At 37.8% G+C, this 72,089-nt stretch overlaps 1 protein-coding gene across 1 annotated transcript; it reads right to left on the reverse strand.

Moving 5' to 3' along the window:
* Positions 1–662: 662 nt before the first annotated feature.
* ssbp4 (single stranded DNA binding protein 4) lies at positions 663–60,012 on the reverse strand. The gene is made up of 18 exons (XM_026197522.1): positions 59,957–60,012; positions 51,239–51,311; positions 46,780–46,841; positions 40,275–40,359; positions 12,277–12,366; positions 7,727–7,810; positions 5,663–5,722; positions 5,508–5,574; positions 5,325–5,392; positions 4,298–4,365; positions 4,168–4,213; positions 4,056–4,091; positions 3,910–3,964; positions 3,653–3,723; positions 3,488–3,566; positions 3,330–3,358; positions 2,108–2,209; positions 663–1,929 (listed from the first exon to the last, which is right to left on the reverse strand). The coding sequence occupies exons 1-18, from the start codon at positions 60,010–60,012 to the stop codon at positions 1,900–1,902; spliced, it is 1,161 nt and encodes a 386-aa protein (XP_026053307.1). The 3' UTR covers positions 663–1,899.
* Positions 60,013–72,089: the final 12,077 nt, after the last annotated feature.

The following is a 72,089-nucleotide window of genomic DNA, read 5'->3' on the forward strand; positions in this document are numbered from 1 at the left end:
CATCAAGAAATGTGTGATTTTAAATGTCCCACAATGATTGATTTTCTGTAATGAGGCGCCGATTAAATAACTGTAGGCATGAAATGGCTGATTTAATGAGGTTACAAATTTGTCAACAGGATTTTTTTGTCAATTCTTAGATTATATACAAAGGATAGTCTCACTAAACTTGCAAGTCATATTTAACCCCAAATTTAAAAAAGAAAAAAAGAAGAATTGTTTTATTTATATATTACAAATATTTACAAATACGAATTATCTGACTTGTGCTGTCAAATCGATTAAATGTACGTATCTATATATAAACATACATATAACTATGTAGTTAAGAAATACATGTAATATATTTTTAAATATACATGTATGTGTGTATATTTATATATATACATATAAACATACACAGTACACACATTTTTGGACGCCTATGTAAAGAAACTTTTGGATGCGATTAATCGATTTGACACCAATAGTCAGAATATTAAAAAAATCGCGTTAAGAGTTGAATGAATTTAAACTTAATTTAGAGGTAAAATGTGACTCAGACATTTTTTTATGTGATTTTCCTTCTTTTTCTGTAATTCATATCCTCCTATTGCACCACAAATGTTGACAGCAAACCCTGCGAGTGCAACCTCATTTGAAGAAAGACATGGAACCACACATGAGCTTCACAGACAAGTAGTGTATTGAAAATACCAATAAGGTCAATGACCAAAAAACAAAAAGATATATTTACAGACATGGGACTATAGAGCACAAGGACACTTGTGCTTGTAAGAGCAGCCTGCCTCCAACTACTGTTACAAACACGTGGGTATAATATTTCTAAAAAGACTTCTGAAACAACGTGGTAAACACGTAGTGGCAAAATTACAATGAACAGGGATGATATTGTAGCTATCAGCGGCAAATCATCTAGAAACAGATAGTAAAATATGTTATTGACCAAAGCAAGAATGGATGGCAGTGAATATGCAATGTCACCCTTTTAGACTTCAGAATGAACTCCAATCTTTAAATACAGTGCCGACGGGTGCATTAAACCAGTGACTGTAGCCACTTTGCTGAAAGAGACACAAAAACTGAGGTTGTAGATCTCGGTAGTGATGACATCAGAACACAGGAAGAGGTATATGTAGATATCTGACGAAACAAACTCAAACGAAGACAAAACGAAGACCTAAAATCATGTAAACAGAAGTGTCATTGTGCATTTGAATGTGTGCTTATTCTGTCATTGATGTTGTTGAGATACAAATGTGCCCTTTACAGGAAAATCCATAAAATTATGAGTACATCATCATCATCATCATCATAGCAATTATGAAAATTATAACAATAATATCAATAATATACAAATATATTGTAATGAGACCATTCCTGCCCCTAGCGTCACCAGTTTAGCTTTTTCCATTTTAAAATGTACACAGCAATCAAAACAACCGCAGGTTTCAGTGTTTCATTGCTGAAAAAAAAGAGAGAGAAAATAGGGCTGAAATAAGGCCACCAGCCATGATGCTGATGAGCAGCTAGTTATGAAGTGTCTTCCTGGCACACGCACATGTACAAACACATACACACACGGTGGTTCATTTGGGGGCCCTTAGCGTCCCGATCCAGTGACGAAGCCAGACAGGCAGGTTGAGTCCATCAGAAGGCTCGATGCCTGCTTTCTTTCGGCTTTGTACTGGGCGTCCTTCGCTCTGTGGCCACGTCGGGCGCTGAAGGGTGCCTCCGCGCCAGCCCAGGGTGTTTGAGGGAGTTGTGGGGAGTTGAAGATCAAACGGAAAAAAAAAAGCAACAACATGCCGAACACAGCAGAGACGAGGAGAACAGGAAGTGGGATGGGGGATGGGTTAAAAAAAAATTAAATAAAAACAAAATTAAAAAAAAGAAGAATCACACACTCATCGTCATGTTGGGTGAATACTGCAAAGAGAAGAGAGGAAGAGGGAACAAAATGAGATTGTGAAACATAATATCATCTGCTTGTGTTATATCATGAGCCGATAATTTCGACTATTGCATAAAGTGAATGTAGGTATATTTGTAATGTACATGTGGATACAGGAGAGCAGGTGCCGATAGCGGTATGATGCAGACTTACACTTTCACTTTGGAATGGGTTTAAGAAGTTGCCTGCCATCTCCCCGTCGTCCCGCGGAGTTCCTGGGGGATTGTTCATACCTGCCATGTTGTTCGGAGAGTTCTAGAAACCCAGATGCATGATGATTAGAGACCCAAGCAAAAATACTCAGAAAATGGTATATAATAAAAACTTGGGAAAGCACAATACCAAATTCTGGTCAATAATTTTAAGCCGATAATAATTTTTTCCAGAGCAAGTTCGATACTGTACTTATATTTTTGGTACTTGCCGATAACGATATTTGTGTTGCATTTGTAATTTTTATTATTTTAGAGACTCACAAAATGGAGTAAACGGCATCTTATAAAAAAACTTGGGAAGCACAATACCAAATCCCAGCCAATAATGATAAGCCGATAATTATTTTCAAGTTATGAACCATAACCGATAAATGGCCAATATTGAAATTCTTTATTTGTGCTAAAAAAATTACAAATAAATTCCTAAAAAAAATATTTAAATGCTACAAGTGAATGTAATCTAAATGTAAATACAGCTAAAATGAGAATGAAAAATGTATTATCTAATATCAGTCGATACTAATGCATTTGAAATAAATCTAATATCAGTCAGTATAATAATATTTTACTGATATTTTGTGCATCTCTAAAGAAATTAAAAATAATTTGTGAAATGCATATCAGTTACTATTAACAAAAAAATATTTAAAATATTTTTTTGCTAATTTAAATACACTTGAAATTAAACAAAACATAAATATTACATTAAAAACTTAACTTAGACAAATGTAGAACTTTAGAAATGGTGCCTTGACAAATAACTGAAAAATAAATTTCAACGCAAGTACTAAAATGACAAACTGAAAAATTTAAGCAAAATAGAACTTATAGAACAAATAGAACTAAAATTTTTTTTTAAAAAGTTTACTTTTTTATAAAAAAAAAAAAAAGGTTTTATATTATGCTTCAAACTGAATTACTAAAATGAGCTAAATAGCTCTCTCTCTTTTATATATATATATATATATATATATATATATATATATATATATATATATATATATATATATATACATATATACATATACATATATACTTACACATACATTAACACCTAAGATTAAATAAAGAACCTAAAAATGTTATGACAAATAGAAATTCATATATAAAAAAAAAAAAAAACATCTATATATAAAAAAACAGATTGACATATATCTCACCTTTGGCATCCCATCCATATCACCCGAGCCTGTGATCAAAAGCAGATACATTTGAGAACTATTCTAAACATCAAAACATATATATATATATATATATATATATATATATATATATATTTTTTTTTTACATATTAGCTATTTGTATGATGAAGTCTCACCTAAAGACCCATTCATATGGTGCGGCTCCATCGATCCCATTCCACCCATCGGACCGTCAGGCCCCGGCCCCATTGGGAACTGCAGAAACACACACACTATTAACGTCCTTCCAGAAAACCATAAATAATGCTAACAAAGGACTAAACCATTTTCCATCAACGTACATTCGGTCTGTTGCCACCGGGGCCGATTGGATTCATCATTGTGTAAATATTTTCACTGGAATTTGTTGAGTCTGCGAGAAAACAGATGACATTTCTTCTCCACAATCTGATGTATTCAAATAACATTTCCCAAAACAAGAGCTTTACGTTTTAAGCTAATTTCCAGTCCCTGAGGTCATTTCTCAACTTTTGTTATGGACTTTCAATAAAAGAAGGCTGATGTGAAATTCAGATAGATTAGATTCAGGCATACTGACCTCCTGGGCTTGGCATGATGGGAGTTCCTGGAGGGCCGCCACCTCCTGGGGGCCCCTACGAGATGAGCACGGAAAATGATTACTCACAAAGAACATCTCGGACAAACAGAGAAAGGGTGAGACAAAATCTTGTGCGTGAAACTCACCACATAGTTTCCTGGTGATGAAGACGAGTATGCTATCTGTGGGAAGAAGAGATACTATGAAACTGTTTCTCTCAGTCATTGCGATATTAAAATGATTGGAAGTGGTACTCACTGAGTTTGCGTTAGGATTAGGCCAAGGCCCTCGACCTCCTGGACCCCTAAAAACACAAGAAGAAATGTTAGAGTGTGTATGTAAGCGTGGCATAGACAGCATGAGTTTGTTCAACCCGGTGGAGACTCACATGTTCATGCCAGGCATTCCAGGACCGCCGAGAGAGTTTGGAGGAGGCCTCATTCCACCGCCGTAGTTCTACAAATGCAGAGATGGCAAAAGTGAACATAATTATGAAAGATGTTATAACACTGTAAAAGAATGTACATATGACCTGCTTTTATTTAATCTGGTAAATGTTAATTCAGCACATCATCCACAATAAATTGTTTTATAATACTTTGATAAAATATTATAGTTATATAATAGTTATAGGCAGGTTATTGCATTTTTTTAATCAATGAAACAACATCATACTATATATATATTATTATATTAGTGAGCGAGAGATAGAGAGGTACATTTATAGATGTTGACTATTGTAGATATATAGATAGATAGATATAGCTATATAGATATAAAATAAAGAAAATATATTTAACTATAGCAATCTCTACACCTATCTTGCTTGTTAATTAATTAATTAATTAATTAATTAATGTAGGTATATTGTAGGAATATCTAATTTCAAAATAAACGCTGTATATTAATGCACAATATATAATAAACTAAATAAATATTTTATGTTTTTTCCCCCTTAGATTTATTTTTAATTAGATGACATCATCATCATAATAATAATAATAGGGGTGCACGATAAATATCGGCCGATAATTAATGCGCATCTCGTCAGTAAAGTCGTTTATCTAATCAGCGGTAAATTCCATCAGGTGCGTGATTTCACATTACTACACAAAACCATTGTTAACCGACAAGCTGCACAAATCAATGCTAATAATGAACATTCAAAGATGTGCATTATTTATTGGCCGATATTTATTGTGCACCCCTAAATAATAATAATAATAACTTAATCATAATTTATATACATTTAAAATAAATAAATCAATTTTCTATACATGTATTTTCCATGAAGATATACTAATTTTATTCCTATTTACATTTCTCTGATATTTCCAGGTTTTCTATGATTATGTCCTATATACAGTATTCCCAGTCTAAGCACAACTGTTTGATTGACAGCAATGTCAGCCAACCTGTGGGCCCATGCCTCCCATTCCTCTGGGTGGGTTCATTCTCATCGGACCGCCCATGTTTGGATGTCCTGATGGGGGAGATGAAGCACAATCATTTTACAAATGCCTGAGCAATTGGAGTTCTTCCATAGCAAATTTCCCTAAACACAGCGGGTTGTAAAACTGTATGGTGCAGTGCGGTACCTTGCGGTCTGGTGGGGTCCAAACTGTTTGGCAGGAGTGGCTGTGACCCTGGGACTCCAACCGGAGGCTGAAACCAAGAAAAAGTGGATGAAACAAGAGCAGAGAAAATGGAAATAGAAAACTATAGCAAATAAGGGTTGTGAATGGGTCAGTACCTGATTTGGCATGCGGAGTGATGGACGAGGTCCACCTGGGTACCGTGGAGACATGAAAGGCTATGGGGAGAGAGCATAGGACATGTCAATCAAAAGACGCCATTGCTAACCTCTCATTAGCAGAACAGGACTACGTTAACCTCACATGCTCTATACCACTGATGATTATATTTAAAAGTCCAAAAAGTGATTCACAGTATAAACATAAGTGTATAGATCTACAACTGAAACTAAAACTAAAAGAAATGTTTACAAAATATTTAGTATTTAAGATGCACAATACAATAGCAACCATCAGGGGGCGCTATCACATTGCATAAAAGGCGTCAGCTTGAGCTTAAAGAGGAAGAACTCAAATATCGGTTCACTGACATGGTGAGCCTGCTGCTATCAGATTGTTTAACAGAGAAAATATATGGTATTTTAAACAATACTTTACAGAAAGAACTAAAATAGAAAGAGGTTGGACAGGAGAGCAATAAGCGACGCACAAACAAAAAGATACTGTCATCATCGTAACCATCTGGAAAGCGACAAGTTACAGCAACAAGTAATTTGTCTTTCCACACTGAAAGCACAAACACTGCCCAACGCCACGTAATCACGGCAAAATAAGAACATATTTGAGGTTTCGTATATAGTTACGAGGCACTTGATTTTTAACCAGCGATTTCTCTGTGGTTGAGCTTATCCAGTGCACCACCGGCAGAATAAAAACAAATCAAGCTACAAAGTTATCTATCGTTAAAAGCTTTATTTCATCTTAAAGTAGTAAGTAATTTTTTTAGGGTTTGATCCAACAACCTTTAAGACTGACCTAATTTCCAGCTCGGTCTACCTACGTTTGCTCCAAGTTTGTGTATTTGGAAGGATGTGTTGGTGTTTGTGTATTTGTGTTAGAGTGCCTGTGTTTATGCTTGCATGTGTAAACGCAAGAGCATGTTTGTGTGTTCGTGCATGTGTTGCATTATTAATAGGATATTGATGGACTATGAAGGACTGAGTGCAGGGTGTAGGGAGGGACCAGGTCTGCAGAGTCCTGGCTAGATGAACTTCCACTCCTTACGGGCTGGGGAGCAGCCTGCATTATTTATTTGGCAACATCGTCACTGTCAGTGAGGAATATGTGTGTGTGTGTGTTTGTGTGTGTTTTCAGAGAGAACACAGAATGAAGTAATGTACTGCTTTGAGCTCTATCTAGGGAAGGGTCTGGATAGTCGTCCAACAATTTACTTAGTGAAACTTACTAGATTAGATTTTTCTTATAGTTTATGAAGTATTTAATTTATATATGTATTTGTAATATACTTTAATTAGATGCAATAATTTAATAAACCATATAGCTCAAATAGTAGAGTTAAGCAATGCCAAAATCACGTGTTTAATTTATAAACTGATAAAAGGTAAACTTCAAATGCAATTTAAGTTGCTTAAAATATTTTTATTCTATATCAATACTAATTATATAATTATTCTATTTACCATAGCAACTTTAAGGTCATAGGTTCGATTCCCATTAACTGCTAAACTGTATACCTTGAATGCAATGTAAGTCACTTAGAATATTTTATTCTTGTATTAAAACAGTCTTATCTATTCTAATGATTATTATATCAGTAATATATAAATCATTATTATATATTTATTGTAACTATGGTAGTAACTCTAGGGTTGCAGGTTCGATTCCCATTAACTGATAAACTGTATACCTTGAATGCAATATAGGTTGCCACCTTATAGCATCCGCCAAATGTGTAAAATGTAAATAAAGGGTTCCAGTTAAGTCCGGTTAGTCAACTAGTCATTTAGAAGTCTGAAGCTTTGCACACCACTAGATCCTACTACTACTAGTGACTAGAACTAGTGAAGAAATTAAGACAAAAACAAGCTCATGAAGCAGACGTCTTCCAGAAATAACAGTGGACCATTTTGGGAATGAACGAAAGAAATCAAAGAATGTAGGTGTGAAGACAGAAAGGGTGACTGGAAAGCTGCTCCCAATGCGTGTCTATTCCACTGTTTATGTGTGAGAGAGTACAAGAAAATAGGGGACAAGGGTCTTACCTGGCCGTGTGGCCCCATCATGGGGTTGTTGGGGTTGTGTGGAGGGGGCTGTGAGTGTGGTGATGGTTGTGACCCGGGTGGCCCCTGAGAAAGTGGGGGGAAAAAAAGAGAAAGATTCAATTGAAAACCTATAGACATGCCATCAAATTGGTCTTTACCAAAGTTGGTTGACCAACAAACTCTCACTGGTAAAGTTAGGTCAAGAAAAAACTGATGATTTTAATGGTATCTAATAACAATGCAGATTGGTAATAAATCTTCCCTTTACTCCCCCAGCGAAGGGTATCTCCTACAGGGCTGGGCAGCTGCTGAAAACTCCTTGTCTCTCAATGGAATCCATTGTAAGTAAGTCCGATAGGCATATGGCTTATACAGAGACGCCGTGCGTTCCTGCACCACATCCCTGTAAAGGGAGACTGATGAACAACTTGGGCTGGATTGTGCGCATGTGTCTTGGGGCGGGGGGGGGGTTGTTTGTTAAATGAAGCAATTAATAAAATCATTTTCTACCCAGCTAAGGAGATAACGGCTTGGCACCGAACTATCAAGATTAGCCCCTCCCGCCAAGAAAGAGAACAGCACATAGTATTCATAGCGGGACAGTGGCATAGAGGACAGCAGCAACCACAAGTCCAACTGTTTCAGGGAAGAAATGCCACTTCCTGACCAAAAGGGGGCAGTGTGTAGCTACTTGCCGAGTGACTCTCGGGACACAAAGTACCAAGCAAAACAAAGCATGGAACAGCAACACAATGCATATTTCATTGTTGTCTCTGTGTACATAATGAAAAAAATTAGGACCACTTCTTTGGCAAACGGCACAGGATTGCGCAATTCATGTTTTTGAGGGTGTACTGCTTCAGAAGGACGGTTTTCACTTGTCTTTGAAGTAATTATTCTGATAAGTGCAGCTGCCTGCCACAGAATCTGTCACAAACCGAGACGATGAATGTGTTGTACCATACAGGACCTAAACATAATCAAGAACCTCTGGTTGTCAAAAACATTAAGAAATCTCGCAAAGCTATGCGCACCAGAGAGGTACTTTGCCTTTAAAGTCACCTCAAATGATGCGATCAATTAATTATTTAGATTTCTGTGCAAAAAGCACAACTGTCAGGAAATCAGTCACAAACCGTGACGATGGCATACCAAATGGGATCTAAATGTTGACAAAGACACCTCTAGCAGTAGCAAATATAAGAAATCACGTAAACCTGTCTGCACAAGAGAGGTTTGACCAAGTATTGAAATAAACTCAATCAAGACCATCCGTAAGGGTGCAAATTTGGAAGTAAGACAACACAAAAGTACACTGAGATTTGCTTACGTGCTGGGACATTTCTAAGTTAACAGGACTACAGTGCTGGACCTATTACAATGTCCCAAGACTCCTGCACCTCGCAGCAAGTCTGAACAAGATCCTCCAGTCCTTTTAACCTTGACGGAACTCTCTCTTTCTCTAGAGTCTGTCAGTCTTTCACTTTTGGTTTTCAGGAGGTTTTTGTGGGAAAGGGCTGATGAAATTATCCCACCTTCTTCCCTCAAAACAAACCCATCCATTTCAGATGTTTCCAGCTAAACTTGAAACTATTTCTCTTCTTTTTTTTTCGCTCCTTGACTTCACTCCCTCCCTGCCTCCCCCTTGCTAGTCTGTCCTCCCAAGAGGAGCTGGTGCAGTGGAGTTTCGACGTGCAGATTATTGAAGAGGCCGACCCATGCAATGGGGGGAATAAAAAATAAATAAAAAATAAGAAATGATACAAAATTTCCAAGATCCGGGCCAGACGCCAGCAAGCAAGATTTTTGTTTCTCTCCTTAAACTCTCTTCCTTTGCGCTCGGTCTCTCTGCAGGAGGTTGCCGGGAGTCTGGGCCTGCGAGGTACAGATTAGGAGCATCTAGAGAGAAGGTGTACAGGAGGGTTTAGCCCTCTTCACTTTGTCCCTGTCGCGCAGGGCCGCGCAGATCACACAGCAGCTACTGCGGTCGCATGTGTTAATTATCGCCGCTGCAGCTGGAGCTGCTCAGGGGACAAAAACAGAGGCTCAGGCGCGCATGTTTTGGCTGTATAGTTCCACTACCAAAATGCTTTTTCTACTCAACTGCAAAAGCGTACTGCTTAGTGGAGTACCATTATTACTTACAGATTTGTTTTTACACCATTTTTGTAGGACATGATTGGACAACACGCAGTTCTGCAAGTTAGTCAAATTTTTTGGCTGAATCAAAAATAAATGGTTCATAACAATCAGACTACATTCGTTTGGTGCACAAACTTTGGGGCACAAAGTTTTCTTAAACGTGTACTCGTGACTAATAAAGAAATAATTTGAGAAATAAAAATGAACAACAAACTAAAAGACATGCAAAGGAGGCGAAGAAGCACAAATGTCCACCTTTTGAAACAACAAAGTTAGGATTCTAACTGCAGAATCAGCATCACAACCTGTTTCAACCACAATTCTAATAAAAACAGAAGCTACAGAAAGAGCAGCTCCAATTATTAGCACAACTGTGTCCAGCAGTCATGGCCGATGCAAGTGGGAGGGAGCAGTAGTTAGCTCTTGAGAGGTGTGAAAGAGTGATATACTGGCCACTAGGATATATGCCAAGATATAATTGGTGTCACCAGACAACAGCCACTGGTCGCGTGGAATTGGGGAGCGTACAAGGAATGCACGTGGGCCTGGAGGAGCTCGTCTTTTGCAATTGTTGCCACATTGCCATCTCTCTCTTCCTTCATCTTTCATTCTTTCATTTTGTCTTCACTCTCTCCATGCCTCTCTTCTGCCATGCCCTGGGCTGCTACCAAGAGGGAATTACTGCAGTGAAGCACAAAGTCCTCCCTCTTCCCCCCTTTCTTAGTTCTCTCTCTCTTTCTCTCCCGCTCTTATGCACACAGGCACTATTTATAGAATGCAATGTCACTCACACAACAGTCAGATCGGTCCCTGCTCTGAACATGGCTCATACAACATTAACACTCTCCTCCTTAACTCTGCCAATCTGCCAATCCATGAGATGCTCTACCTGATGCTCATCTCAGCATCTGCTGCTTTATGGGATGCTCTATCAGCTATTCTACCTGACAAACTGCAACATTCTGAAAGCATTATTCTCTCTGCAACCCTATCTGATGTTGTACTTGATAGGATGCTCTATCCGACACTCTATCTACCTTGATGCTCTAGCCTACCTAATGTCCAATTTGTTTCATTGGATCTTCTGGTCTCATTGACTCCATTGGACCCTCTATCTGCTGGTCTAGCTGGTGCCTTATCAGACGTTCCATCTAATCTATCTGATATTTAACAAGATGTTGAATACACTGCATCAGATTTTCTAACCAATCTTGTTACACAGACTCTAAAGGATGCTCTTCCTTACCTTCTATCTGACATTCTATCTACCCTTTTGGGTGCTCTATCTAACCCATTGATATTCATCTGTCAAGATATCTCATTGACTCCATTGGGTCCTCTATCTGCTGCTCTATCGGTTGCTCTGATCTTCTATCTAGTCTATCAGAGTTAGATGTTCAATCTAATGCAAGATGTTCTATGTTCCATCTAATCTACCTTATTTCTGACAAGATTTTAAACATACTGAATCCATTTTCTATCTAATGAATCTTGTTATACATGCACTCTATGGGATGCTCTATTGGCCACTCTATCTAATCTTTTTTCTACTCCATACCTTCTTAAGTTTTATTAAATGTTCAAATCACTGCATCGCCTTTTCTGTCTCATATCTTATCTTTTATTGACTCTATTGAATCCTATATCTGCTTCTCTATCATCTTCTACTGGAAGTTATCTGATGTTCGACAGTAAATCCACTGTATCAGATTTTTTTTTTAATCTAATGAATCTTGAATAAATACAGAATATGGAGATGTATTTTGCATATGACTTGCACTAAAACAAATTAATTTATATAATAGCTTGATTTTTTGCCGTACAAAATTTGGGTTATGATAAAAAATAATGTTTGGCTAAAATAATTTGTCTTTCTAAGGTAGTGTGTGTTTCTTTAGGAAGGTGACTAGCTTTTGTCTGACTATAAATAGCTCAATAAAGATTACTATGGCAGAGGAACTCCCACAGGCGCCTTGACTTTAGGAACTATGCCCCTAAGCATCCCATAAAATCCCAGCCCTGAATTTAAAATACACAGATATGTTGTTAGATATGTGTTGCCAAAGAGCTACAACCAAGCACGCATGTTTTTACCCATTTTGGCCTTAGGGATTAAACTGTCGAGGCATTCACACTGATGTCAGATCAGGGGCCACGACTCTGTTTGTGTGTCAGTGTGAGTTGCTACTGTACTGAACTACTAATTTAGACACACAAAATGGAAATGAATGGAAATACGTAGAGGGAGAGATAGCGGGAAAGAAACATCTGGACGGGGATTAGAAGAACTAAAGGGGGTTAGCGAAAGTAGGGGTGGGGTGAGGGACAGAGAAATGGTAAAAGCTTAATGCACAGGGTTAAAGGAGGAGGTTGAATGGGAAGATGGGGGAGGAGAGAGCAGCCCTTACTTGAAAGAAGCCGGGAGGCATGGGTCCACCTGGCATGCCGTCGTTGGGCGGCATGTTGCCCATCACAGGACTGGGAGCTGCTGCCGCACTCTGAAACAGAGAAACATGCAAAGTCTGGTCAGAAAATAGCATAAATTCCAAACCAATTTCCACATTTTAACCATTCAACTATTTGTTTCAAGTTTGTATATATTATAGTGACATTTAAATAATTCCAACTTTTCCAATAATAATTCCATAATACAACAACATACAAGTAGAATCTCTCGTCACATATGTGAGCAGTTCTTTAGGTTGAAGCCTGGGCCCCCCACACCCTAGACAAAGCCAAACTCAGCCGTGTCTTTCCCATGATGGTAAAGAAGGGGTAGACAGGGATTACACACGACCCAGTCCCCATCCTCCATCCTGTAATTAGATACCTCGCTCTCGTCTGAGTGGAGGAGGGTAAATCGCCTCAGTACTGCTGACCCTAAATAGCCCAGACACTCACCGCTGACCCCAAGAGGGTAGAGGGCACCGATCCATGCACCAACATACACAGGCACAGGTACACAATTATCTCTGTCTTTAGCTCTCACATATATGTAGCTGCAAATCGAACCCTAAAGCCACATACAATCCATAACTCCAAATACTAAAATTCCCTTAGGGCTTCTTCCCACCATCACCTAAGTTTGAGAAACCAAGAAATAGTTCCATTTTAAAATGTTTTCCTTGACTTCCGGTTCCATAAATTGATTTTTCAGAGAATAAAAGTCCATTCACACCAAGAATGATAAAGACAAATATAAAGATAAACATAATAAATGTCCACACCACTGAACAATTTCTGCTGCTATAGGTAAATGTTCAAGCTCTTTAAAGTTGGATGGGTTCTGATTGGCTTTCAATGTATTCAGTGTTCATCATGTCTTTATTGTTAAAGCTGATTTATACTTTTGCGTCAAACCTACGCAGTAAGCTGTGCATAGTATGGACAATCTACGGCATAGTCTGACGTGCACCTCTCCAAAAAAGTCATTTTAAATGTTACACCCTTCCAGTGGTGGCGCTAGGGTGGAAACTTGCTTAGTCCCAGCACAGCCCACACAAGTATTTACTAATGATGTTCCTGTTTTTTGGTGTCACTTTCATTAACATGGAAAATGAACATTAAAAACCTAAAGAAAAGTAAAAAAGTGGCTAATATGTTAAACAGATTTTTATTTATTTATTCATTTTTATTAAATCGGTGAACAAAATAAAGCTGCTCTTAATTTTCACTGACGACTGCAGTGTTAATAATTTTAATTATAAGTCTATAATTTAATTGTATAAAATTAATAGACCTTTAAAAAAAAACACTTTTTAAAAAGCATTTTCTAAGAGTAAGCTAATAGCCTAAATTTTAATTATCCTCACAGCGCGGCATGTAGTGCACCGCAATAATTTAATGTAATTTAATAATAAAAGTAGCCTAATAAGAGAAGAAAGTAACTGGCCTACATTAATTGGAAATGCTAAATCCTCTAAATATTGCCAATTTTTTTATGCTTTTGACAGTATCTCCAGCTATCGTTGACACATGATATGAAGCAAATCAGCAGGGGGATGTTATCGTGGGTTATGTCCACTGTGTAGAAATAGTTGTATGAATTGTCGTCACTTTATCTACTGTAAAAAAATGGTTGGAATTTACCATGTTTTCCAACCAGTTAGCATTGAGAGTGACTGACACTTGATGGTCAGACAAAAAATGACCAAAAAGATTAATCAAAATTAAATAATGAAAAAACAAAATCCCTACTTTCTTTCTTTTCTATGTGCACTCGTAAATTATATTAATTTGTAAGTTTCATATTTGGCAGGTGGCACTAGAAGTAATATGACTAATAACAGTGCCATATGAGAAGTTTTTACCACAGAAAAAAATTAAATATGCCTTTTTCAAAACTGCTGTATATAAAAAAAACACAAGGTGGCTGAATTTGCATGCTGTTTAGATAGCTGAACTCAACAATACTGGCCACTGGACGTTTAAAATAAAACAAAGCAAAGTCTTATCATTTATTATAAAACGTATCATTCATCACTTAGTTGTCGGCGACAACGACACAGAAGTACAAATAAAAAACCAACGCACTGCAAACGGCATAGAGGCTACAATGTATGTCTGATGCAGAAGTATAAATCATCCTTTATAGTTGTGGTGTGGACTTTCAAATTCTCATAGAATTAGAAAGATTATGAAAATTCTGTTATCATTATAGTATCATCCTAGATTTGAATGACTTAAATCTTGTCTGGTTCTTTTTACACAAAAGTGTCATATAGCTTCAGTAAACTTGGAATGTAGAGCTTAAGATGTATGGATTACTTTAATGAAGATTCTTAGAGCTTTGTTTACAATGTGCTTTTAATATATAACAAGTGATAGAATTTAAATTTTTTTTTAGATAAACTAAGACATCCCTTTAAGACATTGTCACAAAAATGACAATTCACAAGCGCCTGCAACAACCACCACAGAAACTCCACAGATTTGCATATAATCTATATACAAGGATGCGGTTTCTCGTAAACTAGGGAAGAAAAAGGGGCCGGAGGCTGGCGCTGGGCAGATAACAGGTGAGGTACGGCCAGGCGCCGTGTTTGCATGTAGTGGAGGGATTGGCGAGTGTGTTTGGTTAAGGAGAGGGAGGGGCTGAGTGACAGATTGGGCCGGTGAGATTTTGTTTACACAGTGCTTGGTGTAGGTTTAACCAGCACAATGACTCAAACAGCATATATGAACAAGTGAAAATGCAGAAGGCGGGCGGATGAATACTTTAATTAAAACAAAGAGATGAGCTAAAAGGAAATCACTGGCCAGAATGACCAGCAGCCCATCAGCAGGAATGGGAGTCATTGGTAGCTTGCACACACACACACACACACACCAACACAGCGCGACTCCACTGCACTCAGGTAGAGCGGCAGAGGGCCCGATCGGCTTGTTGCCATGACAACTCAGACCTTGGCTCTCCCGCTCTCTGGTGCCCATTAAAACCCTCAGGCCGTCAATCACTCGCCCGGCCAGGGAGCGAAAGAGAGGGAGTGCGAGAGAAACTGAGAGAGGAGAATGAAGATAGAGTATAAAGGAGCCTGTGGCTTTTGATAGGCCTGGCTGTTTGCTACTGCTCCCTTTCGACCACATAAACAGACACATTCCAGTTCCTGTTAACCCGTCTCAAACCATGCTTTGCATGTTTTGTCCTCTTCCTTTAAAGCAGAAACATTATACATGCACAGATGTTTTTTAAAGGTTTTGAGCACTAAGGAACATTCATGTTTAATATCGATCAAGTAGGAATTTCGCGTGGGGGAGGGAGGCTGATGGGGTGTTAGGGGATTTTTTCAAATAGATTTGACCATGGGTTGAAGATGGTCACACAGTTTTGATAACGGAATTTTTATTTTTTGCCCACAAAATTGTGCCAAAATTTCGCTCATGTGACCACAACGACATTCAAATAAGAAAAAGTCATCCTATAATTTTACTTTAATATAAATGTTCATGTAAATTTTAACAAAACGGTGACACTTGTCATCAGATTACAGTTTTCCAAACACATTAAATACATAAACACACACAACACAAGCACACACAGATTTTTAAAGCATCCAACACTGCCAACAGCATGTACATTGTTTTTTTTGGAACATTATTGATTGCATAATAGAAGCAAGCAAGCAGATTATAGATTCAGCAATAAAATGTACCTAATTAATTATTCATAATCCATGAGTAATATGGGCGGCCTATACGTTCACCAAAAATCCACACATAACACTGTCCAAACCCACCGAAGTAATTAGCCACTGCTATTTTAATTATTGGTATCAATCGTGGGGCTCGGCTGGCCAGCACACGGTGGGGAAAAGGCTTAATCTTGGCATCGATCTGGAGCAGGGATCCAGGCTGAGGAATGGATCTTACCTTATCTGTGCTCAGATGAGCATGGGTAACCAGATCACAAGCTGACAAACACAAACACATGTGCTCTGGTAACAAGTCACTGGCAACTCAGCACATGCTAAACAAGAGACACAGTGGAATGGAAATTATGAATCGGACTTAACCTAAACAATATTCACTAGCTATTAGATTTGTACCAACTAAAACAAAATACCAGTTATGAATCAGAAGTACAAAACAAGGATTTGTAAAGAAAAATATCAGAGTATTACGATATAACCCAAGAGGAGAATAGTTTTCCTTTGCTGTAAACAAAACTTGGTTCTCGCGAGAGCTTATGCTACACCTGCATCCTATGATATCCACTGGAACCACACCACTCTCTTGTGAACGCGCATATGACAACCATCCAGAGCCGTGTGGAGCACTTTTAATTATGGATAGATGCACCTTTTTTGGACTTTAAAATCTCGACACCCATTCACTGCCATTATAAAGCTAGGAAAATGAGTAAATCATGAGGCAATTTTCATTTTTGGGTGAACTAACCCTTTAATCTCAGTATATCAGTACATTGATTTGACTGAATAGCACTGATTTGATTTGACTGAAATTGTATTACTTTGACATTGCTAGTCAAAATGCTTTTTTTTTTAAAACATCCCCAAAATAAACATCCAAGATACCAGCGTTCTTCTAACTTACTGCATTTCAACACACTCACTGCCTCCTCCGCTCTTTCTCCCAACATCCACCATTTCCAATAACTCTGTCAGTGAAGTTGACTCCATAAAGATTAGCCAGTGAGGACTGGCAGCCATAATCAGCCGTGCTGGCTGACAGATTTGCCTTTTAATCAATGGGGCGCTGGGACGGCAATCTACATTGTGTAACATAGGGAAGCAACTATGACAAGGGGTCTCTCTCTCTGTCGCTCCCTTTCTTTCCCTCCCATGGCGTCAACAGCTGTTGTATCAATCAGGTGAATTAATTACCAGTAAACAAATCTGCTGAGGAAACCCCTCATGCACACCCCCACCCTGCAAACACACACTCTCATACATACACATACTGTATTCCCAGATACCCCTAGCTTTCTCAATCTCAGTGGCCTACAATACCGCTTGCTCAAGGGCCTAATCATAAGCCATGTACAGAGACAAGCGTGTTAATGTGTGTGTGGACAGGTGGAGAGAAAGTTTCCCACCCAGAACACCTTCTGAAACACCAAAGCAGCAGTATAACTGTGAAACATGGAAAAACAGACCAATAATCAATAGCTCCACCTGTTATTTACATTAGCCATTACCAATTATTATTACCAATACTAATTTACTGTACTTAACAATGAGCCAAAAATCTAATGTGGCCTTGAATACTTCAGGTTTACTTATTTGAAGTTCATACTAAGATTGGAAAAGACAAGTATGCAAAATTCTTGCAGAAGTATGCAAAATATTTCAAATTCGTTTTTTTAATATTAACAAAACGTTGATGATAATACAATAAAACAAAGTGCTAAGGTTGTACATTCGACATTTAGCCTGTTGATGTAGGCATTTTTGATTTACGTGCTCAAAACTAGCCTAACTGTTTCATAACAGTACTTAAACACTAAAAAACATTAACCAGTGCAAACAATCACAAATAAACATTAATTATGATTAATACTGACATAAACTTTAAACTTTAATTGATCTGCCTTGAACTGGGAAAGTCACGATGCATATACAAACACTCTGTTAGCAATGTTTAGTAAAAATTCTTCCCATTTTAAATACATTGCATATAACACGAGTTCCAAAATGTAAACACAAAAATGCAGTCAAAGAAGCCAACATGCTGAAATTTAATGCAAACAGGATTAGCTTACGCAAGACCAACAGCAGCAAGATGGTGTTTGGATACAGCACATGCATTGCACCGCTGGGCACCACCCTGTTGACCACCTTATTGGCCAGGTCAGGTATTTTTCACAATGGCCTCACACATACAAAAAACACTGGAATAAGCTCCAAAATTACCAAGAGAAAACAAGGTCTAAGAGGAAGTAAGGAAGTAAGACATTCCACACAGATTTGAGTTTTAATAAAAATGAAATTCAGAGCTCTGGCATTATCCTTTATTTATTCATTCATAATAACAACCATGTAAACCCAAAAAGATACTGTACATCAACATCTTTCTGTAAGCAACATCTTCAACTTCACACATCATATGTCAGTTATTTTCATGTCAACTTGAGGTTAATGCACAGTTCTAAACATCCAGAGATAAGATGGAAAGAAGAAACGCCTAAAAGTGAAGAAGACTGATAAATGTAGTTGGGGTGGGGGTTGGGATGGGGAAGACGTAGGAAGGTTTTAATGCCAGTGTTGCCATCCTATTTCTAATGTGAAACATGCAAGGCGGTCATATTACGATCCATACATTGCAAGAATGGTTGGCGGGAAGGGCGTTCCCATTGGGACCATTGATGTTGCCTGCTGAAAGGGGAGTTTCCCATCTCTCCCTCCCTTTCTTTCTCTCTCTGCTTTCCTTTTTCTTCAAGTACCCACTCTAAGTAGGAAGAAATCATTCCTCTTTGGTAAGAGTCTCTGGAGTTCCTGCTATGTGGTTAAGGAGCTTAATGTACTATAGTTAACATTCACGGAGTCTGAACGCTGGGAAACCGTAGGAAACCTAGCGGGCTGTGGGTACCCAAGAGGAGCTAGAGGAACAAGGAGAAAGAAAGGGCCTCGTTTCTGCCAGACAGGGGCTTGGAGAAGGGAAAACACGAACATTCCTTAGACAATGAAGAGTCAGTAGCACTGGACCTTTGCGCTTGAGGCACCAACAAAAAAAGAAACACAATGAAGGAGAAAAACTATGGTCAGGTTGAATTCCTAGATAAAAAAAAAAAAAAAAATGATAAGAAGAAACTGAGAAGAAATAAGTTAAGTGGTGGCAAAGATAGTGTAGTTAACAAGAACACAAAGTCTAGGCAAATGAAAAGCAGACAACACATCAAGAGCCCAAACTAATTTCTCCATTCTTCAAGCTTCAGCCTGGTTAAAGTGGCTTTGGGTTCCCTCAGATGTCCAAATCCACAATCCCTTTATGCAGATCGTGAGTGAAACCACTGAAACTGAGTCAGCCAACTTGTAACCGGCTGTGGGCAACAGTGGTCAGCCCACCCAGTGGTCAAATCTGTCTTCCATCTACAATAACTCACTTCACTTCCACAGAAGTTATAAAACTGTCAATAGATGCGGTAGCATTAATCCTAACCTTTCTCCAAAACCATGCAAAAATGTCCTTTTAAGGAATCAAAAGCAACTATGATGTTTTCTCTCAATCACAGTTGCTAGAGAAGCAGCAGCATTCAGGAGCTCAAGAACACGTTGCTTTTCTCCAAACAACAGTGTACAAACGTGAGCATGTCATGCTAACCTGCGCTAGCATCCCATCAATAAATAAACAGCCTCACAGAATTATCTCTCCCCAGCCTCATGCCCCAGCACAGGTTATGCTACTACTCATGTTTTTTCCTTAGAGAACAAAAAAATTACAATAAAAGAGGTCTCATAGCTCAGGAAAACAAAGGTCACCCTCAATTTAAATGGATTCAATGAATGAAAGGTACCGTACTTTTAGCACATGCAGCTTCTTTTCAACAAGATTCTCATTATACAGACAACATACATTCAATCATTTCATTATCTTGTCTATATTATAAACTAATGTGCATCTAAAGCTTGATCAACCCAATATCTGTAGATCATTTCCAACTGGAAAGCACTTTCTCTTCCACTCTACAGGCTCACTGCCGGTATCAAGTCTCCAACCGACCACAATGCACTGCAAATCCCACCACATCTTTACAAAAAAGGAACACAGAAGCCATGACTCTGCACAGAGTCAACAGTTTGATTTGATAGTGATCGTTTCTGTCAGAGGAACTACAATATTGCTTTTAAGGTCTGATGAATTAACAATCCAGTCAGTCAGAGCTAATTTTAATTGCATTAGCCCTGTAGGAAGCATGGATGAAATGCAACTTCGTAGTGCTGGGCGGTATACCGGTTCATACCGAATACCGCTGTTTATTTTTCTTATGATATGAAGGGGTTTCTTTTCACTGTTGGGAGGACATGGCTGTATGTGTTGCTAAGTGTGAAAGTACAGAAACTGAAGCTGTAGAACTAGTAGAACGTGATGACACAGAAGAACTTGTCCACCATGTCCACTGACCGCCAAACATACCCACCGCCCGCAGCCATCAGCTCCCGCGCCTCACACACACGAGCGCGAATTCAGCGCTGATTTAGCAAGCCTCAGACACTTTTAGCGTCTTTTTTCCATAGATTATATACTGACAAACCTAGCGACTTTTTTGGATAAACCTTAGCGATGATTCAGTTGGAGGATATCGCCAGTTCTGCCCCGCGAGTGCGAGGTCTGACTCGAGTGTGCAGTTCTGTGCGAGTTCTGTGCAGTGAGCGGCAGAGAAGCATCGCTCTCATCTGGCTGTACCGCAGTTGACTAGTCAATAAATGAGCACAAAACAGCATGTTGATTTTATCATCCTGGTTATCATTTATGGGCTGTGTTTCGTTACTATTTAGACTGGATTTTTTCTACAATATTCCCTCATCCTGACAGTGTAAATAGTAGCCTATTTTAGGGCTGGGCGATATGGCCTATAAATAAAATCTCAGATTTAATTTTTTTTTAATTCGATTTCCGATTTTTTTCGATTTTCCCCCCTACTAAAGGAAAGCAATGAGTACAAACAGTAGACAACTTAAAGCAAATTTTGCTTTTATTTAATCAAAAGTAGGGCTGCTCCAATCACAATCGGCCGATCGTTAATGCGCATCTCGTCAGTAAAGCCGGTTCTCTAATCAGCGGTTTAAATTCCATCAGGTGCGTGATTTCACATAGAGCAGCTGTTACTACAAAGAGCCGTTTGTTAACTGAGTAGATGCGCAAATAAACGCTGAAAATGAAGTTGATTTGCGCATCTTCTTAGTTATGGCTCCTTGTAGTAACAGCTGCTCGATGTGAAATCGCGCACCTGAGGGAATTTACCGCTGATTAGAAAACAGGCTTTACTGACAAGATGCGCATTAACGATCGGCCGATCATGATCGGAGCAGCCCTAATCAAAAGCAAGACAAATGTAACCCCCATTTTCATATTCGGCTGGTGCTACTTCTTTTGACTGCGATGTACTTTAGGCAGTGTGGGGTCTTTTGCTCCACATCTGTCGCAGCAAACCCATCCCAGTTCCAAACAACAGATGATTTTATTCCTTTCTTGGGAACAAACTTCCAACTCTCACCGGTAGCCATGTTGTCGCTTGCTGTTTCGTGTGGACTATGATGTTGTTGTTGTCGCTTGCCATACTGCCATGTGAAACTAACGCTACAGAAGCTCCGGGGAGCCAAAAATGTGCCATTACAAAAAAACTCGATTTACTTATTTTTTAAATCGCCTGTAACAAAAAATTTTAATTAATTCATTCAATCGATTTTTCGCCCAGCCCTAGCCTATTTCCTCTCTCAACCATTAGAAAATGTGATTTTCACCCGGTCATGCATGGGAATAAATAAATACCACAATATACAGTGAAACCGGTATAATTTCGAAAATTGACGTGATATACATTTTCGGTCATACGGCCCACTACAACTTCGTTTGTGCTGTAATGTGATTACAGTGACATTGGAAACCAAATATTTGGTGTCAAAGTGTTTCGGCAATGGAAGGTGAAAATGATCCCGATCTCAAACAGTAAATGGGCACTCAGACCCTGGGGACACCAAGAGGACATGTGTCCGGCAAACTCCCAGCACATGGTGTCTGTCTCTCACTCTAATCTCAGTCTTGATATACCATTCCATCTCTCTTACATTCTCTGTCTTTATGCTAATTCTACATGTGAACACGAGCAAACTACAAAGTCCCAGGGGGGAAAAATGGGGTTGTCTGATTCCACACCCTCCCTTCTCTCTTCCCCCTCTTTCTGTCTCTCTCTCTCTCTCTCTCTCTCTCTCGCCACCCCCTCCCACAATAGAGTCTGGGTGTCAGGCAGCTCACAGAAGCCGTTGTCATGGTGACAGGTCCTGTCTGTGTTCCGTCCCTCAGGCATCTCGGAACGAATGGAGAGAGAAGAAACCAATATACATGCATTGTCGAAAATGAGTCTATGCGAATTGATTTGAAAAAGCGACAAGTGTGGCACACAAGAATAAGGTGGAGAAAAGAAGCATTTCCCTTCTTTGACCCACCATTGTTCATCTAATGGGACACCGAGAGGTCAGGGATGGCATGGACTGTCCCCAAATGACAGAAAGTCCTACTAGAGCCAGCTAACAGAGTAGGCATCTCACACCCCTATTCCTGGCACCCTACGCCCTCCACTTGACCTTTCAGACACCTTCCACCAATCCACTCCAACCCAACTGCCCCAGCATCCTGCCCCATCTCAATACAGAACTGCATGCAGATCCCTCCATCACTCCATATCATGTAACATGCCTAAAACATTGTGCACCTGGTGCCGGCTAAAATAAGTTTTCCTGCAGGGACCATGTTAAGAAGGCCATTGGGTTCTCGGAAAAGATGTCAACAAGTTAGAAAAAATTAAATAAAGGCAAGCAATGTTAATATAAAATGCAAGACAAAGCAAATGCTGGATATAACACCTTTATCCTGCCGTTTTGTTCAACATCTGTTTGCAAATTTTCACCAACTGTCCTTAGGACTTGGCTTCAAAAGGCTTGGCTCGAAACTTGCAGACTTTTTACTCCAAGCTGCATGTTCCTGAAAATGAGATGTTAGCACTGGTTGAGCCACCTGGCTTCTTTTCCATAGCTCCAGAAGACCATGAAACCTCCAAGTTAAAGAGACTAAGGAGTCTGCACTGCTCTCCAAGTGATGTTTAGCAACGCTTAGGTATAGAAGTTAACTTTATTTAAACTAAAAATCAGCATACAGACGAGTCCTTCATAAGAAGCCAGCCTCTCATGCTAAACAAAATCTAAGCATCTGGAGGCCTCTCCGTCATGTACTGAAGACATTGCCAATTGCAGAGAACTGCATCCATTGCTTAAAGCTTAAAGTTGTTTCTTACTTATTACAGTTCTTGACTTTCCCCCGTAGAGCCATCCAGCATGTTAATTGCAAGGCAAACAATCAGAGAGCCCACATTAACCTCCAGAAGTCTCCCATGAGTGGAAGTTAGTTAAGCCCTATTCAAAAACCTTTACGCCACTGGACAAGTACCAGTTTAAAGCTAATCCCATTGGAGAAGGGACCTCTTCCCTCTAAATTTGCACAGCAGGGGAGAATTAATGAAAGTTTCGGCGATATGAGTCACATCAAAGCAGGTTCGGCATGAGACGAGCGCTGCCTCTTTGTTTGACCACTATTCTGTTAGTGATGGTTAGCAAACTGGATGGATTTGTCAGCAAAACAGTATGACTTCAATCATTACACAGGAACGGCCCTGTATTCATTTCCCAAGGTGTGCTTTGAGTGTTTGTAGCCAGCACTGCTATATAACTAACGTTTTGTGGAAGTTGAAACTTTCGAGACAAATTGGTAGGGTAGAAGTTTAAATTGGTATCAAGATTTGTTATTAAAAGGATCAGTTTGGGCCTTTATTAGTCATTTTAGACCCATAGTAAGACTTGTTTGCCACAACAAAGTGCACTGAATAATTTGGTTATTTTTTAGTTGAACACCTGAACATATGCATTTCTTAGGGGTAAAACACAAAGACATTCTTGTGTTCAAAAAAAAAAAAAAAAAAGAAGTTCAACCAGAGTTTTAAATTCTGTCATCAATTACTCACCCTCATGACGTTCCAAACCCCTAAGACCTTCATTCATCTTACGAACACAAAGATATTTTTGATGAAGTCCAAGAGCTTTCTGACCCTGCATAGACAGCAACTCAACTACCATGTCTAGAACAGAAGTAAGGACTTACAACAATGGTTGGCATCTGATATGTGAGACAGATCCAGTCAATTTCTGCAAAACTTATTTGTCATATTTACTAATATCACAATAAATTGTTGGTTTTAACCTTTGTAAAAGCTTTACAAAACTACCTAGAATTAAGCAAGATCCAATGATTCTTCTTGTTGGTACTCTGGGAATGCACAGCCGCAGATGCAATATGCCCAGACAGATGGAAACAAATTAGTAACAAAATAGTATTAGCATCCCTTGCTTGCTCACCCACAGTCCACTGTCACCCCCCACCATTACCATCCTCATCTGGCACAGATCTGGGTTTAGTCTCGCACAGCCTCCTAGACCAACTATGATGCCTTCCACACTCTTCAGACCCCTTGTTCCCCCTACCCCTCAACCTCACAGCCTCATAAGCTTGCAAAAAACTGCAAAAAAAAAAATCCTTTGGTAGGTCGGCCAGATTAAACTGCCACTGTAATCCGCTTGGCTTTCACCTCCTTGTCCTCAACCAAGAGATGAATAGAGAGAGAGAGAGCGAGGGAGAGAGAGCAGAGAAGAAAAGGACTGCAAGGTAAAAAAATTAAAATAAATAACATGGGCAAAGACAGCATTAGGAAAAACAAAGACTACAAGTAAAGCAAAAAGTGAGGTAAATAGGCATTTGAAAAAAGACACCTAATGGGAAAATGGATGGAAGGGAATAAGGAAAAACAAGCAAGAAACATAAAATGGGTTGTGCAATATAATTTTTTCTTTTTTTTTTTACTTGGATGTTTTACCTGAGGCATGCGCACTAAAAAGCCTGTCAAACAGTGGCTGACTACTGAACTAAGTTATATTTTGCACTAATACTGTCAAAACACAAAAGGAAGCAGTATATATAGTGTTTTATTTTTATATTCATTCAATTTCTTGAATGCTCCTGCTAAATACACCTATCGTTCCTGAAAATAAAGCACTGTTTGTTTTATTTTTTATATTATGTGTAGTTGTAATGTGAATCTTTGTTAGTTTTTAACAAAGATAAAATAATGACAAAGACTTTTATCTTTTTGCCAACTTTAGCCTAAATATCTGCCTTTTTTATTTTGTTACCTTGAAAGGCTTTGTCTTTATTAGTCAAATTAGTTTGGCTGTAATGGTCAGACAACTTTCAAAATAGTAAAACCAACATGACAAATAATCGCGATAAAATTTAGAATTGTGATATTAAAAAAATAAATGTGATATTTTTTCCTTATCGTGTACCCCTACTTACAAACAGTATTCAAAAAAAGGAAGGAAGGAAGGAACGTATAGCATCGCTACCGCGTTCCAGAGGCGTATCACCTCAACTGACCACAACTATCAACCAAGGGGCTATAAACCACTCAAACACACAGTAAAGATCTCATGGATGAAGACCAGCATGGGTGTTTGGAAGTGTGTTTAAGTGTGACTGGAGAAATAGAGTGTGGAGAAACCGTGCTCACAGTCAGGTACACGCACACACACATAAAAAGTCTTGGAGAACCCTGCAGGAAGTGGGAGGACATCCAGCGAGAAAGGGCGGTGATATACGACTGGAGCACTTCAAACAGTGAGAGTAGTGATGGACAACTCCTAAGACCAATAAAACCCAGCAGGGATGTAGGGTGCGAGGGAGCGGGCCAAAGGGAAGAAGCAACTATCTTTCAGACAAAACAGGAGGGGGTAAGAACAAGGGTAGAAGATTGAAGAACCACTTCCTAAAGATGTTAACAGCCTTTCCATTTCCAAAGAAAACATATCAAACACTGGTGTAGCTCAGTTTTAGATGTGTAACCTTGATCCGAGTTGGCTGGGTCATTTGGGGGTCCTGCGATCTACTGTACAATGCAACCTGCACTCACCATCTCCAGAAACGGTTTAACGGTCTAACTCCACAATTCAGTGTTTAACAGTTCAGTCTTTGTAATATGTTTTAGCAATACATTTCTAACATGTATAATGTGTTTAGACATTTTTTTTTTTTCAATTGCCTTTACAGAGACTTTAAGCATAATCATCTAACTTCCACAACTATGAACAGCACTTTTTTTAATCCATAAAGTGCTTTCCTATTTAGGTTATCTGCTAGCATTCAACGAACAAAAATTACTTATTGAGATTGTCCTCCGCAAAGCAAATGTTTTTAATTCGTAAACTTTAGTCAAACTAAGTATTTTCATTCAGGGGTTATCAACCTTTTTTGATGCCAAGGACTGACAAAGGAACCCAGAAAGACATCAACTTCATATGTTCAGGTATAAAGACCCTTTAAATGACAATATAAAGCCAACGTGATCTATACAAGTTATATAATTACCTTTAATACTATCATTGAATCAAATCAAATGAAGAAATTCAGTAAGGTAAATGTAACAGAGGCCATGTGACAACAAAACCTGAGTTTGAAAACCCAAATGGAAATCCTATTGTCTTGCCTTTTGGTTCTGAGATCCCAACTAAAAGGAAAATGGAGAGCTAAAACATATTATTACGAAAAACCAGTAGAGTAACATGCATCCTTCATAAATGATGAATGTGAATGCCTCATCATCTTGGCTACTTTATGTCCATAATCCTTTCGGCTAGGTGTGTTAACCTTTTCCCTCTGATGAAGCCCATTACAGAGAATAATCGCACACCAAATGAAGACAAATGATGTGACCGCGCTGTGCATGGAGAAGGAAATCCCTGATCACTGAGGCTCCCATTCAACAGCATTGATTAGCTTCCCAACCGAAGTAGCCAGCCAGAGGAACTAAACGCTCCGAATCGATGCTACTTAGCAGATTACTGACCAATCTCTGCCTCTCCCTTTGACATTAAAGCAAAATTCAAATTCGAAGGACGCGACAGACAAACATACAGCTATAACATGCTGGAAACTGTATTATGTTAATCCGGACCTCGTTTTCAATTCAAAACATTGATCGCATCGCAACAACAAGCGAACGAATTGAAGCTGCTAATACCACAGCTCAACCGAAACAGCTAGGTAGAGCGTCTGTGTGTTGGGGGTGGACAGGGGGAGGGTGATTTAATACCCTCCAACGGTCCCAAAGCACTGTAGTATTTTGCATGCATTGCACAAGGTTACCATGGTGACAAGACCCGATTCTAGGCCCTGACCCACGAGGCACATCCATCCAGTACTATTGTGCTAATCGAAGCCATCAGAAATGGCGCTGACTCGTGTCTACGTGAAAACACGATGTTCTTCATATCGTGTCATTTAATTTGGTTTAAAGTGTGCTTGCGTCAAAACGTTTTTATATAAAAAACCTGATTGTTTTTGCTCAGGTTTTAATGTCTAAATTTAGTCTTTTTATATAATTAAAGCACTGTTGTTTTAATTAAGCATAAGTGTAAGACTATACATGTAAAGAAAGTCAAGTGTTCAGGACGGACTCAATTTTATTTCAAACGCGAAGAATTGTAAAACAAATTTCCAATATGAGGTAAATATTTGTTACTGTTGTACACATATCTGTAATTGTATACATTTCCGCCGACGGTATGCAATGTTGGAACTGTAAAAGTGTGCGAGCGCTAGTGTGTGTTTGTGCATGAACCTGTGATGAAGGGGGCCGGTGGAGAGAAAGAGAGAGATTTTGGTTCAGCTGAACCTCATTAATTCAGAAATGGAAATCATTTCTGCATGGAGCACAGGAGAGACGAGAGATGGAACGAGAGAAAGCAATAGAGAAGGAAAGTCTGAGAGAACAAACAGGAGAGAGAGCGGAGGGACATTCGGCGAAAGTCGATATTTCTCTCTTTTCCTCTTATCAAGAGTGTCAACCCTCACAGTTTGCCCAAAATGTCTGATATTAGAGCTTATTTTTGTTTGCGGCGTGTTTTTTCCCCAATTAATATTAGTAGCGGGTGGTGTGACCAAAATCTTCAATCACGGTGCGAGGCATTATATATATCAAACTTAACATCACGATATAGTTATTTTCTCCAGATATTCAACCCTGAAATGTTTCACACGTCATATAGCCTAACTATTAAAAATCCCAATAATTATTTTAACTTTTATCTATCAATTCTAGAAAATATGTGTAAGGTAAAAATTTGAAATTGTTTTTGTGATAACACAAGGGTCATTATGATATATCAGATCTGTATTGCACATCACAGCATGTTATTAAAACCATTATAACGTCATAAACCGTGAACAGCAACAGATGTCAAAACTATTAATTTGTAACACAACCAGGCCAAGAAATAATTATAAACCAGAGTCATTTCAGTCAACCATAATAATGTCCCAGCCAAATAATTACATTTGTGAAGTTAAAGCCACAACAGGAAACATAATATTAATATCAGAATTACATTACTGTTTTGACGCTGAGCCTAGCGCATATCGTAGTTGAAAAATCAGATTTGGCAGTCACAGGCTCAAATTAATTAGTGCAATTAAACACAATTTGCTGCAGTGTCAAACTCTTTATTTGGGTGGGCATTTGCGACACGTTGGGACGCTTATTACCGACAAACATTTACTTTGTAGCATGCACTAATAACCTTTCGAGATAAATCAGCAAACAAGAGACAAGGAGTTGAAAATGTGCCACGCGACAGGAAGATGAATAAAGGGTAAAGCAGACAGAAGCTGTAGTTTAGAAATTAACTATGCCAACACAAGCTGCACAGGTTGAGAAATATACAAAAGGTGCATTGTAATGCATTCTGGTTTGATTTTCAGTCACAGCAAGGCCCCCAGAATATGCTTCATTTATTATAAAATAATGCACTGTGTAATAAAATGTATTATAACTTAATTTATACAATATGCTGATGATACCCATCAGTTTTATCAACTTTCTTATTAGTAGGTAAAATGATTGGTACTAAAAACCATGTCAAATACATCAACAAATATGCAACTTTTTGAATGAGGAGCATGTGAATTCTTGGAAAACTGAAAAATAAAAAAATAAAAACTTTAAACTGTGAGGAAAAAAATTATAACAATAAATAATATAAAAATAAAATAAATACCACCAACACTAAACAATATCATCACAATTTTAAATACATACATCTAAAATTATAAATAAATTAACATTATGAAAATGTTGTTTTTTTTATCTACAAAAAAATACATAATTTTTCTTTATTATAAATATATTATTTAAAAACAACTGAAAACCCTTCATTTCAAAATAACCAATAACCAACATGCACATGAATAAAAAAGAAAATGAACATGCTAATAAACAGATAAGTGAAAGCCACCTTCCCCAGCAGTTGATCTGTCCCGAGTCTTTTAATGACTTTCTCGCCCGGCTCTTGTTAATATGGGGCAGCCTCTAATCTGGCCGTGCATCCCTTGGATTACAAACCCTTCAACAACACCACTATCACAGCCTCCACAGCCCCCCAAAACCAGGTCAACTGCCCCTCCCCCCGCCTCTTCATCACCCTCCTCTTCCTCAGTGGCTTGCCTCATGAAAAACATGACAAACTGTCTGTGCAAGCTGTCGGACGTTATTTCCGTTTCATTAAAAAAGTTAATACAGCATCAACTGATCTTTTACAGTTATATTATATATTACAGTCATAATTTGGTTGCTAATTGCATATGCAGACATGCTAAATAGCGAATGAATTTCAGGTAACTAAAATCAGAATGGATTTTTCACACTATTATATTAACAGAACAAATGATTATCTATGACTACAAACCAGACTGATGGAAAACCAAGGCACCTGCACATTTGGTAAACAACGCAAAGTCTGATTTTCAGGGCAAGGTGTGATTTAACATTTCAGACAACAGCGGCTGGAGATTTCTGATTGGCAGCCGAAGAGCCTGTGACCTTTGTTTGACCCTTCAGCCTTTATAAACTGCAGCAGTTATTGAACACTCGGATCTTGTGCGGGAAGTCTGAGGTACGAGACCAAAAGAGAAAAGAGTGAGAGGATGCGAGACGCACAAGAAAAAATGAAGATCAGATGTAAGAGATGAAGGAGAACAAATGCCAGTGGGCAAAATATCGGGCAAATACGGCATAAACATCTTCATAAAAGCCATCGACACTGAAGAAACTAAAATCGATGTCAGCTTTCCCTTTGATACGTGTTTATGGCATGACTACAGAACAATGTGGCAATAAGCGTAATGCATGAGATTACCAACCAAGCAATTAAATCTGAATGTAGGTAAAGATAAAGAAGCCAAATTGAGTGTTTAAAATGGAGACAACAATGCACATAAGCACAGAGGAGAGCGTCATAACTCAACAATGCAGCTGTGGCTTGAAAGCGTGCAAACACACACACACACACACACACACACACACAAGGATTTGAGCACACCTGATCAGCTCAGAAACAGATGCATCTTTAGCTCTGTTAAAAGATGATAAGAATTCAGAGCAAGCAGACACACACAAAAAACTGTACTAAATTATTAGTATATTGATACACTATTGGTATTTATACCACAAGTTTAGCTCAGCTATATTTTCACTTGCCGAACACTCTCTGACTGAGCGCTTCAGAGTTTCACTCTCCGTTAACTGATCAGTGATATTTTTCAATACATCAGAATGGATGTGCAGTGCACCTGTATTTGACATACAGTAAACTCTAGTGTGAAGATGCATGACATGCCCTCACTTTGTCTCACACACACACAGAGAGAGAGAGAGAGAGAGAGAGAACTGACACACTACATGTAAACGATTTTCTTTGTTGTAATATTCTTTGGAATTCTCCAGCTTAAGAACTGGTTGTAGGCGGAGCTAATGCGCAAATGACAATCTCATTGGCTGGCGCTCACCTATATCGTCCTTGATTTGATTTCAGCAAATCAGTTAGAGCAAATGCACACAACCTGATTAATATTCATGAATCCAGCAGCTCATTAATCCTAAATGCGATTTATATTGTTCTTATTAGTAGAATTCGTATTATTATTATTATCTTTTTTACAGAAACACTGAATGGCAAAAAAAAAAAACCAGTCTGAAATTCAGTTAAAATTAATAATATGGGTTCATACATGGTTATCATATCTTAATTCTAATTACTAAAGTTCTGTCATTAAATATTATTAATTAGATTAAACTTAAATTTATGCATTTAGCAGACGCTTTTATCCAAAGCGACTATTCAGGCTATCAATTTTTACCTATCATGATTTTCATATTATAATGCATGACTGACTGACATTAAGAGTGTACTTAAAGATATAAAAACAAAACTGTATGTATATATATATATATATATATATATATATATATATATATATATTATTTTTTTATATATATATATATTTTTTATTATTATTATTATTTATTTCTTTATCATCAGTCTGGCGAGTCAACTGAAAAATGTTCTAGCCAATGGCAATTCAATTGCCAAGGTGTCCGTAGAGGGTTGATATTCATATACTAATTAATAATCATCAATATCCATAGCATTTAATGAAAAGAAAAAAGGAACAAAAAAACCCATCAAGGTAATATAACAGAAAATCAGCATAAAAGAACAAAAGAGGGAAAATACTATGGTACTGTACATGTGTAAAAAGTCAGGGTGGGTCAACAACACTGACTTTCTCAGGTAGAAAAAAAAAGAGAAAAATGATAATTCCATTGTACGTCTAAAAAGTAATACTACAATATTCTTTTTTTTTTTCAGAAAAAAAAAACATGTCCAAGCAACGGTATAAGAAAGCAAAAAAGAAAAGTTACCATGGTACATTTATGGTATCAGACGGTAATACCATGACACTTTAACACAGTACTTCAAAGAATATCACAACATTAACATGGTACTTTTTCGTGAAAGCAAACAAAAAAAGAATGGATCTTCTGAAATGTTGAGACAGTGAAAGCACTGTCTCTGCACTGCAATTAAGACATGTAAAGAACCATCCCAGTTAAGCCCGTCATTCTGTCGCTGGGGCAGCGGGGTACAGCTCTGCCGAGGTATGACTGGAGGCAGGTGTGGGCACGGCCTCAGAGGTAATCAGCCGGTCAGTAGGGAGCCATTTTGACTTCTAGTGAAAGCCTCTGGAAGCACATGGTATAAAAATAATAATTACTCTGCATTACGCTCACTGTCTGGGAATAGACCCACTGCAGCACAAGACAGAGAAGATGAGCTGCTGCGTCTTTTACCACAGAGTAGTATGTGTGTGCGGAGGTGAAAAGTGGAAAAATAAACACTCCACCCAAATCAAATAACGTAATCTCTAGTTATAAACACTGCCTGCGTGAGTAAACCAAATATACAGGAACCTAAAGACGGAGCTTGTTTTGGGGGATTTATGCTAGTTTTGTGGCTTTTTACTCGCAATCCGGGGAAGCCTGTTGAAACTTGATCCAGAGCACAATGCTGTATTACAGTTTGGACAGTTTTACTTCATTGAGCAAAGTCGGCACTTGAAAGCCGAGCGGAGAAGGGTGGCCCCTATGCCAATGGTGCCAGACGTGGTAAATGCCAGCTGAGGGAACTGCAAACTTAACCTCACAGTCACCAGAGCTGCCCACCGCTGGCGCAACAAAGAGGGGCGAAATGAAATTGAGGGACTTGGAATAACTGTGGTATGCCTTGATTCACACCCCCTTGCAAGGTTATGAGAAAAACACACCACTCTGTATTGACACTCGCAGAAGAACCAGATGGTTTGTCGGACAAAAACCCACAGCAGTGCAAACAGAAATCTGAAGCGTTGCACAGAAAGCAAGCAAACACCTGCCGCTTCTGAAGAATAGATCAAGAAGGAAGGGCGAGTCGGTCAATGGAGAGTTACTTTATTTCATTGTTTGCGACTCCCTAGCTCATCGCGATAACCTTCAATGTGAAGGTCACCAAGAAGGCACTGGCCACAAACGCTTTCATAAACCAAAACACGAAAGATGGAGGTTCGAAAACAATTCGATACTTATGCCATATTTTCACATCTCCAAAAAAAACGACAAACTTAAGTCCTAATTTCAAATTAATAGTACAGGAGCTAGGGCCATACACCTTTTTTTAACATTTCTAGTTGTTTTGAACTTTAGTTTTGGTGAAATATTCAAATATTTGCGACTAGACTGTTTGATCGCCCAAACGTGTTATGTAGCTTAAAAACTGTGAGAATTTCAAATACGTTTGCCGTAAAATAATAATATTTAAACACTATTTCTATAAAATGACTATTAATAAATAATTAAACTATTATGGTTTTGTTTTAAATATATTAGCAATCATTTGTTTTGCTTGAATATTCATATACTGACTATTCATTCATATCACAATGGTGATAAGCAGTAGGATTTATTTTTGTCGGCCATTTTTAATTTAGTGTTAGACTAATTTAAATTAGTTAGTCCTGTGTCAAATGTACTTTTAAATCATCATATTTATTCAAACTTGTCCTGTTTTTGTTTTTTTTGTCCAATAAGCACAAACCAACAAAATGAGATTCAATGGTTGATTTTACCTCATCTAGCTTCCGGATGTATTACATGCTAATTAATATAGAAATTATTATCAAAGACTTCGACATTACCCGTTTATTAATACATAAATAATATCAAAGACTTAGATATGTACTTTGTAGATATGTACAAACAAAAGAATATTATAACAGTAAAATTCCTATTTTGCCATTTAATGTCTGTAATTAATTCCATTTTCTGTGAGAAACGAGTATCTCTGAAGATGGCCAGCCATCCCAGATTTAAGTCCAAAGTAACAATGGAGTTTAGATCAAAACAGCACTTGGGAGGGAGACTTGCAATTGTGGAAATTCAGACTGAGTTCAGGTCACACCTCCTCCAGACAGATGACATTTAAAATTCCATTTATTTTCTTGGCAAATGCCGCCTCACCAGAGCAACTTACAAGAAAATGCATATACTGCATCGTGACGACTGCTTCAACACACATTAAAAGGACGCATAGTGGTACCAACAAGCCAGGGGACAACAAAAACAGCACTAATAAGACAAGTAACTATGGTACTATGGTATGATAGATTGATAACATACAGGTCACCTCTTCAAGATTAAACAAGGCCCTTCCGATACTTAAACTTCAGAGCTTAGTAAATATCTATCAAATTGTGGTAGAATTTCTAAATAAATAAATGAGCTTCAGACACACCTGTGCTCTATATCCAGACGCTCTGAATCGTAAACAACAAACAAAGGGTCAAAGTAACTCTTGATGTCTCTTATGGCTAGACAAAACAAATAGATCACATTTCACACTAGGGCTGTGCGATTAATCAAAAACAAATCGCAATCATGATTTGAGACGTTGTGATTTGCTAATCCCAAAGCCTGCGATGTGGACATGATATTACTCCGTTCCAGAGCATATGCATGACTTCCACCCTTGTGTGGCAGTCTTACTAACCAATAGAGTGAGCGCACCTCCATTCTCCCCAATCAACACTGCTCTAACAAACTACGTAAAAACGCTCACCATTAAAAAAATACAACAAAAAAAAAGCGGGAGAAAAATAGAATGGCATTATGGCATCTACAGGGTCAGATTGATAGTTAGGCAAATTAAAACTAAAGAAAAACTTATGAAACTTAAGCTTCGAAATGATAGACAAGGAACAAAAAACTAATGTTTAATGTTTAAAACTATTGTAAATTCAATCTAACTGCTTGCTAATTTCACTTGGATTAAATTAAACATTCAGCACATTTTCCATTTAATAAAATCCATAAAACCTTAAATACTTAAAATTGAATAAATAAGCCTGCTGAAAAAAAAAATAGAACCCCTCATAAAACACAACTGAAAATGTAATAGATTTCAGGGTTATAACAGGAATTGTATTGGTTTTAATGTAAATTATAATGGTGTCTATTTTATGGATTTTGTGGGTGGGATGTTATATTGCAGATGGCAACCAGTAGAACAACAGTAATTCCAATTGGGATAATGCCCATAACAAAAAAAAATTTTTAATGGTTTAATGGAAACTATAAGAATTTCTGTGATGTTTTTATTCTTTTTTTCTTTCAGCAGTGTAATGATACTCATTTCCATGCTGGGTTAGCTGTTGAACAGGCACAACTATGTGAAACTTAACAAAACAAGTCTTAGAAGCTAGTTGTGAAGTCTGGTAGGGACACTAACATGCTAATATCTCATGCTGGGGACCAGCATCCAAAATACAACATATGCTTCTCTCCTGGTGTTTTTCAGCCGGGAAATCAACAAAGAGGAAGATGAAGGTGAACAACGACAAAGCCTTTGAATGAAAACGTGCGTGAGTCATTGTTCGATCCTTTAAGGTTTATTCCTTTTTGTCATCTTTCAAAAAGCTGGAAATTCTCATTGAGAGCAAGAGAATAGGAGGCATTTTTGAGATATTTAAAATGAAAAAGGGAAGAAACTAAGCATTCGAAAGGGTAAAAAAGACAGGTGAATGCTAGGGCAGAAGATGCAGTGAGAACAGCTCAGATTGAGAGGAGAAAAGCGGCACGTAGCTCACATTCAAAATCACAGTCACACATTAGTCATCCGGACCACCTGGAAGCACATGAAACAAGAAAGAAAGACAATGACCAATGCTTATTCACTTTCCACTTTTAAAACGCTCGGATATATTAAACCACCTGTTCCTCCACTCGTCTTTTCAATGACGCAGAAAGCTGCCAAAAGATGCCGCTACGAAAAACATGTTCGTCTGTCGCCCTTCCGTCCTCTCCAAGTTTTCCGCCTCGTAAGTGTGTCATTGAGGAACGCTCATGTCTGTCGTGTAGGCATATGTGACGGCTGAAATTGGTGTTAGTTATGTTCCAATTTAAACGCTGTAACAGAGCAACTCAAGAGTGCTGAGGGTCAAGAAAAGGACCTCCATTATGTACTTGAAATGTTTCTGTCAGTACGTTATGAGATGGCTAATACCATCTTACAGAGTGTAACACTTGATGTAGCAGACAGGTTGGGTGACATTAAGGATCTCCAAAACTATGGGTTTTTTTTTTTTAAATGGACTAGTTAGTAGGTCAACTGAAGTACTAATTAGTTTGGAAAAACCCAATTATACTTCGGCCAAAAAGATTTTTCCAAAAGTGCATGACTGTCCATAAAATTTAAGTCATTGGGGTTTTGGACCACACACTGACTTATCTACTGAACATAAAAATGTAACTTTGAAGAATTTCTAAAATTACATCTTTTCTGTTCTGCCCATGACAGAAACTTGCAAATTTGGAAAGACAAGCGACTGAATAAATGATAAAAATGAACATGTTTGGTTGAATTATTAAAAATAAGGAGGCCTTTACATTAGACAGTTTCTTGCTGGATATGCTTAATACATTGGTATCATGTTGCTTATTAAATTAAATTGACATTAGTATCGATCCATTCTAAATATATACATTAACCAATTCTATATAATTAATTGAATTATAATTTATGATATAAGATATTAATATTATCTCAAAGTGAGCATTATGTGACAGCAAAAATGTAAATGTCAATAAAGCACATTTACAAGAAAACAAATATCCAATGCCAGTATGGGGTGGGCAATACGGAAAAAATATATCACGATTCTTTGCCATGTTGCTACTTCCATAGTGTGATATGCTGTATTTCATGCAGTTGTGTATTTACGTTATCCCAGAAGTACCCAAGGATTTGTAAATGCAGATAAATTCCGATTTTAAATAATAATAATAACTCTATAATAATAACAACTTTATAAAAATAATAATAACTCGTCCCTGGTCATTGTTGCCTATCAGTGAGGTAATATCCGCATATCCTCAATTTCCGCTTGTAAAAACTAAGGCAACACATGGGAACAAATGCTGCTGTACAGATAAACTAAATCTGTTGCAAATAGAACAAAAATGAAAAGTGTTCTCACCCGTTTAATTTCACTTTAGACAACAAATAAAGTGTCAATATGTGAACTTTGTGTGTTTTGACAGTATTAGCATGAAAGATAACTTAGTCCAGTAATCAGGCGCAATTTTTAGTCCACCGTGCTCAGTAAAAGCGGAGATCAGAAAACCACATGAATTAAATGTTTAACAGGCAATGCATTAAAGCACATGCAAATAATGCACTTTTGTTATTGTGAATTAGTGCAGTGGCCTGTAAAAGTAACTCTACTGCCAAGTAGGGCAGCACGATAAATCGTATGTGATATTTAACGCGCATCTTTTCAGTAATGGCGGTTCTGTAATGAGCGGTAAATCTCCATCATCTGCGTGCTTTCACATTGAGCTGCATTAATTACACAGAGCCGTTGTACACTGACAAGTTGCGCAAAACCATGAAAATATTTTTCGCATGTTTTGAGCAACTTATCAGTGAACTCTGTGTAGTAAATCCTGGTCCATGTGAAAGCACGCAGATGATGGAGATTCTTTCAAATCACTCACCAGAACAATATTGTTATGAACTCATCTGTTTACAAGCAAATCCACATGCAAAATTACATGACAAATATGCAAACCATTCTGCTGGTGTAACTAAATACAGAGGTATAAACAAAGGCTCTGATGGGAGACAGGCTTCTGTGGGAGTTTTAGGAAGTTTGCAGTGAGCAGGTACCACTAACCCTTCCTTTCCTCAATTGTTTTTCTCTTTTCCCTTCTTTCTATTCAGTAAGCAACCCTAATATTGGACTGATTTCATATCCTGTATAACTGAAAGTAGCAATCAATAGCTTGTCTATAAGTAGACTGAAGTACTTCCAGATGACCCCGTCTTGTCTGTTTAAAGGGGGGGAATGGGTGTTAAAGATGTGGAATCGAGGCTTTCTTGGTGGCACTAGTGGCTGCCTGGTTTTGGGGAACTGGCTCTCCATTTCTGGGAGCCCAGCCAGAGTCACAATCCTATAGCAATCCTCAGATTAGTTATGAACCAGAATCCACAGATCTCAAGATTTGCATGTTGTATCCCATTATCATTCCTCCCAACTGGAGGACTTACTCGCACAAAGTGCATCACTGGCCACTTGAGTAAAAAAAGAGAAAAGAAGGGTAGACAAAAAGAAGGAAGAGTCAGAGTTTCCCCAAATTCCACCACCGGGAAGTTTACAAGCAAAAAGATAACGGTTTAATTCTATGACTGCAAAAACCTAGTCAAATGTCCAAGCCCTGGCTTGGAGAAGCCAATATAGCTAACTGCGGCGCTGACAGCGAGGAGGATTTGACTCATGGGAACCCGCTTGTTTTTCTGCCCCTGATCCACTGACACACTAGGGAATGGGCACTGTTATCAGCCTTGCCTGAGATAGCAGGCTTGATGGGGCGGCCGGTCCACAGGGATCCCAGAGCTGAAGTTAATCAGACGGAGACAGGTCTGGAGCAACCCATGGGACCTCCTCCGCCTCCTCTCCATCTCCACCGCCCCCCATCACCACCAAAACTCGTCACAACCTCCACCGTAAGACTCTTCCCACAACATTAGCCTGGTGTCTACAAAAGCCTCAAAAATAGACAGAAAGTAGCCTCAGGTCTTCCAAGAAGTGGCCAGCCATTGGCTCGAGAGTTGGCAGCTGGGGAAAATCACTGAACAGCACTGAGTAACCCTCGAGGAATGAACTTAGCGTGTTCACTTCATCCTAGCCCAATTAATAAAAACCCCAAACCCGGAATTAATTCACTGGACGCAAAATTCTGAAGGCAAATGGAGATTAATAGCCTGATGAAAAGATTTGGGAAAACATTCGGAATGGGACAACACAGGCCGGATATGCTCTGACCCCCTGAACTTTGCAGAGGGTTAAAGGTCAGGGGAAACCGGTCATTAATCCTCAGACTAGAACTCGGGGGCAGGACATCTGAGCCTTTCAAACTCGCCGAGTCCCTGAGGTCCAGTAGCAAAGCCTAGAAACCTATCTGGAGTTTACTAAGAAAAGGCCACCAAGCATTTCAAACAGTCAATCGGGGGAAACAGCCTGTCTCACAACAGCCGTGTCAACGTCAAGCATGGCTGGTCAGTCGTGCGGAGGAGGGGGTCATCAGAGCACTCATTTCGACAATCCCAGGTGTCCATTGGGTGTTAGAAATGATTAGGCATATAGATTAATTGAACACACGTCAGACTTAATTAAGCACGGCGTTTAATTAACCATGTAATTAATCTTATAGAGGCCATACACAGGCACGCAGATTCCAATTGGTTGAAACTTCAGCAGGCAGCTCACACAAACTTTTAACTGTTCTCTGCTATAGCAAATCCAGTACATTAAATGTCTGAAGCAAGAATAGCATAATCCTTTTCATGACTCAAGCCCTGAGATTTAGCCCAGGTGAGACTCTGCTGCTAGCAGTTAGCGGTGAAACATCGTTACTTTCATATAATCTTTGACATATTATCCTCCTCTGGAACATATTCACGAGGTTTTAACCCTGCTAATGTGGCGGGTAAAAGATATTTGCACGATTTATATTTGATGCAAAAGTTCTGCCAAAGGAAACATGCAGAGTGGGAAAGAGGTCCCAGTGTACTCTGCAAATTGTAGATACAGGCGCGAACACTCAAACTCTTCAAGACTGAGCCCAAGGGTTGAGCAAGGGTCAGTGTTTGTGGTCACATTAACATGGTCATTTGCAGTTGGAAAGCCGCGTCAACAAAGAACGACCCTTTTTGGTGGAGCTCGAGGGTTGTCCACCCATGCTACTCCAGTTCTTCATTACTAACTTACAGGTCTTCCGCAGATCAAGGGGTCAAAAGGGTCATAGTGCAGACCTTCAAGATAGCCCAGCCTACTCTTAATCCTGCAGCCTTAAATGGATAGATCATCCAAAAATTACAATTGTGTCCATCACTTTCTTTTTGTTCCAAAGTTCTGGCTATTGTACCAGAACTTTATTAAAAACCAAAAGTGTATCCTGGTATGTAGACAATGAAGCTACCACAGACTTACGATGATATTTATAGATATTACGAAAGTTTCAGTGATAAAAGTCACAACCTGTGCGAACATAGCACACGAGTTATGCAAAATGACCCGAAGCTTAAGATAAACAGCACCGGTAACTATAAAAAGTCATTAAATCTGATCATTTGGGTTAATGAAGTCAACAACAGCAGAACTTCAGGTTCAACTCAACCCCACAGCAGATAAAATGGGAACTCACATAGTCGTGGAAAGCCTTGGCCTCGCTGGAATGTTCACATGTCTCCCGTCGATCTGGAGCTGCACAGTACAGATCCCAGAATACACTGCAAAATAAGGCAGAATAAACAAAGATGAGTATCAAATACATGGGTGAGCTTCACCAAACTAAACAGCTGCTGAACTAAACACCAACAGGCTGTTGTACACACTTAACACATCAAGGCCATGTAAAAAAAATAGTACTGAATGGTATGGTTTGTTCCACGCCTGGTTGTTCTAATTTCCCCAATTAGCCTGGTCTTTACCGAAAACGTTCGTTACAGAAAAGCTTGCGCTCAGCTGTGATGCAACTCCCCTACTCAAAAATAAAAACGCAAAACTGGAGTTGTCATTTACAATACTTAAGGGTTTAACATTAAATATAATTTAATTCAGTGGCTTTTCACCATTCCGAGCTTTTTTTTTTGATGGAACCACCGAACCACTACTAAGAAATAATATTCAAAACAATACATTTATTTATAACGATGACACATTTTAATTTTTAACATTCAAACTAATTTTATTTTATTTTTGCCAGATTGAGTTGTTATAACAATGTCTGATAACTTTCAAGTTAGTGACGCAAGATGTGAGAGCCACAGGGTTTAGGGGGCGATGCAGATTCGATTTTTCTGTAGTGTAAACGTGCAAAACGGTTTCACATCAGGCTTTGGCTCCAGCACACTGTAAAAGGCACGTCAAAGAAAAAAAACAGAAGACTGGTCTTCTTCAGTATCACACTCAGAAAAACTTGAAAGCTTCTGTCAAAGCTGGGTCACTACAATCATAACCCCGGGATAGCTTCCCACTTTATGAGGTGTGACCTTTAAGTGGCTAATCAATTAGGCTTGATATTTGTTAACTAAGGAAATACAGTCCTTAAGGGCTGCTAGGGGGAGCGGGTTGCACTCCAAATAATCCCTTAATTACTTCATTGAAAATAAGTACCTGTTAAACAGGTCGGCATTAAACCGTTCTCACTCTTTAGATATTGATTTAATGGACGCTTCATGAAAGCTGCTGAAGCAGGGCTTAAGAAGACGAACGCAAGTTGTTCCATCTTCCGAGGCAGCACTTTTTACCGCTGTGCATTATTTCTGCTGATGTAACAAAATTAGACTTCTGTTCTGAATGTGGGAAAAAGCTTACGTTTGATGTGACAGATTGCAAAAAGGACAAAATAGGCCACTCACAGCACGGCGACAGGTCAATGGGGCTAATCAGTTTCCACCCATTTCATATATCTTGCCGTGGAGTGGAAACCATTTGACGGATTTGTGTTCGTGAGCATAACGCAAAGGATGGCTTATGACAGCGTTCATAAATCACTCACTGTTTATGGGTGCAATAAGAGAGCAAGGTTAAACAACATTCAAGCTCATCAGACTACAAAAGTAGAGGAACTGCAGCGAAAATCAAGTGTTTAGATTTAAATCCAGATTGAATTCATACTTCTTACAGTGAATAGGTCAGTCAGAAATATTAATTATGTCATCACTTGCTCAGAATTACATGGATTTAGAACAAATTGAAGGTATCTTCCATGGAACGCAAAAAGAGACATTTTAAAGACCACCCTTCTCTATGAAATTACAATAAATGAAGACCTTTCAAAAGGACACAAAAGTGCCATAAAGTAGTTCATGTGATTTCATGAATGAATCATTCAGACCAATTCTGAGAAATGGATGAAGATTCTCAGCCTCGAAATGATTTATTCACAAATCGAATTTCTCTCATGAACATCAAGAACAGCTAGGGCACATAGGCCTACATTTCAGTCTGATCTTCACACGAAGCCATTGTAAAGCTTCAAAAACTGGTATAGCATTCTTTGGACCACTGTTGCTTTTTGTCATTTTTGAAAAATAGCCTTAGTCATCATTCATGTCAAGATGTTCTCCAAAAACTCACTTCTTAAGTTTCACATAAAGTCACGTATTTGTACGAATTTTTGGGTCAACTATTCCTTTATGTGTAAGTGATATATTTATAACAATGGTGGGAATGATCCACTCCATCTACATGAGAGAAGTTTTCTTTAAAAAAAAAAAAAAAAAGAAAAGAAAAAAGGAAGACAAGATGCATTACAAGAACCACAGATAAGTGTGTAAAAGAGTGCTCAGTAGGAGGTACCATACATTAACACCTCACATCCTACAGAAGCCATAAACCAGCAAACAAATAAAACAGGTGAAAGGAAGGGAAAAGAAAAAGCAAGAAAGGCCCTTTGACAGAGCAACGTCATGCCTGTTCTTCGCCCTTCAGTCAGTGCACAATAAAGCCAGGCAGCATTATCATATCTATCAGCTGCCGTTAAAGAGATTGCAGCTTTGTCGGAAAGCTGCTGGAGGGAGACAGCAGGACCATCTCAAATCCAATCAGGGTGCAGGGGAAATGAAATAAGACGCCAGTTACACTTTGTTACTAAAAAGCTGCAACTAGACCCACATCAGGGTGGGAAGGAATGGATTTTCATTTTTTAAGTAAGTTCGGTTACCTTGATTGCAGCAGGAAAACCTGTTTAATGCTTGTGTTCTTTGCATGTACACAGAGAAAATGTAGGACAGTTCACTGGTGTGATGACACTACGACACACCTGAGTGGCTTTTAAAACACAAAGAAGTGTGACGCTTATATCAGTCTACTAAGTGTGAAATTTTCCAAAATATTGTCATGTAAAAAATAAAGCTATACTGAAACAAAATAAAAACTTAAAATACATACAAGAAAAACTAGAGGTATTTTTAAAATTAATATATTACAGCAAGTGATCAGTGGGAAAATAAAAGGGGGAATTGGGATTGGGCAATGACCTAAACAACTGGATTCAAACACTGGTTGCCCGCACTTGCAACAGGCCTGTACTCGTACACTTCCCACCATACCATGTCTCCAACATTTTTTCCTTTTGATAATAGATAATACAAAAAAATAAAAAATACACCCAGAAAAACAACTTCCAATACCTCAATTTAACATATTTTTTATATATTCAGCAAGAAGTCATTCAAGTTTACCTATTAAAACATAAAAAGACTGAATTAATCCATCATATTTTTAATACAAAAACATGATGCAATACATCAGAAGTACTACACAGAAAATACATATTAGAAAATTATTCAACGCTCATGCAACAAAAATACGTAACCAAACAACATAAAAGAAATGCTTTATGTCCATATGTTAACCCACATATGTTTCTTTTGCTCTCATCATCAAAGCAATATTGTAAAACATGACCTGACCTAAGAGTTTATCAGTGTAAGATGTAAATCAGCTGCCTTTTTATTTGCAGACTTATGTCATAGAAGAAAAAAATTATGCAGTATGATTGATTATTTTAAGACATGTTGTGTTCTACCGTTTTTTCATTTGCATCCAGATGAACTTTAAATGCACACACAATCATAACGGCGTTTCACTTTTTTTGTTTGTTTCCTGCATTGCTTGGTCGCATTTAAATTAATGCACTTGAGGTGAAAACTTCTTTGTGGCTTTACTGTTATCTCCACCAATCACAAAGAAAGGTGTCAGCTTTAGATCATCTGAAAGTAAATCCATGTTTTTGTCGCTCGACTTTCTCCTTTCTTACCAGACAGTGATTAAACTAATGTATGTGCAAGATAAATCGCAAACGGTCATCCTTTATCCTTTGCCATCCACACCTGTACCCCAACCAAAACCACCACCCCCAACCCCTTGCTTGCCTTACGACAGATGTGGATGACTGCCCCTCTCACCAAACTTTGCCTCCACCCCCTTCAGCCCCACCCCAGAGCCTGGTGCTACCATTCAAACCCCCTTACAACAGGAAACTGCCTTAGACAGAAGGGAAGAAAATGCAAAAGGGGGGTGGGGGGGGCCGCAGAGAAGGAGATTTGGCTGTTTAACACAAAGAAGACTGGAATGCAAGGAGTTAATCCGTTTGAGGGTTCTTCCGCAAACAAAGGACAGGCCTCCAGACAAAGGTTGGTGGGGGTACGCACATGGGGGAGGGGTTGGCTTTCCCTTACCATCTGGCCCTTTTGTTTGGGGGAGGGGGGTTGGTGAAGAGGGCGGTACTCTGTGGCCCCTCCGAGTCCCTAAACCCCGACACGACCCCCCCACCCCACCACGTGTTACAGCTCCAGACAAACGCTCCTCCAATAGTGTCAACACCATACAGGGACTCTTCAAAACCTACTAGACTCCTAATAATCTCACAGAGGGGAGCCAGTAATCCAAGATGGAAAATAAGCGGAGTGTGATAAATGAACACACGCCTCAATGTGAACCTGATCTATACACACTGATCTTGTTTTTGAGTAAGCTAAAAACATAACCTGAAATCCAGACAAACATGAGAGTCTCCAATGGACCCAAGTCAGGACAGACGCCATATTTCATTTGGATCCAGTGAAATAAGGCTGTAATGGATAGGGGTACAGTCTGTTCGATTGGTTCTACTGTTGTGCGCCTTGGGCTCGATAGTTGGATTGGCAAAATTTTGAAAATGAATGTTTCCGAAAAATTGCCAGAGGAGAAAAAAACTAAACCTCTAGGACACTAGGGTTCCCTGTTGTAAATACCAGCTTAGATGAGCATGAATTTCCAAGCAAGTGCAAACTGGTTTATGGCAGTTTCTTGCTAGTCTAGCAAGTCCACTAGCTTAGCCAAGTTTTTACTACCAAAAAAGCTGGTTAAAGGAGTAGCCTTGTTCACTTCTTTCTTGTTTAGTGTTTCTTCAGTCGCAAAGAAATTATGTTTTATGAGGAAATCAATAGGGGCCAACTGGTTGAAGTATAGGTGGGCGATATGGAAATTGTTTTTTTTTTGTTTTTTTTTAGGAATATCACAATTCTGTGTCATGTTGGTTGTACAATTTTGCAAGTTGTCTGAGCATTACAGCCAAACTAATTTGCCTATTATAAAAGACAAAACCTTTCAAGGTAACAAAAAAAGAATGGCAGATATTTAGGCTAAAGAGGGTGAAGATGTAAATTGTGAGGGTGATTCCTAAAGCAACTGTATTAAATTTCTTCAGTCAAGAGCAGTGAGTGACTTTTCTCTTTGTGTTTTTTTGTTTTATTAACATTAAAGGAATAGTTCATCCTAAAAATAAAAATTCTGTCAGCTGTCTGTCAATTCCGTCATAGTGTTTTATTTTTATACCATCACTGACTCACTCAAAAGTGGTTTTAAACCTGAATGAGTTTCTTCCTTCTTCTGAACATAAGTGCTCTTTTGAGGAATGTGGAAAACGAAACAATTGCTGGTCCACAGTGACTTCCATAGTATTTTTTGCTATTATCAAATTCAATGTGGACCAACAACTGTTTGGTTACCCACATTCCTCAAAATATCTTCGTTTGTGTTCAGCACAAAAAAGAAATTAATACAGGTTTTGGACGTTTGACAGTGTGTAAATAAATACATTTTTAGGGGATCTATCCTTTGACAGCAATGACAGTAGGCTGCTATTTAATAGACCTACTGTCCCTTTAAGACACAGGTGCGATATACAGGTGTGTATATGTTTTTCTCTCAACTGTTTGCTTTCATTTTAGACATAACCAACTTGAGTCTACATGTAAACCTTATGTGTTTTGACAGTATTAGCACAAACGATAACCTAGTTCAATAATCAGGCGCTGTTTGACAGGCTTTTTTTTGTAAGGGGAGATTGACGTTCGCTTTGTGAACATTGGGTCGGTTCTTCTAACTACATCACATGTGACCTTTCCAAGTTGACTACATAATGCAATAAGTCGAGCTAGTGCAAGACGAGCATTTGTGGTTAAAAAGTTTTTAGAAAATGACTGGTTGTTTCACTGGACAAGACCCTTATTCCTCAGCTGGGATTGCACAGAGCCCTTTGAAGCTGCAATTTGGACCTTCAACCCATTGGTCCCTGTTGAAGTCCACTATATGGAGAAAAAATCCCAGAACGTTTTCCTCAAAAACCTTAATTTCTTTTTGACTGAAGAAAAATCATCTTGGATGACATGGGGGTGAGGAAATTTTCATTCTGGAAGTGAACTACTCCTTTGACGATCAGAGTCTGGGTTCTCTTTTGGTTAACCAAGGGAAACTTGCTTTTTAAGAAAGTTAAGAAGCCTTGTAAACACAATCCTGTTTTTTTCCAACATGGTTGTGAATATTAGATCTAACTGAAAGGACTGTACTGTCGACCCCTCACAGCCTAATTTTAATTTACGTAATTAATTCAAATTAAAATGCCCTCTATCCTGGCTAAGGTTCACAGAGAAATAGACCAACACAAGAGTCATACATTAAGATCTTCAAATCCTTCCACAGCATTTTACACTAACGTCTGTGTATAAAACAGACTAAGTGCTGTATGGCAACATACAAACACCTAGTTCCAAGAATAATGGCCCTGCGTTCATTTAGGCTCCTCTACTGCTGCTAACAGCTAGCATGGCCATACCGTCAGAGAATGTTAGGGGGTTTTGAGTTACAAGATCGATACATACCACCACCATGAGTGCAGGAATCCAGGAGGCTCTCCTAATGTGATATTCTTCTCCCATCGGATCTAAAAAGGTAGAAACAGACAGAGAGATGGAGAAAAAGAGGTAAAGTATGAATAGACCAGGTTCACAAGGCATGAACTACAGTTAAAAAGCTCCATTACAATTTCCACACCAAATCAGGTCACGTTCACTCTCTCTTTACAGATTACACCTACTCAGCCTACCACTGTAACGGATGGTACTTTTCCAAGCAGACATATCGATTTTATAACATGCCCTGTCCATAACTATGCACCCGAAAAGCTGATGTGCATTATTTGGCGTCTCCCTGATGTAAGGGACTGATTAACAATGTTTTAAAGTGTGTGTGTGTGTGTGTTTGTGCTGATCAGTGCAGAGCTGTGTAGCCCCTTGAGGTCCAAGGTGTAAGTAGAGGGAATTTCAGCAGTAATTGTGAGGTGGCAAAGGGAACAAGTAGGTGACTGCTCCCTCATTAAGCTTCAATGCACAGGTGCGTCCTCCTGCTGTGTACCTGCCTGGGCCGAAAGACCTCCCCTGCGGTGTACAAGTGTGCCTGCGCGAAGGTCTCGAGATCTGACGAGCGTTCGCCTAATTAAATAACAACGGCGGAAATGACGACTGTCGACGGCACGCATCTTTGACGCCCTACTGCCTTTACAAAAACACAGAAACGTTGGTAAACACAGCCATCTGTTTACTTGTTGACTCTTTAATATTTACTTAAGGTGTACAGTCTAATTTAGCATGAATATACGACTTATATTCACCACTCTAAAACTATGTTATTGGGTTGGATTGATAACCAAATTTTGTTGTCCTCATACCTAATGCAACAAATAAACATCCTCAGGCAATTAAAATGCAATTATACTATCACTGTCGATAGATTTAGTAATGATCGATAAAATACTTTGCACTTAACATCAGTATAACGCATTATTTTAAGATGTCTAAGTGTAGGGTTCAACAGTTCAATATAATGACACACTTTCAATTTGTACATTTATGCTCAAATATATTACTTTTCATTTCAACAATGTACAGGACTTATGATACAACCTGCAATGAATAATAATAATAATATAAAAACTACACTTTTCTTTTAAATAAATGTAACCAAGATGGCCAGCTGGCCAGCTTCTTCCCAAAAATATTTGGCCATCAATTATGATTACATTTCATCATAAAAATCAGAAGTCAACCAATTTATCAATAACACTTTCAGGACACTTTACACAAGTATTTTTTTTTTCATCATTTACTAATAATTTTTTTTATTAAGCTGTATGTTAATATTAGTTCATGCACTATGAACTAACATAAGTGATCAAGTTATGATATAGTATTTATTTTAAATTACAGTGCAGTATATTTTCATGGCTCAGTAGTGTTTTTATTTTCGTAAATGATCATCACTATTTTACTTGGAGTGTTATGTTCGTTTCAATTTTTTATGAATCTCACTCAACATATTGCGTTTTTAAGTTCTGCAATTTGTGTGAAATTATGATATTGTACTGTAGTACACAGGTATTTAATAAATAAGTAAAAAATTAAGGCAGTACTTTTTAGCACTTATCTTTGTATTCTGGCTAAAACTCAGGAACAACAACATCTCACCTGTCTGACCAAGATCCCTGGAGATTCTCACAAGCACAAGGCCAGACTTTGGCACAGTGCTTTATCTTTGTCAAACTTTGTCTGAACAAAACATTTAGAAACACAGGGCGCTTTTGGAAGTCCACTGTGAGCGCTTAATGATAGCCGCATAAACAGACACAGCAGGAGGAGGACCGCGGCAAATGCAATAAGATAGATGATAACATTTAAAAAGTTCACAATCTGTAAAGGTCCTGAAGCACTAAAGAGGAGTTACACAATCTCATTAATGTCTTATAATGTCAAACAATTAACATTTACACATCTTTATAACTACAAACAAAATCTTGTCAAAAGTGCCTCCTGTAGTCCTTCAAATTATAACCTGAAAAGCTGAATGGACATCACCTGCTTCTAGAGGTGTGCCATATGATTATTTTTGATCATGGATAATAAAAAAAATCTACACAATCTGCTTTTGAAGAAATATCGTAGTATCATGTGCATCAGTTGAAGTTCTCAATATACTGTACAACGTCACATACATTCACATCAGTTTTAACTCAGCTGTAGAATTACTCTCACAGGACACTGTACTTATTCGCATACTGATTACTGAACCAACTTATCTTCTGCACTTATACTGTCAAAACACACAAGGTTTACATAGAGTCTCAGTTGGTTATGTCTAAAATGAAAGTAAACAGTTGAGAGAAAAACAAATGTGTGCCTGTATATTAGATGTGTGCAGCTCTTAAAGGGACAGTACTTAACATGCAGTCAACTGTCATTCAAGGGGTAGTTCACCCTAAAATGTCATTTCTGTCATAAATTACTCACTCACATGTTTACCAAACATTGGTAATGTCACCCATATCACCCACCCCTACCTGCTTCTAACAACAAGGAGTTCAGCATAAACATTATCTGCAAAATCGTAGAATCCAGTAATAAAAACTTAATTTTCTGTGTAACACAAAATGTTATGGAATTTGCCTAATTTTGAATGGATACAACAAAGTACTATATGAATCCTGCATGTTCTGCATGTCTCCGTGTAAATTAACGTATCATTTGCTACACATTTACTGAAGTCGCCCACGCGACGCTCACTGTGTTTTTCTGCCTCTGCCGCCTCAATATAGGAGTACATAAACACATAAATACAATCTTCACAACTGCTCTTTGAGGGTCACTTCATAAGCATTTTACCATTCCATTTGAGAAAAACTATTGTCATATCATATTCAATCAGAAACTTAAAGGACTTCACAACAACCCACCAAAATAAAAGTTTGGTTTAACTTGAAGAAACTGTGACAGAAAGACTACTTAATGTAATGATAGTACTACTACTACTAATAAAATTATGATTAAAACATTATTTTTATAAAGACATTTCCACCATAAAAATTATTTACCAAATTTAGCAGAAAAATGTAAATACACAACACTGTATTTATGGAAAAAATGTAGAAAAAAAATAAAATATATATATATATATATATATATATATATATATATATATATATATATATATATATAATTATATATCCCTTAATTAATTAGAGATGCTTTGATTATTAATATTTAAATGAAACCATTACAATGGAAAAGGCCTACATAAAATTTATGGAAAATAAAATTTGAGAAAAAAAAAACAGAATTTGAGCAAAACAATTCATAGGGCCTTAATTTTATTTTTTGTTAATCGTTAAATAAACTGATGTTTAATATTGTCATTTTAATGATTTCAATTAATTAGACATGCTTTGTGATTAATACAATTTTATTTAACCATTAAAATAGGGCCTACACAAATTAAAACAAAAAAACTAAATCCAAAAGAACTAAAATGGTAAAAATGCAATTTGGAAACAATTCAAACAGAACTTAAAAAAAAAAAAAAAAAAAAAAAAAAAAAAAGATTTCACAGGGCCCTATAACAACTATGAATGACTTCAACAAAGCACAATTAAAGCATTATGGGATGATTTCAAGCCCGCAAGTTGGAAAAATCTTCAAAAATGCAACTAAATCAAGTTCCACATAAACTGGCTTCCTCATTCATTCAAGTATAAGCTAACAAACTTTTAAAGATGTTCTACAAAGACGACAAACCAAACCAACTCTTTGATCGGCCTTAAAAGAGAGCATTACAGCAGATCAGGAGATCGAGAGCAGGCTATGTTACAAACCAATTTCACCTATTCCCACCAAGGCCAACGTTAAATCAGACTTTTAACACGCAGTTGTGTTTGAGAGCGGTTCTAAACACAAGTGGTGGCATCACCTCCACTCCAGACATGTAGTGTACTCAAGCTCTATATAACATTCATATAGTGAAAACAGCACTGACACATCTACAGCAGAAGCTCCACCGCTTCACAAACCTGTAACGACAATCCACTTTACCATGCTAGTAGTAGCAGCACAAACGTTAATGCTGTGATTGCGCCCCCTCAGTGGCACTCAAACTGATTTTTAGAAACACTGGTGACACATTATGTAATATCATAGCAATGACACTTCCATTTATTGATCAAGACCTTGGACTGTTTTAGCAGATAAATGCAGAACACTTTGGAGAAACGATATCAGATATCAGAGTTTTACAGTGTTGTAATGAGAAACTAAATTCTCTCTATATTACAAAAAGTAACTTGCAAAAAGCAATTGGAATTGATTAATCAATATGAATAAAACGTACAACAAATCGAGTCTCAACCAAAAAGTATTAACTTCTGGCCTCAAACTTGGCTTGAGTTAATATTCGTTTTTTCTGAGTAGACAATAACAACTGTTTGCTTGGAGAAGTAGATTGTGCAAGACCGCTTACCTCTGACAGGAAGGTCTGTGCCGATTTCTGTGCGCCAACATGCAGCAAGTACTCATACACGTATAAAGCTAACCTGCAAGACAAAAGAGGAAAAAGGCATTTTAAATCTCAGTCAGTTCAATATATTGTCTGTTTTGGGTTGTTCCCAAACTCCAAGTGAGAAAAATGCAGTTCCACAGGCTCTCCCATACTAGATGGACAAGCAAACACACTGCAACAATTAACTTTGGTGCATGTTGAAACCTCACAGGTGCTTAGTCGCAAAGCATTCTTGGAAATGAAGAAAAAAAAAAAATATATATATATATATATATAGGTTTATGAAGTCAATATCAATACAAGTCCAATTCATTTACACCGATTGATACCACAACAAATATACACACAACCATTCAAAAGTTTGTGGCCAGTTATGTTGAATATTCCATTCACTGATAAATCCTGAAAAAAAAATATGGTTGCCACAAAAAAATAAATTAAATTATTAAGCAGCAAGTTTTTTCAACATTGAGAATAATAAGAAATGTTGTTTCTTGTTACTTCAAAAATATACTGATTGGGTGCTCATATGACAGTAGGGTATTAAAATTGAAAAATATATATATTTTGAATGTTAGTATGCTTGTATTTGCATATTAATATTAGCATACAAATTAACAAAAATAATACTATATTGCCTGGCTGGTAAATATGTATTTTTAAATAAATAAACTCAAATTTTTCATTTTTAACTGGTTTAATTTTTAATTATTGGAGTAAATATCAGTAAAGAACATGCACAGACTCAAAACATGGATTCCTCACAGCACATTTTGATATGTGGCAGCTAAATTGAAAGTAGCCTTTATTAAACCAATAATTAATCAAGACTAAATTAAGTAATCTGGTGCAGTTAGTCTATTAAAAATAAATAAATAATGTGATTTAGTTAAATAAACAAAAATTACAAAAATAACCCCCTAAAAAAATCTCATAATTACTTGAAATCATAAATTAATTTGGAGTTTTCCAACCATCAGAGTAATGAAATTAATGTTTCTAAGAGCCACTTTGTAATGCACATTAAACTAATCTAAATGCAATCAAGTGTAAATGTCTTCATATTTTTCAGCGAATATTGATCCGATTAATTTCTGTAACTAATAAAAAAAATTTAAAATTAAAATTGACAGCCCTAACAAAAATGCATTATGTATCCCCACTGAACACTCCCCAATACTGTTTAAAGAGAAGAAGAACGGATTCAAGGATCAAATACCAAGAACTCATTTTCCCCTCAAACGTCTGAATTATTTCTCGGTGTTTCATCAGACGTACTCATTTAAGGAGCTCCCCTCAAGTATATACAGCTGTCAACAAAGTTGTACTTTTGTGCAATGCAGGGAAAGATCTCAGAGTTTTGCTTCTAATTTAATAACGCTCATTTTTAACATTTAGAAAAATGGAAATTGGTGCGGAACTGATGTCAAACTTCATTTTCTCAAAAACACAGAACATTTGCACAGGTTCTTCCGGCAATGTGACAAGAAGCAACCAGTGATGTGATAAGTTCACGAACACCCACATCCATCAACTGCCTGACAGTCTGACCTCAGAAGACCATTATCGCCCACCCATTCACGTCATTCTTAAAATGATGGACTTCCTCAACTTGGAAGAAAACACCTAGATGAAATGAGCTAAATCTTTATTAATTCCGAGATTTTTTGCAATCTTTTTGGGTGATTACATCATATCTTTTATTAAAATTTAGTCGCCAGAGTCAAAAAAACACACAAAATCCATCTTAAATGAGCATCCCATCGGTTTCTCCAGTTAAAGGCCCATTCACACCAAGAATGATAACTATATTACTATCAACATCAATGGACAATAATTGTTTATTCTAAGCACATGATGCAGTTTTGTCACCACTTTTTTTAACTGCTCAAGCTTTTCAAGAACAATACTTATATTGTAACTATAATTGCGTTCACATCAACAGACGATAACAGTCTTTATTATAAGTGCGCAATGCAGTTTTGTTGCCTGTCGCTTTAAATGCTCCAGCTTTTTAAGAACTTTAACTATAACGACAACTATAATTGCGTTCACATCAACAGACAGTAATGTTGTCTAATGTAAGTGCACACTACAGTTTTGTTGTCTGCGGTTTTAAATGGTTGAGCTTTTTAAAAATGATAACCATACCGATAACGGAAGTACCAACCCACTGTTTATAAAGTAAAAGTGCAACGAAAGTCAAATGCCCATTACAAAATAATGTAGAACAACAATGTTGGATGATTTTGAAGGTGGAGGAGAACATTTGAATTTTTGGCCAAACCTACTTTTTTTTAACACAAATACACAGACAAAGAACTAACCATGAGTAACTTTTCCAATGTGATTACGCAATGTGTGAAGACACGCATGCACATCGCAGAGCTAGTGCAAGATAAGCATTTGTGGTTAAAAAGTAGCCTATTGTTTTTATTTGTCTAAGGAAATTACTGATCATTTCACTAGATAAGACCTTTATTCCTTGGCTGGGATCGTGTAGAGCCCTTTGAAACTGCACTTTGGACCTTCAACCCGTTGATACCTGTTGAAGACCAAATATGGAGAAAAATCCTGGAATGTTTTCCTCAACAACCTTAATTTATTTTCAAATGAAGAGAGAAAGTTAACTACGGTACTCCATTAAAGGGATACTCAGCCCCAAATTGAAAATTTGGACATGGGGGTAAGAGATTAAATGACAAAACAATTTTTGGGGGGTGGAGTATCCCTTTAAATGCTCAAGCTTTTTAAGATAACGATACGATAATTACATCTAGAACTAAATTAGCTTCCACACCAACAGACGATAACATTCTGTTTATTACAAGCGTGCACTGTGGTTTTGTCACTTGCTACATTAAATATTTACTTTTTTTAACGTCCACATCCACAGACAATTAACAGTGTTTATTATAAGTGCATGCTGCAGTTTTTTCAGTTGCCACTTTAAATGCTCCAGGTATTTAATTACGATAACCATGACGATAACTATATTAGTGTCCACGCAATCAGAACATAATGTTTTGTTTACTATAAGCACGCCACAGTTTTGCTATCTGCCATACTAATTGCCTAAGTTTTTTTAAAGTCGAGTGGATTCTGATTGGCCGTCAATGTTTTTCATCAGCTAGAAAAAATAATTCTGAAAGTTGTTCCAACAATATTGTTCCTCAACGCTGCTATCATTATAGTTGTAGTGTGAACTTCTCTATTCTCATAGAATTGGAACACTTTTTAAAGGGGTCCATATGATGCTTTTTTAAAGTATTTGCTGTAACAGAATATATTGACATTCTTTAATGTTCAAAAAACATTATTTTTCAAATACTGTACATTATTGTAGGTACTCCATTCTCTGCCTCTCTCAAATGCGTTGTTTCTACAAAGTCCTTCCTTCGACACAAGCAGTGTGCTCTGATTGGTCAACTGACCCAGTGCATTGTAATTGGCTGATCACTGCAAGCACTCGTCGGAAATGTAACGCCCCTTTCCATAATCACGAGCTTCATCTTTCTAAATAAACGGAAAGACAGTTAATAATGTCCTTCAGTTCAAGTCGAAAAGGGAACAGAGTCACGTGACAGACACAGTGATGAAGCTCATATGTGTTTGCAGTACACAAGCCATGGACGATTAAGACGGTGACTCTCTCTCTCTCTCTCTCTCTCTCTCTCTCTTGTCTCTCTCTCTCACACACACACACACACACACACACACACACACACTGGGGGAAGTCGTGGCCTAATGGTTTAGCAATCGAAAGGTTGTGAGTTCGAGTCTCGGGCCGGCAGGAATTGTGGGTGGGGGGAGTGCATGCACAGTTCTCTCTCCACCTTCAATACCATGACTGAGGTGCCCTTGAGCAAGGCATCGAACCCCCAACTGCTCCCCGGGCGCCGCAGCATAAATGGCTGCCCACTGCTCCGGGTGTGTGCTCACAGTGTGTGTGTGTGTGTGTTCACTGCTCTGTGTGTGTGCACTTCGGATGGGTTAAATGCAGAGCACAAATTCTGAGTATGGGTCGCCATACTTGGCTGAATGTCACTTTCACAAACGCGATGTGCAAAACTCCACATTTGAACAGTCAATAGCAAATACTTAAACTAATAATAAAACATTCTTCCAGTAGCTGATTCAGAATCACCAGATTGTTTGTTGCAAAGTCAGAATGACCTCCTCTCCTAGGTTTACGAAACAATGGTCCATAAAATTTGAAACTAAATGCATCTACTTTCAGAAGGCCAAATAAAATGATTTTGCTTTCGCCTAGATACACATAGCATCTCCCGGACATGGCTGCTTCAACACTAACTGTGTTACTGAAACCATGCCTTCTTTCTTAGCATTAACATTTGGGTGGCAATACGCAAATATTTCCACATATTGAATTGAAATGTAGGGTGTGTTAGAAAGAGCCATTTTAGGAGGGCGTGGCAGAATCTTAACTTTGATGAAGAATATCTCTTTGGATTAGATACTTCAGTCATTGAAACTTTACAGATCTTCTTTATGCACCAAGAGCTTGTAACACTCCAAAGAGAAAGGAAAATTTGAAATCACACAATATGACCCGTTTAAAACCAGCCTTTATCTTCTTGGTGTGAATGGACTTTAAGACTAGTCAACTATTTTGTCAGGCATTCCACTGGCTGGCCAATTTCGAAGATGTCGTTTGCATGCAAAGCCCTACATTAATTGGTTTATTGAACACCTGACCTCTAGACAGTGGCATGTACTCGACAGCGCAAGTCAGCTCGTATGAACCCAACTGGCATTGAGATGGATCAAACGGAGATTCCCACGAGTGGCCGGATGAAATTTTCATCGTCAGCCCTGGATGATCTGAGGAGCTTCTGCAGGTTGTTGATGGGTTCCTGCTTTCTGCCTGATGCATTATTGAGAAGGACTTCATCTACAGTGGGCTTCGGGGAACGCTTTTTGTCATACTGACAGAGGAACATATCAGTATTTCGACTAATAGCGAGACCGCAGGTGGAGGATCAACAGGCTGAGAAGCTCAGTGTGCGTTCGACTAATCCTCATGCAATACAACAGCTCGGGGTGCAATAGGAAGGCGGACCTATTGACTTAATATTTAGATTAATGACTCCGTAAGACCAGTCAAGGGCTATCGTTTTCACACGCCTGCTTGTGAGAGCCGCGCAGCAGGGATAATTTAGACCTTGACAGCGGCGTACGAACGGCTGCGTGGATGTCGATACAGCAATGATGGACAGGCATATCTGACGAGGTTCTGCTTTTGCTCTGCCATTCAGGCATGGCGGCTCGCTGTGTGTCCAGTCTCATCATGATGAGCTCTCCTGACTTAACCTTGACATCTCGCCCGAGGCTCCCAGTCAAGGCTCCGTTTATACATGAAAGAGGCAGAGCCAAGTTTAGCTAGCTTAAGCGCAGACAGTTAACAAATGAACTTTGCTGTCTCCATTTCAATAATTTAGCTGCAGGGTCTCATGTGAAGACAAACAGCATGTGAGGAGAGCTGAAAAAGGTGGCTGAAGTTTAGAAGTGGAGTTTTAAGGCATCAGGGAGTCTTTAGTTTCACCTCAGGACCCAACTTTGGCAAAAAAAAAAAAGCTAATCAGAAACCTGTTTTACACATTTTCTTTCATCTGGAGTACTTTATTGAGGAAGATGGCACACTGTGAAAGAAAATACAATTTCTAAAGTTGTAAACAAAAACAAAGATTACTGGAGTATGTTTCATAAGAAATACAATTTCAATGTTTATCCTTAAAATTTTCAATTTAATTCAATGTATTATTTGCAATTAATTAGAAAATGTACTAGCAATTTTGTAGTTAAAATTAAATTTCTTGAGTGAATGTCAAGAAAGCAACCATGCTGGCATTTGCAAAATTGCAAAATTGTAGGGATGCACCAATTTTATAATTTTGGCCGATACCAATAAGATGGAAATTATTTATTGGTCAATAAATGGATAACATTACATTTTATAGAATTTTGCATTTAAATAAATTAATAATAGACTCTAAAAACAATGATTTTAGGCAAACTTGGGCATGAAAATTCTAACAAATAGCTATTATTAAAAATATTTTGAGATTTTCTAAAGATTACAATTTACAATGTTATAAATTATTATTGAAATTAAACATTGACAATAAGTGACTGTTACATGATGAAAAAATTGTAATATAAAAGTAAATATACAAAAATAAACAATAAAGGAATATAGCATAGCACTTTTAACTTAAAATGCATCCCTACTGTTTTGATCAAATATTCTGTTGGAAGCATTAAACCAGAAATTTACCAGGAAAAAAAAAACTATTGAACATAAGTGCCTTATATGCAACTTTTGGGCAAAATGTGCAACCCAATGGACTTTAATCAATAAATGATTTGCAACCAATCACAAGTGGCCTGACATTCCACTGACATCATGAGAAGTGCTGTCCTAATATCGTTGGTGTGGCCTTGTTCCACATCCTTGTACTTTTTGACCCAACTTAGCCGATCTTTCATTCATAATAACCGAAGATTGACAGAAAAATTCAGCAAAGCAATAGTGCTAAATAAAAAATGTTGATAAACTTTCATGAGGCAATCCATCTCAATTATTCTGATGAAAGCCGAGCGAGCGCTCTTTTAGAAAAGATTTCCAAACACGCACGCACAAAACAGACATTTCCGCGTTAGATCATTAAATATGCCCCTAAATAATTACAGAGAACATCTCTCTTCAAAGTAAACTTAGAAAGCCATACATCCAGCTATCGAAGATGGAAAATTAATTGATTCCCATCCACGTCTGAGAGCAACGTTTATTCAAAACAGAGCAAATCAGACGCTCTTCATAAGAACAACGTCCTGTTTCTGTGTGCATGCTTGATTCCCTTTATATGTGGCTGAAAACACCTCTATGAAGGAGGCTGAACCATCTGGATGAAATCAAAACCATGCATTCAGACCTACTCGCTGCCTCTCAGACACACCAATAAACTCAGGGAAGCCAGAGGAGTGCTCAAGATGTTGGGGGGGAAACGAGATGGAGACCTAGATCAGAATCGGTTTTCATTCATTTCGACTACAAAAAACACGCCACGCAATTTCTCGTGGCGTTCCAACTGATCCGCGGAATTAGATCGAACCTGTGGATGCTAAACTCTGATGAACTCGAGCTTTGAAATCCGTTCAAAACTAATCAAAGTCAACAATGCTGCAATAAACTTGACATTATTGATTCGTGGAGTCCTCCAAGTTCACTTTTTTTAAGTGGTTTCTCCAAGCGAACCTGCCAAGGACGCCGATGAATGATGTTTAAACTTCGTTAGTACATCCTAAATCAGTTCCTTGAGAAGTTTCATGGCATTTTTGCTCGACTAGTGCTGACAAATTTATTAACCACCAATGACAGAACAAATGAAACGGAAACCTGTGGTGTTAACCAACACTAGAGGAGCCGTCTACATCCTCACATAACCTGTGTGAGCAACACACCACTTCATGTTTAGCAGTTTAAGAGTCAAAATGATCATTTTAAACCCTTACTTGCACGTTTCTTGGGAAAAAAACACATAGTTTATATGCAACTTTGGTATACACCTGGTACAGCGCAAACTTTTGGTTAGCTTTTCATGCAAAAACAATCAGAAAGCATTGAAAGGATTGGTTTTGAAGTAAAGAACAACGCTTGAATGATGAAATAACTTAAAAAAAATCTCTTGTAAGCAACTTCTCTTGGATTCTGATCTTCTTTACATCATCTTCTCATTCAGTTTAACTATGACTACCAATATCTCCTTACATTCTTTCTTTCGAAGCATGTTAGATCTCCAAAACAGCTGCAAATCATCTCAGACTCCCATAATAAACGTCCTATCAGTCTCCAAGTCTGACACGGTAACCTTCGACCCCATATGACAAGATTTATGAATAATACAGCTTACATTTAAGATTTGTAAGGTTGCTTCTATGGCAACAGATTGTACACAACAGTGGACAGATCACATGGTGATGTATTACCATAAAATATTACAATTCGCAGTATGGAAAAGTCAGCAAAACTTGAAGCACCACGAGTGTTCATAAAAACCGGTACTTTGCACTACAACAAACCACAAAACACCGGGAACATTTACGCGTTAATTCGTCGGAATTGCTCAAATAACTTATTTATCAGTTCGCTTTAAAGCAAAAACATGCATATACACAAGCGATGAGATCCAAAATAGCATTAAATAAGAAATAAACCAGATCAAATAGACACGAACGGCTACCAAACACCTCCACAACTTTAATACAGGTCCGAAAACTGTAATGAAAGGGCTCGGATGCGTTTATCCAGCAGTGTAACTCGTAAACAACAGATGCACGGCGTGCAATATTCATGCAAAAGACGCACAAGCTACAAAATGAGAGATGCGAGCATGCAACATCACTCGGACTGGATGCGATGGACGGCTCAAGCGTTCACGTGCGCACCAAAACTTCAATAAAATCGAAAACGCACGGCCGGCTCAACGCGTTAAAGTGCTCCAAGCGGCTGTAAAGTTAAGAAGACTCGGGGACGATCACTCCGGAGCGCAAGTTCGCACTAAATACACCTTCAAACAATAGCACGCACAGTTTTAGAAAGTTGCGAGTCCGTGATAAGCAAGGCGAGACTCTTTAAAGCGCGCGCGATTCACTTACTTTTCTCTCGCTTGACTATCAGAAGGGACGACAGCTCCTTTACCTTTGGCGTACATGCTGGATTCTGTTTTAAGACTTTTACCCCACTCAACACCTGTCAAAGAAAGCAGCCAGGAAAACGTTCTATCTCCATAGCTACCCCCTTTAGTGTTTTCCCTCCCCCCTCCTTCTCCTCCTCCTCCTCCTCCTCCTCCTCCTCCTCTCTCTCCCCTCCTCCTCCTCCTCCTCTCTTTTTTTTTTTTTTTTTTTTTTTTACATCTCCAACATTGGCCACAAATCAGGCACAGTTTCTATTGGGGGGACTTGAAACAGGTCGCTGGTGATTTTTTTCCCTCTCTCGCGCTGTTCCAGGACTGCGCTCTGCCTCCCGCCGCGTTGGGAGCGGTGGGGGCCTCTTAAAGGGGAACGCACACTCTCTTCCAGTGTTTACTAGGCGCATGGGAAAGACGCTAACATTGCCTCGGGCCTTCGTGTATGACTTTGAGGTTTTTTAAAAGTAAGAATTTACGCTTGTGTTCCCGAGATTGGGAATCTGAAGCATTTTATTGCTAAATGTTTTTGTTTGTCCAGTCATATAAATTGATGGTTTGTTTGATAATTTGAAAGATGATGCGGTTTGGTTTGTAGTATTGCTATATGATATCTTTTTTTGTCATTTGGATTGTGTTTGTGTGCATACTACACACAATATTTAAGGAACAGGACACCTTTTTAATAGCTGTAGTTGAGCTGTAATCGGATTCCAAATATTGAGTAACCTTCTTGAAATAAGATTATGTTACACTTTAAAGGGACACTAAGTAGGAATTACTCCCATCTAGTGTTGAAATTGTATTTTGCATTCAAACTAATTTTGCTCTCCAGCGCCTCGCTTTTTCAAATGCGCGTTGCATCTACGTTAGGCGATATGTACCAAAAAGCTTTGACAGGATGTCTTCTAATAGCACTTCGTCGAGTTTTCCTTCAGGTGTACAGGTGTGTTATTTCAAACAAACTGCAACATGACAACTAACAAAAGAATGTTTCAGTATGAATTACTGACTGTGGAAAACATTAAATATTGTAATTAGTAGTTATGTCTAATTTATTCGTTATATTTTCTGAATTATATGCATTGTTAGATATAAAAAAAAATTATAATATAGATTGTAACACTGACTTACCTGTCGAGAAGAAAACTGGCCACTTCAGCGTCTCTTTTGAAATCTTTATCCAGCATTAGCTCTTTCCACCTAGAAAAAGCTTCCCCGACATTAACTCTTGTTTTCTGTAATCTACGGTCACGTTTCCTTTTACGTTCTATTTTTGACTGTTTTGGCGACGATGTTTTCTTCTCCTGTGGCGCGGTATATGTATGGTCCATAATAAGAATGCAATCCAGACTTTTAAACTTGCCGGTGCAGTTTCAAGCGCCTCTCACTGCTCTGCACCTGCGTTTCTGGCTCTGACCGAAAACGCGCTGTGGAAACACGTTGGCTTAGTACTTTTTGTCCCTCTCTGCTATTATAGTTTTGCAAGATGGCGGAACTACATGGAAGCCTCCGTCGACCTACCCGTCCCATGTATATAAAGATAATAAATTCTTCATTTACAAGGATTAGTTTAAACATTGCATAGGTATTTGTACACCATTGAGGGCATATTTATGAATAAAAATATTGATTTTAGATAATAAAATACCTAAAAAGTTAGCCTACTTATTGTCCCTTTAAAATAATTAGAACGCCGTTACTTTTTTATGGATTACATATGCACACTGGCATGTTAAAGGGTTAGTTCACCCAAAAATTAAAATTATGTACAATAATAATAAAAAAAATTATCACAGAAAGCTCTCGGACTAAATCTAAAATATCTTAAACTGTGTTCCGAAGATGAACGGAGGTCTTACGGAATGACATGAGGGTGAGTCGTTAATGACATAATTTTCATTTCTGGATGAACTAACCCTTTAACAGTTCTCGGATGTCAGTAAATGGTCACATTAATATGCAAATAAACAAACAAAAATATTTCTTCTTGATTGTTGTGTTTTCAAGTAATTTGTTTTAATTTTACATTAGTGATTGACTTTTCTTTAGTTTACTTTATCACATATTACTAGTCTATAGTGAACAACAGACCTTAATCTGGGTTGCATTTCCAAAAAACAACTATGGTCACAAGTTTTGTTCTTACCAATATACTTTAATGGAAGTAACGACAAAAGATTACAATATTTTTTTTTATTAAGAGATTTTTCCTATAGACAAGTGTCTTGTCCAAATCCAGATCTCCACAGTGTCTCTAACTGTTCTTAAATATGCCAATGTAGCAAAGTCAGAGATTTAAATAGAAACATCTTTCGAAAGAATTTATGATTATTTTGGTATTTTTATCCAGTTCTTATAAAACAAAACATTCCACTAATTAAACCCAAAGTATATTTTAGTTTTTTACACAGTGTAGGTCTACAAGTACATATAGGCTAGCATAAGTACTTTGGGTTGTAGGAGTAAAATATTGGAAATGGAGCAACAAGACTATGTATCATTAGCCCTGGGACTCATAATAAAGCTTTATGGTTACAAACATATGGAAAGAGTCAAATAGGGTTTGTCTGAATGCTTGTACTTCCTGCACATTGTACGGTTCAGGAACATACATAGGATATTGTGGCCAACACAATTGGTGAATCATTTCCAATAAAAAGCAAATAAGAGTCTAATACATCATCTGAAAGTTATGCCTCTCCGTTTTATCATCTTCATAAAGTCTCATTTGCTAAAAGAGCATGACTGGACTAATGACATCAGCGGGTGAACCAAGGCATAAAGTATGATTATATGCTCTCTGTAATCGCTAGTGTTTAGTGTTCATGCTTGCTGATGTTTCACCATTCTTGAAATTTTACTGTAAATATTCAAATTATAACACTTAATGAGAACTGACACGTCCAAAAATGTGATTTCCATGAGACTATGGAACATCTCATGGCAGAAACGACTTTAGTGTCTCGTCATGCAGCTGGATCTCGAGCGAAATGCTAAACGTGCTTCAGAGTCCTTCAGCTTTCCTGAATTATTGTTTTTGGGTGTGTTTTTAAACTCATTGTTGATATGGGCACCCAAATTTGACCATAATTCTTAATAGACACACTTGTTTAGCTGGGTATTTAGCCATAATCTTCTAAAAATGAATCTAAATTCTTATTAACGGGAAATTTAAGCCATTCTTTACTCAAAATGTTCATCTCTGACAATATTTTTTTTTAGAAATGAATATTCTGTCATCATTTATTACTCCACACAAGTTGTTCACAAACTGTACGAGTTTCTGCTGTTGAGCACAGTTGACGGTAGCCATTGACTTCCACAATGAGGAAAAAAATACTATGGAAGTCAATGGCTACCGTCAACTATTTGGTTACAAGCATTTTTCTAAATATGTTTTTTTATTATATATAACTTTATTCTGTATAGCCACTTAAAAGCCATTTGTAAAAACTGAACAATATTTAAAATGTTTTTTTTTTCACAGATATTTTAGAAATTATTTATCTTATGTGTTAATGCATGTATAAATTAATTACTTTATAATATAAAATACATACATTCATTGCAAATTAATTGCATTATAATATAAATTCACAAATTTAAATTGCATTTTATATTTATAATAAAAAAATCACATTAAATTAGTGTCTTAAATTTAGATAAATTACATTATATCGCTATACCACCTGTTTTCTTTACGTTTTTTCAAATTTAAGCAAAGTGTTTTTTAATTTTATAATATCATTTTAAACATCTCCTCGCAATAAATTAGTGTGTTAAAACAGAGAGGTTTAGGATATTAGGCAAACCTAATAGTATCCAAGCGCTGTTTCTGAGTGAAAACTGGAAGCTGTGGATCCATGAGAACGGCGGGTCTGGCGTGTGAGGCCCCCAGAGAGGAAAGACAACCCAAAACACCCACAGAACTGACTCAAGCCTGACTCACGGCAGCCCTCTGATCTTTCACACTCCTTCACTCGGCCCCTCACAAGTCTGACAGATGTTATTTATTGCTGTGGAATAATGCGCTTAAATGAGGATCTTTAAGAGAGACCATGCGACTAAACCACAGGGATTCAGTCCACAGCCCCGGGTGACAGAGTTACTGTTGTTGTTCCTGTGACGAGGCAAGGACCGGCTTTCCTTTATGTTACACACATTTCATAATGCTACTTCTAGCCTTATTTTATATCTTTAATATAATTAGAAATAAATAATTTTACATACATGTCAAGTTATTTTTCATGCAGGAGCATTGCTAAGGATGTTTCTTGTAAGATTCAGTGCAAGTTACTTTTCTTATCCAGATGTAAATATCAGTCAAGATTTAGCAGAGGAAGCCACAGTCTTCTTGTCGTGTTGCTGTGGTTCTGATGGAGGGTGAAGCAGCGGCATGTGTGCGAGCCTGTCCCTTTAAGAGCCCAGCTCCAGCTTGTGTGTGTGTGTGTGTGTCTCTGTGGGCTGATGTACGGTCCCATCACAGCACACTGCAACTGCATGTGTGGGTGAACACATAGGTGTGTGTGTGTGTGTGTGTGTGTGTGAGGTAGAGCAAAAGAAATAAAAAATTAAAAGAGAGATGGATGGGTTTCACTTTTCTCCTGAAAAGTAAGTGGGTGAATCTCACACAAAAAAGAGAAAAGAAGAATGCATGTAAAAAATAAAATACTATATATATGTATATATATATATATATATATATATATATATATATATATATATATATATATATATATATTTATATTTATATGTATATGTATATGTATATATATATATATATATATATATATATATATATATATATATATATATATATATATATATATATATATATATATATATATATATATGTATATACGTATATATATATATATATATATATATGTGTATACGTATATATATATATATATATATATATATATGTATATATGTATATATATATATATACATATGTATATATATATATATATATATATATATATATATATATATGTATATACGTATATATATATATATATGTATATATATATACGTATATATGTATATACGTATATATATATATATATATATATATACACGTATATATGTATATATATATATATATATATAATATATATATATATATATATATATATATATAAATAACATTTCTTTCCATTATGGTAATGAGAATTTAGGATGAAATGTGGTTAATGCAAAGAATGCCGTAATGCCTTCAAACTAAACACTAACATTAAAAATCTTAATCAAATAACTTATGCAGATTAATTAAACAGATTAGTGTGTTTAACAAAGATTTTCTCAGAAAATCAGATAAAGATAATTTAATACATTATATTACATATTTATAACACTATAATCATTTCTTAAATAATTAATCAGACTAAATTACCATGTTAAATGGATAGGCCTAACCTTTTTATTTGTATGACATATTTTGTCCCATTAGTGATTTAACCAATATTAAAAGATGCTACATTATATTCAAATAATGAATCAATTTTAATTAAGCATGTTAAATTAATAGCTACTTATTTATTTATTCAATTAAACGAATTTAAGACTAAAATATATTTAATTAATAATAATAATTAATAAATAAAACCTTTTAATAATTATAATAGCATAATATTATTTTATAATCATTCACACTTAATTAGCACGTTAACTTAACATGCCTTATCTTTCTTTTGTTTAAATTTGCATTATAGTAATACAAATTTGGTTGACAAAATGTTCTCAATTGACATGCAACTAAATTATCCACTTATTAATCCTATATATATATATATATATATATATATATATATATATATATATATATATATATCGCTAAATATAGTTTTTAGTTGAATGATTTTGAGGTGAAACATGACCTGGCCATTCGTGACTGGTTTTGTGAGACTGACAAAGTGAAGTGACCTCCCCTATTCTCTGTTCACTAGTGCACAAAAATCTGAATGGTACCCATTATTTCCCTTTCTCTTTCTTCTCTCGCTCCCTCTTTCTGTCTTACACAAAACCACCCACGTGTGTGCGCTTGCCAAACCTGCTTGCCCACACAGACGTGTGTTAAGTCTGAACCCCCCTAACAATCCCATGATCCTGTGTGCTTACAACCCTCTAGCGATGCTGCTGCCTGACCTCACTGTGCCTAGAGGGATGAGCGAGTGTGTGTGTGTGTGTGTGGGCACTCAGAGTGGGAAGGGATTTAAGCAGACGGGTAATGGAGGCTGTCACATCAGGGATCAGACAGTCTGGTCTGATACGGATGGAGCTACAGCTGAAAGTGGAACAGAACCCGTCCGTTTCAGAACTGCATATTTTTTGCATATTAATTTATTTTAAAAAATAGTAACAATATACAAAGACTTGCATACAGCTGTTATATATAGCAATTTCAGGCATATTAACAATTTTAAAAGCCCTCATCAAAGAATATATAGCTGATATATATATATATATAGCTGATTTTGAATGGCTGTCAGTGAAGAAAGGGTTTTTATAGTTAACTAAAACTAAAATTGAAACTAAATATAAAACAAGTAAAATTTGTATTTACTTGAAATAAAATCAAAAACGAAATACTTCTTTTATTTCAGCTAACTGAAAAGGCAAAGTTTCTCATGTACTTGATGTAAAACAATAACTAAAAATTGAAATAAAAACTATATAGACATATACGGTTTAAAAACATCTACCTACTTCAACTTTAAAAACAAGTTTCATTCATTTAATTTGCAGTACAAGTCATTTTGAATTCATTATTATTTAAAACAAAATTGAAGTTGGTTAATGGTTTGTTAATGGCGAGGATTTGACCTTCAAATAAAGTGTGACCAATAAAACTAATGTACAATATTCATAAAAACTATAATAGTACCTCAATGACACTAAAATAGTTTTAAGTTGGACTGGTGTGACTTTAAATGCTGACCTTGAGCCAAAAACGTCAACAACGACTTGTTCAGACACTATATAAACAAAAGTATTGGCACACCCCTTCTTTGGAACAGAGAAAGGCACTTCCAAAACTGTGGCAACAAAGATGAAAACATAAATCATGTATAAAAAATGTTTATTTCCATCTCTGTTGCAACAGTTTTGGAAGTGCCTTTTTCTGTCCCAAAGAATGGGTGTGCTAATACTTTTGTCCATATATAAATGTATATGTATGTATGTGTGTATGTATATATATATATATATTTACCCTGAATGTTTGAAAATGCTTTTGGTGATACAAAGGAATTTTCTGTAATTTTTTACAGATGCTTCCCCAGTATTCTGATTTCCGCATTGCATTTTGTGTTTTCGGTGCTGAAGGAAGAGTTTGTAAGTAACCATAAAGGAAAATGTCCTGGCAGAAAAGTACCAAAACCTATTTTTTTCTACTTTTTTTCCCCTCCACTTTTTTCTCTTTGCACATTTAGCCCTATTTGGGCATAATGGTTTTACTCGTTTATGTTTTTTCAGTAGAGAAACTAGCCAGTGATTTTATCGCTATTCCGGTTGGAAATGCATACATTTCTTGAGAAAAAAATTCTCGGCAGAATTGGAAACATAAAAAATGTATGCTGTAATTGCACTCAAGTCCAAATTGTATATGATTACAAGAAGCAGTTGGCACAAAATGTAATTTCAAACAATTTTTTTAACACTGATAATTTGGGAATTTGACGCAAAAAGAATGGAAATGAATTGGATTGCTGACAGATAGCTTTCTCCGCTGAGCTTAATTGACATCCAAATGCATGAGGTTTTTCACGGAGAAGACATGCAAATGTTCTTTTGCAGACATCACCCTGAGAAACAAATCCCATCCGAAAAGTGCTTTTGTCAGCTGTATAATAGCAGAAGGAGCTCAACTTAGCAAAGGACTATGCAGTGTTTCTGCAAAACACTGGGGTCAACAAAGGGACAGAGTGAAGGAGAGAAAGAGAAAAACAGAGCTGGGCGGTAGATGGGCAGCATTGTGTTCCGCCCCCTGGCTCTCAGAAAATGACTAATGCTCCAGAAAGCAAACAGTAGTTCTTCTCCAACACCTACGCCAGCAGATGACAGATGACAATACTCAAGAAAATGAAAAACGTGTATAAATATAGTTCATGGGCACGACTAGCTGTTTCGACATATAGCATGCCTGGTGAGAACGGCTAAATTAAGTGGTAAGGGCAGATTATTCCTCATGCTGTGATAGAGAATGGATAGGTGTGGAAAACTTCAACAATGTAAGTGGAACAACAGGAATAGTTCCTCTCATTCAAGATGAAGATGAGTTTTGCCTCCATCAGAACAGATTTGGAGAAATTTAGCATTACATCACTTGCTCACCAGTGGATCCTCTGCAGTGAATGGGTGCCATCAGAATAAGAGTCCAAACAGCTGATAAAAACATCCCAATATTACACAAGTAATCCACATGACAGCAGTCATCAATTCATGTTTTGTAAAGTGAAATCTGCATGTTTGTATGTTCTAAATGAAGATCTAAAACAAGTTCCCGCCAAAATCAGTATTGTATCTGGTCAGTATTGAAAAGTCCATTTTTAATTTTACGCAAAATGCATTTTCCGCTGTGTTACTCTCTCATGTTTTCTTTCTCAACTCAACTCAACTTTATTGTCATTCGTCCACACACTCAGTACACAAAAGAGCGAAATGTCATTTCTGACGGACCAAGGTGCAAGATATTGACAAAACAAGTATACGCACGTGTTCACGACAACTGGAATTTAAAAATAAGATCACATTAAACATAACAAGAGCATAACAAGAGATATACAGCAACATAACGAGCAATAAACATGAGGTAGGAATGTAAAATTGTAGCAATGTAAGAAATGTTATAAATGTAAGAATAAAGTTGAGGTGGCTCAGAGCAGACAAAATCCCGTTAAACAATGTGCATTTGGACAGTGTATTTAACACAGATTAGATGGCTGAGTGGGATGTTTGTGAACTGACCATTAGAAGGCAGTTTATAATGGGTGTAAGATGCTGGGTGTATTCGCTTATATAGGATGGTATCAGCTTATTCAGGATCCTGACAGCCTGGGGGACAAAGCTGTTGCAGAACCTTGCTGGGCGGGACCTGAAACTGCGTAGTCTCCTGCCTGATGGCAGGGGGTCAAACAGATGGTGGGAGGGGTGAGATGAATCCTTCACAATGGCAGAGGCTCTGCGTACACAGCGTGCCTGGAAGATGCCCTGGATAGAGGGGAGGGAGACCCCTATGATCCTCTCAGCTGTCCTCGCTATGCGCTATAGGGTCTTGAGTTCTGCTGTTTTGCAGTTTCCGAACCACACAGTGATACAGCTGGCAGGACGCTCTCCACAGTTTCTCTGTAGAAGGTGGTGAGGATGGGTGGTGGGATACTGGCTCTCTTAAGCTTCTGTGGGAAGTGAAGACGTTGCTGTGCCTTTTTCACAATGGAGTTGGTGTTGATGGACCACGTGAGGTCATCAGAGATGTGCACACCAACAAACTTGGTGCTCCTGACTCTCTCTACAACAGAGCCACTGATGAGCAGAGGAAGATGGTCAGTTGACCTTCTTTGGAAATCAACAACTGATCTCTTTTGTTTTCTCCACTTTGAGAGACAGAGTGTTGTTGTGGCACCAGCTCACCAGTTGTTCCACCTCCTCTCTGTGTTTCGGTGTCTTTGCTGATGAGGCCCACTACTGTCATGTCATCAACAAACTTGACAATGAAGTTGGATTCCAATTTGGCTGTGCAGTCGTGGTTGAGCAGCGTGAACAGCAGTGGTGTGAGCACACAGCCTTGAGGGGCACCTATGCTCAACGTGATGGTGCCTGATGGTCTGCCACCCATGCGCACTGACTGTGGTCTGTCTCTCAGGAAGTCTAGAATCCAGTTGCAGAGTGGCATGTAGGGAGAGATTACTCACTAGTTGCTGGGGGATGATTGTGATGAATGCTGAGCTAAAGTCAATGAACAGCATTTTGACATGTGTTTTTTGTGACCAGATGTGATAAGATGGAGTGCAGTGTGTAGGAGATAGCATCATCTGTAGAGCAGTTGGGTTGGTATGCAAATTGTAAGGGGGTCCAGTGAAGAGGGCAAAGTGGAGTGAATGTGTCTTTTAACCAGATGTTCAGAGAACTTCATTGTAATGTGAGTCAGGGCTACAGAGCGGTAATCATTAAGACATGTTACTCTTGGCACCGGGATGATGGTGGGCTTTTTGAAGCACATAGGGACCACAACCTGGCTCAGGGAGATGTTGAAGATGTCAGTGAAGACAGCACTCTTCATGGTATGGTGTCTGGGCCTGCAGCTTTTCGTGGCTTGGCTCTCAATAGTGTTCTCTTACGTCAGCTAAAGCCAGACAGAGCACTTGCTCCTCAGGAGTGGGCATGGATTTAAGTGCCTGTGTGTCATTCAGAACTTCAAACCATGCATAGAAATAATTTTTACAAGTCAGGGAGATGGGTGTCCCTGTAGTTGGCATGTGGTGTGATTTTGTAGTCTGTTAGGGCCTGGATGCCCTGCCATATGCATCTAGCATCCTTAGTATCACAGAAGTGTTTGTTAATTTTTTGTGCATACTGGTGTTTTGCTTTTCTGATGGCCTTGGAAAGCTGGGATCTTGCCGACCCTTTCTCTCCCGGCTTGAAGGCAGCATCTTTCTGTCTGAGCAGGGCACGGACCACAGCTGTTATCCACGACAAACCTTGACAAACGCCATTCACCCTTCTCTGCAGAATGCAATACAACACAAATTTTTCCGGTATTTGTGATATTACAAAGATCGACGATTGGGATGAGACCCAGTTGAGCTGCACTAGAGAAGACAACGAGTGTTATCACCTTGTTGGAGACATACGAGCTTAGAGTGGTTACAATCATCTGGGTTTAAATCGCAGTCAATGCACCATGTTGCTGACATCATTGTTAACCGCTTTCACACACGCACACAATATATAAAATACACGATACCTATATAAAACACTATTTATTTATATGATTAATACTGAAAGAACGGTTGCACTTTATTTTACAGTACGTGTACTAACATGTACTTGTAGTGTACTTACAGTGTACTTATGTAAGAAAGTTCTGGTAAAACAAGGTAACTACATGGGGTAGGGTTAGGTTTAGGGGTAGGTTCAGGGTTAGTACCTAGTTGTTACATAGTTATTGAAATTACTATAATAAGTACCTAGTATGTACATGAGGAACAGGACTGTAAAATAAAGTGCTACCGAAAGAACTGCTATTACTGCACATTCACTATATAAAATAAAATTCACTGGAGGAAAAAGTTCGCTGGGCCGTCGTCAGATTTGGAAGTCGCTCAAAAGGCTCGTTCGCGGCTGTGGGCTTCAGTCGAATTCATTGAGGCGCGGTGGTTCATGGGATGAGTAGTTCCTTCGCTCGGAAATGAAAATATGTACACAGTCTTGTACCTTTGACTTTTTGGGGATTTTCTCTTCGTTTTTTCACTCGAAATGATATGTTGTACATGCCCTAAAACTCTTCAGATACAGATTTTTCTTAAAGTCAATGGGAGAAATGAATGGGAAATTTACTTCCGGCACCAAAGCTCTCTCGGGCTGTGGGCGGGACTGTGATGCTCTATTGCCAGACTGGGGAGAGAGCTATTGTAATAATGTAAAATATATGAAAAATGTTGTGTTTTTCGAATAACCTAGTATGAGACCCTGTTCTAGTACACCCCAAAAACAAAATCAAGACTTTGTAAAAGAGCATAATAGGACCCCTTAAGGCCCGGACACACCAAGCTGACTTCAAAGAACTAGCGGTGACGAAAACCGACGGGGATGTCGTCTCACGTCAGAACAAAAAGCTGCGCTGAAGACTACAACTGACAGTAAATGAACACGTGCGTTCTGCGTATGCGTGAGAGGAATGAGCTGTTCATATCAGCAGCTGTTTATATATATATATTCGTCATTCAAAAAGACAAACCAAAACGCAGATATAAGAAATAAACGCAGATATACAAAATGTAAACAATGAAAACATTATGAAAACATTTTCATTTTAGAATGATTGGGAAAGATCATGTTACATTTAAACAGCCTCCTATCTGTACCACCTTCATTGACATGCT

The sequence above is a fragment of the Carassius auratus genome, chromosome 22, assembly GCF_003368295.1.
Source record: "Carassius auratus strain Wakin chromosome 22, ASM336829v1, whole genome shotgun sequence".
NCBI classification, from domain to species: domain Eukaryota; kingdom Metazoa; phylum Chordata; class Actinopteri; order Cypriniformes; family Cyprinidae; genus Carassius; species Carassius auratus.

Coding starts and splice junctions, on each gene's coding strand:
- ssbp4 (XM_026197522.1), bottom strand. CDS start 60,012: ATGTACGCCAAAGGTAAAGGAGCTGTCGTCCCTTCTGATAGTCAAGCG. Junction 5,393..5,507: donor GGACCCCACCAGACCGCAAG/GTACCGCACTGC, acceptor CTCCCCCATCAG/GACATCCAAACATGGGCGGT. Junction 3,567..3,652: donor CCGGTGGCAACAGACCGAAT/GTACGTTGATGG, acceptor GTGTTTCTGCAG/TTCCCAATGGGGCCGGGGCC.